Source organism: Myodes glareolus, chromosome 15, assembly GCF_982192425.1.
Source record: "Myodes glareolus chromosome 15, mMyoGla1.1, whole genome shotgun sequence".
Classification (NCBI taxonomy): Eukaryota; Metazoa; Chordata; class Mammalia; order Rodentia; family Cricetidae; genus Myodes; species Myodes glareolus.
In genome coordinates this window covers 4,329,020-4,401,108 of record NC_142040.1, presented here as the reverse complement: position 1 = coordinate 4,401,108, position 72,089 = coordinate 4,329,020, and the positions used below count along the sequence as shown (strand labels likewise).

The 72,089-nt window shown below is 42.8% G+C and overlaps 1 protein-coding gene and 1 non-coding gene across 4 annotated transcripts; one reads left to right on the top strand and one right to left on the bottom strand.

The window, feature by feature from the left end:
• The first annotated feature begins 15,208 nt into the window (after window positions 1-15,208).
• Window positions 15,209-70,222, top strand: Rhobtb3 (Rho related BTB domain containing 3). Of its 3 annotated transcripts, none has more exons than XM_085676923.2 (12): window positions 15,209-15,732; window positions 15,831-16,056; window positions 20,404-20,590; window positions 32,098-32,249; window positions 33,046-33,157; window positions 35,494-35,859; window positions 43,493-43,605; window positions 46,809-46,929; window positions 54,575-54,748; window positions 58,263-58,429; window positions 61,019-61,115; window positions 66,994-70,222. In XM_085676923.2, coding segments are annotated over exons 1-12 (1,833 nt in total). In that variant the 5' UTR covers window positions 15,209-15,730; the 3' UTR covers window positions 67,110-70,222. The 3 variants fall into 3 exon arrangements, with proteins under 3 accessions (XP_085533049.1, XP_085533050.1, XP_048280519.1); XM_085676924.2 differs by having other exon boundaries at window positions 15,210-15,732; window positions 32,095-32,249; window positions 54,575-54,643; XM_048424562.3 differs by having other exon boundaries at window positions 15,217-15,732; window positions 32,095-32,249.
• On the bottom strand, window positions 41,005-41,139 carry LOC125394125 (small nucleolar RNA SNORA71). The gene has a single exon (XR_007230109.1). It is a non-coding gene; the product is annotated as a small nucleolar RNA SNORA71 (small nucleolar RNA).
• Window positions 70,223-72,089: the final 1,867 nt, after the last annotated feature.

Sequence of the window (72,089 nt, the reverse complement as noted above, 5' to 3'; positions counted from 1 at the left end):
AGTAGCAACAACATGAGGAACTGCATCAAAGGGTCGCAGCGTCAGTAGGGCTGAGAACCACTGATCCAGATGTCCTCTAGCTGCTGGGAGGTCGCCACAGACTGTCCTAAAGCTCCAGCTAGTGAGGCCTCAAGTGCTCACCCACACAGCAGGAAGCAGAATAAATTCTGCTTTAAAAAACTTGTTTGTTTGCATTTTATCATGCTGTATTGGTCTGTGTTGTACCAGGCTGTGTATTTCTATATATCTTACTTCTCAGCATAGGCTTTTCTGTAACATGACAAACATTCTGATAGCAATTACCAGTGATTACTTTGATACAGTTCACCCACAAGAACTGTAGTTGGCTTCTTGTTAGCCAATTCAACAAAATATCAATTCTTGCTAGATTCCACCTGATGCAAAAGGGTTTCTGGCCCCTCAGAATTCAGTAGATCTCCTTATAATTGACGGCTTCCATAATAGCAAACCAAAGTACATGAAAGGGAACTCCTAGCAAACACAACATCTTTAAATGCACCCGTTGGTGATCTAATGCTTGTTTTAATTAGTTGTTTGTTTGCATGTGATAGGATCTTAATAGTAGCTTCGACTGTCCAATAATTCCCTATGTAGATGAGACCGGCCATGAACTCACAAAGATTCCCTTGCCTCTACCGCCCTCATGCTGAGATTAAAGGTGCCCATCACTTTGCTGAGGAAAGATTTATTTGTCTTTATTTGATGTGTGTGAGTGTTTGCCTATGTGTCTATGTGTGTACCAGCTGTGTGCACAGTACCCACAGAGGCCAGAAAATGACTTCAGATCCCTGTATTGTTGGAATTACAGCAATGGTGAGACACCAGCTATGTGCTATACACTGAACCTGGTTTCACCCCAAAAGCAGCCGGTACTCTCAACCCTTGAGTATCTCTCCAGTCCTATTTTTACATTAAGTCAGTAATGGTGTTCTATGACTCAAAGGCAAAAATCTTAAGGAGATTTGGATATGTTTATGCTTGCAGCATGCTGCTACTGCCGCAGCCTGGGTAGAAGTGCAGGAGTCATGTGGAGACTGTATTCGGGTATTTGGTTGGAGATGATTCCAAGGATGAGTGTCAAATTCTCTGTTTGCTAATGCGATCAGCCTAGAAAACCTTTCTGTGGCTGTCACTATTACCGCCTCACTAAAAAAGATCTGTTACCTTTCAGCACAGATTGAAACCTGGTCTGAAAGCAGGCAGAACCTCGCATAACACAAGAAGGAGAACCTGTAATAGGCCCTTCATTAGTTGGAACAGCGGCAGCCCTGTGGGACCTGGAATGTTTGTTTCCTGTTGAGGAGGGAATCTGAATCTGACCACCTTACCGGAAGAAACTAGATGTATAACTGGAGAAAGAGCAAAAAAGATGGCCTAATCCAGATGCTTTAATTCAATGAAAGAATATTAATAAAAGATAACATCAGAATTCAAGATTAATTTTTAAAATTAGCATTTATTTACTAAAAGGTTTTAACTCTTATTTTTATTTTATGTGTATGGGTGTTTTGTCTGCATGTATGTCTATGCCTCACGTGCATGCAGTGACCATACAGGTCAGAGCAGCACATTCCCTTCAGCCACCCCGCTAACAGCTGTTGGATGCCATGTCCGTACTGGGCCATGAGGGTACTGGGACTTGAACCTTGGTTGTCTGGTAGAGCAACCAGTGTGCCCTAAACCACTGAGCATCTCTCCAACTTGCAATGTTTAAATTTTTATGTGGTACTTTGAAAAGGAAAAGAAGGCCAGTATCACTAAGAACATGCCTGAGGGGATCATCAAAGACAGCAGCACACAATAAGATGATGAAGCAAACAGAAAACGCTGAGATATGCTACTGAGTTTGCTTGTTTTGCTTTGCTTTTATTTTCTTCTTTTTGGATACAGGCTCTCTTATAGACAGGTCTGGTCTTGGCTTCCATATTTAACTCAGAAGTGTTGTGTCAGGGCAGAGGGGTCAGGTGAACTGGATTGTGATGGTTTTGAGTGAGAGGAAGAGAACCATTCAAATTATGCCTGTGAGGTCTCCTAGGTGGGTAATGCCCAGAGACCCACTATCATGGAGATTAGAGCTCTCATAACAGCTAAAAGGGAAGCCAGAGCTGCAGCGAGCACCAATAACTTCCCATTAGAATTTCACAATGGTTAGTGCAGCCACAGTAACAGTCAGAGTGCAGTGAGGGTGAAAAAAACCATCTATTGGTAATGCATTTGAACTCTCAAAAAATGGCTAGCGGCAATGTCTTACACCATTTAAAAATAACACCTCGTGTTTCTGCATGAGTACAAGATAAGAACTTCACAAAATATCGTGAATAAATGAAGTGCATCTTTGGGGCCTGATAACCATACCTGTACTTACATCACTAGGAATTATATTTTATAACAGGGAAGGAATTTTCTGCTTTTCAATAGCTAAATAAAAGAGCCAGTATCTTAAAGGCCACACTAAAAAATTTCTTTGAAGTTCAACATTTTGAAAAATGCTAGGAGTACTAATTCAAAGGAACACATGCTCTGTTACTGTCTGGGAGGCTGTTCATTCGTTCCCAGCTGCCCTTACCTAAAATATTCATACAGAAACTGTATTAATTACAACACTGCTTGGCCAATGACTCTAGCGTATTCCTAGCAATCTCTTACATCTTAAATTAACCCATTTCTATCAATCTGCGTATAGCCATGAGGCTGTGACTTACTTCCACGAAAGTTCTGGTGTCTGTCTGCTTCTGCGGCTATATGGCGTCTCCTTGACTCCACCTACTCTCTCTATATCTCTTTACTTTGTTAAGCCATTGGCTAAAGCATATTCTTTATTAACCAATGGCAATAAAACATATTCACAGCATACATCACCTCCCCTTTTCTGCCTAAATAAAAAGAAAGGTTTTACCTTCAACATGACAAGATTACATATAAAAAAACAAGTATCAAGCGAGAATTACAGTTACAATATTATATATACTTTATTTTTTATCATAACTAAGAAAAACTATAATTATAATTTTCTATTCTTCAAATCCATCAAAGACCACAGAAGTATATAATATTACCTAAGTTTAAGTTAACAGGAAGTACATTATAATCAACTTTCTAAACTTTAGAATTGACAGAGACACCCCATGTTCTTCTGTGACATTGGAGCATCCATCTTCAGCCTACAGGCTCATGGTATCCAGCAGACTTTCCACGAAGCAGGAAATTTCAAAGACAGTTCTGCCTATATTGGCAGTTTGTCAGTCACTTTCTTCTGTGTCCTGCAGAATGTATGGCAGACTCTTTTTATGAATCAGGAACCCCGAAGGACTGTCTCACCTTCTTTAGGCAACTTCAGCAGTCATTTTTCTGTGGGTTCTGCATGTACAGTTCAGCTTACCATCAAGAGCCCAGGCAAGAGCAGTTTCTTGCCCAAATGGCCAACCAACTCCATAAGGAGCCTCTTTGATGTCCATCATTCTCTTAAAATAGATTGGTGCTGCCAAGAGATGTGTCTCACTGTCATGAAAAGTCCTAAATTCTTACAACATTTAAATGCCATATTCTGTTAGTCTTTGAAAAATTTATAGATTATCTAACTGAAATATATCTCTATATATCTAGAAAACCTAAATAACATGACTACAAACTTGACTATTATAGATGAATATCTACTAACCTGTATTTCTCAATTATACACTACATTTTAAAATGAGCTGCACAAACACAATACCTTAATCAAGAACAGAAGAAATATACATATAACAAAATTGACCTAAAATTTGTATCAATAGACCAAAATCCATACCAATGCAAATCTCTGTAACATATCCGCCTTTAGATGTAAACAAACATTTACAAACAATATTTGGGCATTTGGGCATAGTTCTTTCCTAACTTCTTCCTGGTTTTTGCTGGGTGAAGTAAATTTTAGAGGTGTTCATGGTAACCTATCTGTGGGGCCTTGGTCCATAAAACCACATTAGTTTGGAAGGAATCCACTGTTTCTCATTCTCTGTGGAAACAAAAGCAGAACCTCTTTTCCAGACCAACAAGTCCTTAGACCCAAATTTTGAAGTCAAGATACCTTTAAAATATATATGTTGGTTTAGTTTAGAAGCCCATACAATGAAATGTCTCTCTGTACTTAGCTCATTCACAGTCAAAAAAATTCAAGGAAAACACAATAATATGCACAATACAGACTCTGTGTATTTTCTATCTTTACGTGACTTATTTTATTTACTCTTTTTAATCTATGACTGTCTGTGCTCTGCCTCTTTAAAGACTTACTCTTTTTAAAAACCATTTGCTTCTTTTTATAACCGTTTATATTCTTTTTCTTTTTTCTCCCAAGCCTACATATATTTATCCAACATTATGTCCCATTCAGAGTTCTTTTTTTCATCTGAATCTGTCTTTATTGTGTATATGTAATTATTTTCTGACCAGAAGCACTTTAAAAAAAATGCTAAGTGAGCATGGCTAGGACCAACTCCGCAGCACCGCCTGTTGACTCCACTCAGTCCAACATGGTGGAGACATGTTCACTGCCTCTGAGAGCCACGCACACTGCCCCAGCTGCAGGGTTGGGTGGCAGCGGGTCTGTGTTGCTGTTAAGGAAGTTGTAGCACTCTGCTCACAAACCCTATTTAAATCCTCCATAGGCCGACCTCCTGAAAGAGTCACAGTCATTTGTGCTGGTGAACCAGGAAGTCGCAATTTATAAAGAAGCTGTGCAGTTTTTTACAGCACCTCCCTTGCAAACAGAGACTATCTGAAAAAATGCTGTTACCAAGAAGCTGCACTTGGTTCCTATTTTTGTGGGTCTAAAAGCTTTTTTTTTAAAGCTTTTTTACACTTTACATGGAAATTCTTGCCCCAAGCCAGAGCACCAAACTGTAATCAGAGGCTGCTCATTCGTTCTCAGCTACCCAGAATTGAAATATGTTACTATTTAATTAAAATAGAGCAGTTCTTCGAATGTTCATTTATCTTCTACATTTAACACAGTTGTGTTTCTCAACTAAAGAGAGGCACAACTTTGCTAGATCTTTTCTGAAGGGGGCAGGTGTGATGATATGCATTGACAAGAACCTGCATTCTCTTGTGTCTTCTGCAAGCAACATAGGTAAAAGTGCAAAGCTTGCCTTTTGGAAGAAACCCACAACCAGAAGCAAAATTCAGCTGTAGACATCTACCTGAGGCTCCCCTAAGATCAAGTGAGTTAAGACAGTCTTCCTTAGGCCTAAGCAGAGGGTTTCAAGGCAGACATCTGACCTTGGCGAATGCATTTACTGTTTCCAGTGAAGGACTTGCAAGCTCTTATTCACTTGGTGACTAATCTCATGATTTTGTATGTAAATTCCGAATGTTATCTCTCTTTCGATTAGTTAAAACAACATGAGTACAGTCCTTCCTAGGGCTGAAATTCCAGTCAAGAAAGTCCGCAGTTTACCTGAGGTAGCCCCTCCTTTTATTCCAATTCCTCAGCTTCTTTCAGTTTAAAGCTACCCCCAACTTTGGTAGGTAATATTCACCTGATTTCAAAATTACTTCCATCTACTCCCTAGACTAGCATGAGCCATGAGAGTTCTCCCCTTATTCTTTATATGTTTTATATAATTATATATTTTGTACTGTATGCGTGGAGCTACCTTATGTGCATTACAAATACTGACTTATAATTTTCACCACCCCTGGAGTAGGCTCTGTTACTGTTTAATTGCTGGAGGGAACATTAGGGCACAGACACATAACTGTAACTTAAGCACTGAGTGAAGGAGCTGAGACTCCAAGCCTGGGCCCTTACCCACAATGCTAAGTGATTTAGCAGACTCACAAACATGTATTAAAAGGAAAGAGGTTCTGGGAAGTTTTTTCTGCACTTTCCTTGCATGTGTGTAGTGTTTCACAATAAAAAATTTTTAAAGTTTTTTCTTTTGTTGAAACAAGATTCTTTTCTCATACAGTATGTCCTGATTACAGTTTCACCTCTGTCTGCTCCTCCCAGTTCCTCCCCATCTTTCCTTTTCCTGGATCCACTCCCTTTCTGCCTCATTAGAAAACAATAGGCTCCTAAGAGATTAAAAACTCAACATGACAAAATAAAATATAATAGCATAATGCAAGAACCATCACATGGAGCCTGGAAAAGGCGACCCAACAGACATTAAGGAGTCCCAGCAGCAGGCATGCGAATAAGAGACTTACTTATTCACACATGCAGGAGTCCTGTAAAACACAGAGGACCTGGTGCAGACCCGTGGAGGTCTGTGTGTGCTGCTTCTGTCTCTGGGAGCTCATGTGTGTCCTGCTTAGCTGATTCAGAGGCCTTGTTCTCCTGGTGTCCGCCACCCTCTGTGGCTCTTACACTCTTTCTGCCTCTTCTTCTGCGAGTTCCCTGCCTCTGTGGGGTCCCTGAGCTCTGAGGGGAGGGATTTGATGGAGACATTCCATTTAGAGTTGTGTTTTCCAAGAAACCTTTCTCTGTTTATTGTCTGGCTGTGGGCCTATATTTGTTCCCATCTACTCAGAAAGGAGTTTCTCTGATGATAACTGAAGAAGGCATTGATCTACCAGTATAGTAGAATATCATTGGAGTCATTTTATTGATACTTATTTTTAGACCAGTAGTATTTGTTTACTATAGGCCTCTGGGCTACCTAGTCTCTGGTTCTTGGTTACCCAACCAGCGTCAGGTATGAGTTCCATCTCATGGAGTAAATGAGACACTGTTTGGTTGCTCCCACAAGCTTTGTGTCACCATTGCTCTAATCTTATAGAAAAGACAGAACATGGGTCAAAAGTTTTACAACTGGGTCATTGTTTACATTTCTTCGTGGTGAAATGAACTAGAATACGGAGTGAGGACTTCATACAGGCACCAGCTCAGTCTCTCCATGTTCAGTTCTGGTGTGACCATTGTCCCTGGCAATGCTACCCCCAACCACCAATTTTTGGAGAGCAACCTATTGTGTTATCAACAACCTGGGTTGTTTGGGGGTTTCCATGGGACCCCTCTAACCAACAACTCAGTTGAATGCAACCTAGTTCTGCTACTAAAAGCCATGTTTGGTGACAAGAGATGAACATTTGGAACTCTGCATCCTACATCAGGAGACCTCATTAGGATCACTTTCATGTATTTTAAGAAGTTTCCACTGTACTAGGTTTTCTTATAATCTCTCAAGCACCCCTCAATTCCAGCTGTCTCTTCCTGTATTCCTTTCTTCAACCCTATTTCCCCCCTTCATAAGGTCTTCTCATCCCCCTTTGATCCCTCCTCCATCCACTCATTAAAAACTACTCTATTGTCTCCTGCCAGGGAGATCCAAATCCCTTAACCCCCCTCCCCCAGTCTCTTCCTCTATATCTAACCTCTCTGGGTCTATGGATTGTAGATTGAATTGTTATCATTTATTTGATGGCTAATATCCATATATAAGTGAATAAGTATCACATTTATCTTTTTGAGTCTGGGCTACCTCACTCAGAATGGTTGTTTTTTTTTAGTTCCATCCATTTACCTATAACTTTTATAATGTCATTCTTTAACAGCTGAGTAGTACTCCATTGTGCAAATGTACCACTTTCTTTATCCATTCTTCTGATGAGTGATATCTAGGCTATTTTCAGTTTCTGACTGTTATGTATAGAACTGCAAGGAGCATGGTAGCAAGTATCCTTGTGGTAGGATGGAGCATCCTTTGAGTATATGATCAAGAGTGGTATAGCTAGATCTTGAGGTAGAGTAATTACCAAGAGTTCTAAACAAATTAAATAACCACATTGATAATGTTCTCTCATGTTGCACATTTTGGCTCAAAAAGTTTTGCCAGAGTAGTTATCTACGAGTTGGGCTGGGAATAAATCTCATGTTCTTGCTTCCTCCTTTAGTTTGTATTTAGTTCTCCTTCATTTCAAAAATGAGTTATCTAAGTCAAAACTAATTTATCAGGCATGGTATCACATACCAATAATCCTAATTCCAGCACTTAGGAGGCTGAGGCAGGAGGACTGTCACATCTGGGACCAACCTGGTATACAGTGAGATCCCATCTCAAAAAACAAACAAAAAGGCAAAAATTCCCATGGATCCATCAATATTTCTACTTACAAAAACATACAATGAAACTTAGCTTTTATTATTGAAAAGTAATTTTTTGAAGGACATGGAAGAGAACTACCACCTTTATTAGAGCTTTCCTTGAAGACCACACAAAAAGTTGTATTTTATTATTGAAACACAATCTAGTAAGTACCACAGTGCCACAAAGCGTATTAAACAGCACAAAGTGGAAAATACTAGAAACAACAGCTTTCAGTTCAGCCTGCAACTTCCCACACTGTGCTAATACTTGTGATTCTCTTTAGCAAAACCTTCTGTGCAGATTTTCAAGGTCTTTGCTGACAAAGGAATGCAGGGTTGTTTTCCCCCATTTGTATTCAATGTATTATTTCAGACATTTTTATCTTGGCAAGAGGAAAACTATTTCCCCAGTGGTATGCTGCCTTCTAACGAAGCTCTGAAGAGCATTTTTTTTTTTTTTTTTTTAGCAGTTATTACCAGAGACTTTACAGGGAAGGATTGGTTTGAATGTGCGATACTTAACCATGCTGGAAACAGTCTTGGATCCTGCCTTTATGTTTGCATGTTAGTTTTTAAATGATTCGTTAAATATGTACAAGTCAGAATATCATGATAAATTTTAAAACGGTCTTAGAGTAAAGTCAGCAAAAGTGGATGAAGAACCATTGAGACGTCTCAGTGGGTAGAGAGACTTGTTGAGCCCCATAAGTGAGTTTGACCTCCCAGTACTCACATGATAGAGGGAGAGAATTGCCTTCTGCAAGCTTTCCTCTAACATCCGTGTGTGGGCTGGCCTCCTCCTCAAATCAACTAGTAAATGACTGCAATTGTCTAAGTAGATATAAATTCAGACTTAAAACAGTGTTCTCTAAGAACATTTGCTATGGTCAGTTTTTTTTTTTTCAGATCTTATTAGTTGTAATTTTTTAAATTTATGACTCTCTCACACACAAAGACACACCACACACACACCACACACACACACACACACACACACACACACTTGGCAGAACAGGCGCATAAGCTAGAGAAAACTTGTGGGAGTCATTTCTGTCCTCCCCCGTGTGTGTCCTGGCTGGAACTCAGGCTGTCAGCGTTGGTGGGAAAGACTTCCGACTTCTGAGCCATCTCACTGGTTTTGTTTTGTTTTTTAACCTTACTGTGTGTGGCTCTCAAAATGTGAGAAATGTTACCCTTAGCTGGGTATGATGGGGTGAACCCTTTTTTTTAGATTTATTTATTTATTATGTAAGCAGTGTTCTGTCTGCATGTATGCCTGCACACCAGAAGAAGAGAAGAGGGCACCAGATCTCATTGTAGCTGGTTGTAAGCCACCATGTGGTTACTCGGTACCTCTGGAAGAGCAGCCAGTGCTCTTAGCCTCTCAGCCATCTCACTACACCTTTAATGTCCACATTTGGAAGGCAGAAGCAGGTGGATCTTTGAGTTCAAGGCCAGCTTGGTTTATAGAGTGTGTTCCAGGGCAGCCAGAGCTACGCAGAGAAACCGTGTGTGTGGGGGGGGGGAGGGGGGCACAGAGGGAAATTATGCCAGTTTTGCTTGAGTTTGTTCTTGTTTTGTGTACTAGACCATTCGAAAACCCCTTAGCTAGATACTGAAACTGTGAAGTGATGCTCTATGTTGAAAGGCCAAAGCAAGCGTCCTCCTTGCCCGCCTGTCCTGCCCTTGCCTTGCAACAGCTCCCACGCCTGCACCCAGCCCACCGAAGGATCAAGCAGGTTCCAGTACCTTTCCCTGCACTCAATATTACTGAAGCTTAACTCCTCTCCTTTAGAAGTGTGTGTAAAAAACAGAGTTCTATTTGATGGAATGAGCAGAAAGCGGCCCTATTTAAGGGAGAGACAGCAGTGAGGTTGTTCTGGCGCATTTCCGTAAGATGGAGCCCCAGCCCCCTGCCTCCTCAACCCCCCTGCCCCCTGCAGAAATCTAGCTCCCCAAAACACACTGGAAAATTTTATGGCCAGCCTAGCTCTTCATAACACAGAACACTTGCTTCCCGTGGGTACCAGCTTGCTTTCAAGAAACTCCCCAAGCTTACAGTAATATTTTTAACCTGGGGCTGGTAACAGATCCATGAGCTGTCTCATATGTAGTATGTTACATCTCGTTCACAAATGAAGACACCTAAGAAAGCAGATGCAGAATGAGGACATCTCAGCCATTTTAAAAGGAGACAATGTTGTTTGGGATGGAAGCCCTTCCTGTGTGGTCCCAGTGGCCTTAAAGTTGGGGATACATGATAATGTAATGTGTTACAACTTGTTTCAGTTCATTCTGTAAACGTTGTATTTTTAAAAGGTGCTAATAAAAACTACAAAACATACACTAAATAAAAATTTTAAATAAAAAAGAAATAGCAACCAAAGATTGATCTTAATATAAGTACAGAAAGTATCTGTAAGATGTCAGGAAATGGACCATCTGTGACATTCTATTAGTCTAGACAAGTATCAGTAGCTACTGTAGCAATTGACCTCAAAATGTCCCACTAAGCTCAAGAAAGATCTGTTTCTCACTCATAGCACAGTACAATGTGCGCTGTGAGGAGGCTCTGCCGCAAGGGCCACACTGGTGCCAAGATCTTTAAACGCGTGGCTTCAAGGCTGAACTAGCCTCAGCAGATTGGCAGATGGAAGAACAAAGGAAGTGGAGAAAATATGCCTTTTCTTTTGTGTGTGTGTATTTTTAAAGTCAGTTTTCGTTGTTTTGTATTTAGGCTATTTAATTTAATATTCAGACATGCATACATGTTTAGATCAAATCTACCCCCTTCCCTCTCCTTGCAAACCTCTCTCCTTGCACCTTCATGTTCTCTCTCTCTTTTCCTCATACTTGCTGAGTTCTCTTCCTGTTGACTGCACAGGAGCGGGACCATCTGCTGGAACTCCGGCTGCCTCTCAGGGCTCTGCAGACGGGAGTGGTACTTCATGAACCCCTTCTCCCATCCACATGGAGTTTGTCACTAGCTTGGTGGTGTGCACACAGTCCCAGCTCTGCCGAGGTCACGTGTGCGATGACTGTGTGCCACCTCTAACGTCTTGTACTGTCATCTACTCCCTCTCTCTTACCAACTTTCTCACTCCACTTCTACGATGACCTCTGAATTTTGAGTGAAGGAGTGTGACATAGATGTCCCATTTAGAGCTGAGCATTCTACAGTATCTTAGTCTCTCAGTGCTGCTCTTTTGTGAATCTCTGTGTTGTTATCTACCGTCAAAATAAGCTCCTCTGATGAGGGTTGAGATATACTGATCTATGGGTATAAAGAGAAGAACTAAGGGGCAGTTTGTCACTACATCTGTTTAGCAGAATAAACAGTACTCTGCTCTCCTCTAGGGCCTCTGACCTAGCCAGCCGCCAGCTTTGGCCTTGTTACTGGTTCCAGGCATTGGCAGCATCTTGTACAGAGGGTTTCAACCTACCAGAAAGTGGCTGATTACTCTTAAAACACCCATGTCACTATTTTATCAGTGGATGTGTTTTGCCAAGTCAGCCATTACTGTAGCTCCCCGGGTCCACAGCTGTATAAGGCTGTTGGTGATTTTTCTCTCCCAGTGTGTGCATAGAACCTTCCAGTGTCCTGAAAGCTACCCCATGGGAACGAAACTTCTGAGGCAGTACTAGCTTAGCTTCTCCATATCTATGACTCACACGTGTGGTGTCTTTAGAAATAGGATCTTACCATCAAGTTTGGGAGGGTAACTTAGAGTAATGGCCATAGCCTATAAGGACTGGGGAGATCTATAGGAACCTATTGACCACAACTCAAAACTGGGTAACCCACACTTGACACTGGGCCTTTATTTGATAGTTTATGGTGTCTAGTGGAGGTACACTCCCACACCCCTTTACAGGGGCATACCTTGTTTTTCTTTTCTTTTTGTTTTTCAAGATAGGGTTTCTTTGTGTAGCCTTGGTTGTTCTAGAACTAGCTCTTTAGACCAGGCTGGCCTCAAACTCATAGAGATCCACCTGTTTCTGCCTCCTGAGTTCTGGGAATAAAGGTATAAGCCACTACTGCCCAGCAAGCAAACCTTTTCTTAATTGCTCATCAGGATTATATGCCATTGGTGAGGGTGAATCACATGGCTGAGCATATATCCAAGAAATTTAGAAAATTAAATTATTTATTTTGGAAGTGAAATGGGTTTGGTGAGCATTTAGCAGTCAAGTCCCATGGAGAGAAGGGTGTGACCGCAGCGGTTAGGAACAAAGCCTCGGCCTTGGCAGCTCTAACACAGATCACAGAGTGGGCTCCTCCCCTGTCAGCATTGTCTCACTTCCAGTCTCTAGCAAAAGCTTGACTCACAAGTAGTCTGGACTTGTGTAATTTCTTTCTGGTGACAAGTTCCTCGTCTGGTCAGCACTTTAGCCTTTCCTTCTCCCAGAAAGATTCCTGGGAGAAATTCTTTGCCAAAGGGAAGGGTACGAGTACTTCTTTAGAATGTCTTCACTCCAACCAGGACACTGTCTAGGAGAGGGCCTTCACTGGGATGCCTAGCCTGTAGTCAGAGTTTTACCGCATCTGACTTCCCGGCTGTTTTCTGCTGGCCTTGATATAGGAGCCTGAAGCAGCATTCACTCCACCCCTGCTCTCAGAATACCACCTTGCGTGTTTCCATGCCTCTCCCTGTGATCTGCATGAGCCATCCAGTTCTTCCTAAATTCCTTCCCTTTCAACCCCTCCTCCAAATCTACCCAAGCTTCCCTGTCTTTTAAGATGTTGTTTACTCCGTTGTGGACATCTCCCTAACGATCCGTAGTACAGAACTAGGCATTCATTCAAGTTCTAATCCTTCGAATGTACCACTATTAACTATTGAGCACATGAGCTTACGTCAGAATTATCAAGGACCCAACACATTTCCAAAAAGATTGAGTATATTATGTGGAGAGTAAATATATTGAGAATCTAGGAGATGTTGACAGACCTAGCTTCCCCCAGAGCATGGAGTAAGTCCTGTGTTTCTTACCATCTTAAGAAACTCTCCCGTGTCTACCTGGCCTGGTTAAAACACTCAAAATGGGAGGAGAAAAGGAACGCTTTCTCCCCTCCTTTCACTTTCCAATTCTATCTGGTATCTTTTTTGTGTGTTCTTACGCATTTTGTATTGTTGTTTAAGTAACAACAGAAAATTTACTATCTTAATCATGTTTTAGTGGTTGGTAAAAGTCACATCAGCTACGAGCACTTTGTTGTATGACTGATTTCTATGGCTTTTCCATCTTCCCAAACTGTAACTCTGTACCCATGAACCACACTCCTTCCTTTCCCTAGCTCCTGACACTCTGTCCTACTTCCTATCCCTAAGCCCCTGGCTACTTTCTATAGCGGCAATTTCTTTGTGTCCTGGAAACTTCTCCCAAATAACCACACAGAGACATAATACTAATTACAAAGTTTCAGCTGATAGCTTCGGCTTGCTTTTAGTTAGCTATTGTAACTTAAATCGACCCATGTCTATTAACCTATGTGCTGCCCCAGGCTTGTTTACCTCATGTGTGTGCTTCCCATTCTGCTTGCTCTGCATCTCATCCTGTCTTCTCTGACTGCCCTTCTTCCCAACCTTCTCTCTGTCCCGAAAATCCTGCCTAGCCATCAGCCAATCAGCTTTTATTAAACATGAGAGCAACACATCTTCACAGTGTACAGAAGAATTATTTCATAGCACCTTTAGGTAACTCATAAGTGGAATGATATAATACTCATCCTTTCATACTGGCTTATTTAGTTTAACACGATGTCCTTAAGGGTTACCCATGGTAGAAGACATGGCAAGTTTACTTTCATTTACAAAAGCCAATTCATAATTCATTAAACATCTATGGTCTAAGCTATTCTGGAAATTTGATATAGGAAGACTGCTTAATAAGCCCTAGAGTTCTAAATCAGCCTGGACAATATAATGAGAAAACAGTTTTTAAAAGTTCATCATATTTATGCATCATACTTTATCTATTTATCTACTCTAGTGTCTGTGTTTGGCTGGTGGGTCATTGGAGGGGAATGGTGAGAAATTACATTTTCTGTCCATTCAGGAGGAAATGTGCTCAGCACATTGGAGTCTTTCAGGATGGTTATTTTCAGAGACTAAAAGAAATTGTACTTGGGTACAAAGGGAACTTATTTATTTATTTGACACAGAGTTTCACTATGTAACTCTGGCTGTTCTGGAGTCCCTATGTAGACCAGGTTGGTGACCTTCTGAGCATAGAGACATATGACATAGAGTGGGAAGGCTAAAGTTAGAAACTAGCCTGGGCAACACAGGCAGAGCCATCTCAGGGAAGAAAAAGGAGTGCGCAAACAAACTACATAGAGAACATCTCCTGTCCAGTCAGCCCAGTGGTTCAGCCGTGCGATACTGGTTCCTAATAAAAAGCTGTTGACACTCCGGATGCCACTAACTTACCTCAGTCTTCCCAGGACCCCTTCAAATACCTCCTGTCTCTCAAAACAGGCCCATTGAGAAACGGGGGGGGGGGGGGGGGAAGCCCAATTTCAAAGCAGAGCAAATAACTAAAAAGACAAGCAAGAACCCTTTTAACTGTGTGTGAGGTGTTTGGGAGAGTTTTATGGAGGAGCCCCAGGATAAGCCCTGGCCTGTCCTAGCTTTAGCAGTCTCTCAGGGTGTTTTCTATTGGAGGTAGTCTTTGGCCCTTAAAAGGGGCATCCACAAGCTTTATTTCTGCGTGTCATCATGAAAGAATCTAAAGTATCTTTACATTAACATGAGCCTTATTTTTTAGTGAGCTATTATTAGATAATGTAACTGGAATGTGTGCTAAAAGAAGAATCCAAATAGATTGCTAGAATTTTCTTTTATGAAAAAAAAAATCACATCAAAAATCCTGACACTTCAAATTCCGCAGTTTTGGTTAAAGCATGCCAAATATAGCTTGCAATAGTAGATGACCTTTCCAAAGCGACATCCGCAAATTAATTGGTGCCTGAACAAAGAACTCTTTCTGCAGCTTCATGAATGTTGCCTTTATTTATTTTTTTTCTTCACAAATAGGATTTTACAAAACCGCTGTAGAGCATGTTGACCACTGACAAAACGATAACACACTTTCGGTGAGGGCCAGCGTGGACACAGGACCGCGGGATCGGCAGGGGGCTGCCCCTAGCCCGGCTCTCCTCTGGTCCCCGGCGGGGCCAGGCCGCCCCTCCCCCGCACCCGGCTCGGGTTTCAGTCTTCCGAGTTGAGCAAACTTGCTGCAGGCGGATTGGCGGCGAGCAGCTCCCTGGCTCCGGCGTCTTCCCCGCGACCACCGCTCCTTTGTGTCCCGCGGCCGCCGCCCGGGCACTGAGGTGGGGGAGGGCTCGGCGGGCCGCTCGTTCCCCTGCGCGGCGGACTCCCGGCGGGGGTGACACGTGCTGGGCCCGGTCACCGCGGGGCGGAGGCGGAGCCGGGGCGGAGGCGCGGCGACCAGGGGCGGCGACCGGGGATCCGCAGCGCTGCCCGCGTCCCCGCTGGCCGCCCGCACCGGGCCGGCTCTGCTCTGCGTCGGCAGCACCGCGGTGCAGGCGCGCGACGGCCGCGGCCGGGGATGAGCTGCCTGCGGTGAGAGTGTCGCTTCGGCCCCCGCCAGGCCGCCCTGCCAGCCGCGATCATGTACGTACGCGTCGCCGTGCTGCCACCGTCCGGTTCCCGGACGTGCCACGCGCCCTGGCTGCGCCCACCCGCTCACCGCGCCCCTCTCGGCCCCGCAGGTCCATCCACATCGTGGCGCTGGGGAACGAGGGCGACACGTTCCACCAGGATAACCGGCCGTCGGGGCTCATCCGCACCTACCTGGGGAGAAGCCCGCTGGTTTCGGGGGACGAGAGCAGCTTGTTGCTGAACGCGGCCAGCACGGTGGCGCGCCCGGTGTTCACCGAGTACCAGGCCAGTGCATTCGGGAACGTCAAGCTGGTGGTGCACGACTGTCCCGTCTGGGTAAGGGGCAGCGGCTGCGCGGTGCCCAGGCCAAAGGAGCCTGTCGTTTGGATCCTTCCTCCCCTCGTCTCCTATTTTCCTGACTGCCTAGCGAGAGGTTATGTTTTATTTTATTTTATTTTATTTTATTTTAGTTAACAGTTTTGGCAAATCTCGTCCTTTGTTTCAGTTTGGAGGTAGTGGAGCAGCCCTGTCACAAAACACGTCTGCAAGGTAGAAAGTCCCAGGGGAATGTAGAGCAGTTACTGTGCTGCACGTAGACAGCTGAGAGTTGACCCAAGGGACGGGGTCACGAAGTTCCACCCTGTGGAGGATAGGGACATGTGTGCTATAAATACCGTCCTTTACCGCCCAACATTGGCAAAAATACTCTTTTCCGGGACAGGTCAGAAATAATATGGAAAAAGGGAGAAAGGACGGAGTGTGAGAACTAATTTTAAATGGCTCATTTGTAGACTTCTAACCTGGGGGGGGGGGGTGTTAATTTTTAATGATGCAAATACCCATGCATTAGCCATTGTTTTTAGTGATTAATAAATTAGAAATACCATTAATGTTACTTAGCACTTTAAAAATTCTTCATGTTTATGATAGTTGAATGAAAGAAATCTGTTTGACGAAAGGACAAAGGAGTCAGCTCCTTGACTTGCAGATATCTTCACAACACAGTGACACTATATTTCAAATGTTTTGGCTTATTTTAAAACCTGTAATTCCTTGCTAATATTGTAGTTGTATGTGTTTCAGTTAAAGATAATACATATGAAACTTTTGGATCTTATGAGGGCATAAATTATGTGAGAGTCTTACATTAAATGGGCAGTTTTTTTTTTTTTTTTAAGAATCAGAGCTAAGGGGAAGTAGAATACTTTGGAACAGAAATATGTAGAATGTACTGAGGAAATTTTCTTGAGCATGTTTTCCTATTGTAGAAAGAAGACACTCTTTGACTGGAGATGGATATTAATGTGCTAAAATAAATTTTAAGTAGACTTTTCAATTAAAAGAATGGACTTAGCCTTCAGGTATGACAGCGATGATGGTATCAGAAGGAGCCACTAGCGAGGACTTATGGGCTGACGTTTGTGCAAGCCCGTTTACTTTGGGCCTTTTATTATGCAAGAGCTTTAGCCTGAAAGTATTACTTGTTCAGCATACTGTTGAATGAATATTTAGTGGATTGATGAAATAAATGCAGAGAAAATAAAATAAGATGACTTGGGATATTGGAATTATTTCTCCTAGTTTCAAGTTAACCCTTTACTTCCTGTGTTTGTTCACTTAGCAAAGAAGCACCCATTTTATAAAAATAAAATAGATAAGACAAAAATCTCCAGAATGGATTAAATAAGCTTTGCAGTCTTGCTGACTGTTATAGCGTGTTAAGGGGATTCTCGTTTTGTGTGCTCACAGTCTGTGATACCAAGTTTGTCACCAGGTACCATTTCCCATGCTAGGATGAGTCTTCAGATGTAGGGAGTTACATATGTAGAGTTTTTCTGAGCTGCTGCTTTTTCCTCTTGAACATAATAAGTAAATTCTGCCAGGAGCATGAACATTGGTTATACCAGTCAGCTGGCATTGACATATGTGCTGAATCAGATATCAAACAACAAAAGGAACTGATTTCAGAACCCTACTTTGCATATATATAATGTATATGTATATGTATAGTGTGTGTGTGTACATTTGCACCTTCTCTCAGACTTGTTTTCCTGTCTCCTGGTGCCATGCTGAAGGGTAAAGTCTCAAGAGTGCTGGCTGCTGTAATAAAGTGCACATTATAGCTTTAGTGTAGTTATATGTCACTTATATTAAACATGGGAGAGGTGCTCACGTCAGTCAAGGTTTATATCAATTCAGGACTTTCAGTGCACACAGCTAGTCAAATAGGATGAAGTTCTTGTTTCCTTGTAGGGTTTTTGTTTTTGTTTTTTTTTTAAAGATGAATTTGATTCTCCAGTGTAGCTCCAAGTTTGCTGTTGCATAACGTCCCAGTGGAGTCCTGGAACTGACTTACAAGGGGTGGGACAAATGGATTTCCTCTGGATTTCTGGAAACCGGTAGAGCTGTGGCAGCTTAAAAAGAAATGTGTCCGCTGCCGTGGAGCTGGAAGGCAGCCGGAAGGGTTTCCCTCCCAGGGTTGCTTTCTGTAGCTACCCCTACTCTGACTCTTTGCTGTCTCTGTGTACTTGAAGTTTTTTAAGTAAACATAATTCAAATTCATTAGATGAAGTTCATAGCTCAGTTTTGCCTACCTTTCTCTTTTGCAGTCATATTACTATTTAATTTCATATTTCTAGATTTTTATTTTTCTGTCTGTTAGAAGTATGTTCCAAAGCAGGGTTAGCTGGGCATCCTGGCTCATGCCTTTAATCCCAGCAATTGGGAAGAGGAGAGAGGGTTGTGAGTTTGGGACACCCTGGGATCCTGTCTCAAAAAAGCACAAATGAACAAATGAATAGAAAATAAACTGTGAGATGATGTATTCTTATTTTCTTGTACAGGGCTTGCAGCTGTGGATTGCATTACAAATAGAAGTGTTTATAGTTGTTTTATCCTCAATACCACAGAGTAAATTAATAATACCCAAATCCCCCTCCCTCCATGTTTTGCCTCTCCAGTAACTCTGGAATTCTGAACTATTTGGAATGTGAAAAAATGATTTCTAACTTGTTCTCTGGACTGGTTTTGAATCCCATGTGCCGGACTCTTTTATTGTTCTGTGATCCTTCAGCTTCCACGCCGTGCTGCCTGTGCTTATTGTGAACCAGAGTGTTTATAGATACAGTTGGGACCAATGGGCGTTTGTGATTTGGGCTCCCCGACCCTTCACCTTGCACCCTAACACTGTAGCATAACCTCAGTCCTTTGCCCTTGGCACTGACAGTTCAGCTTTCCTTTCTGTTTCTGTTGTTTTGAACTCCTTTCAAATGCTGTACCCATTCTGGTTTGGATAATACATCACTATTTTAAAGTTCTGCAGTGCAGCTCTCATTCTGAATGAGCTGAGAGATGGGACAAGAGCTCGTCTCTCCACGAGGGCATGTCTGTCATGGCCTAAAAGCTCTGCCACATGGATCTTGCTTGCCTGCTGATTTGAACCTTTTAATATTCTCTTGGACTCACATACCAAAGTGTAAGATTCTGTAGCCCAACAGTTTCCTAACTTGATTATGCCTTAGAAAAAGGCCACATGAAAGAAAAGATTAATCATTAACTAGAATTTAAGAAGAAAACTTCTGTGCGTGTTTGGCAGTGAAATTCAAATGGCATTCTCATTACATGCTATTTTCACAAGACTTTGCAGTCATTATCACAGAACTAAGTTCCATAATAAAGTACATGTGATTCGAGTTCTAAATATGAATATTAACTATAGTCTTATTGTAAAAATTTCTGAACAGTTTTATCCTGAATCTTTAGTATATGAGCTCAATACATAAAATGCAAACACAGTCCTTTACAATTAACAGCTTGTAATGTACAATGTGTCTTATAGTCATATTTTCTCCATGCTCAAATGGGCACTATACAAATAGAACGTTAAAGATTATATATTAATTTCTTCAAATCTGTATAAGATAAAAGGAATACAGGATTCACAGTGTGAGAACACACAGAAGCCCTGCAGTGTCTATCTGGGTCACAGAAAAGCTTCTGACCTTGACTGCACAATGTTATAGCTTTGGAATTGCAAGTGACTAAAATCAGCATAATTTCAAAGTAGAGTGCTTTTTTAGGTGTAGAGAGTGGACAGAGGTTGCTCATTTCATCAGACAAATGCTGTAGCTATGGGGCCTTACTAGTGTATAGTTGTTTAGGATAATGAAGAAAAAGTGTTTTAAATAAATTATCAGGCTTCAGACATAGTAAATTTTATGTGGTTACCCTTTTGTCTTAGTTATTTTCCTGCTATTATTTTCCTATTACCATAACCAAGGTAATTTATAAAAGAAAGCATTTATTGGGGCTCACAGGTCCAGAGGGTGAGTCTATGATCACCAGGTGGAGAATGTGGCAGAGGAAGGCAGATATGTGTCTGGGTCAGTAGCTAAGAGCTTACATCTGATTCACAAGTACAAGGCAGTGAGAAGGCTAACTGAGAATGGCCTAGGTTCTTGAAACCTCAAAGCCTGCCTCCCTCTCCCCCCAGTTATCTCTTTCAGTAGGGCCACACCTCCCAATCCTTCCTGAACAGTTCCACCAACTGGGAACCAAGCATGCCTTCTCAAGACTAACATACAGGAAACATTTAGACAATATCTTATAACTAATCTGGTAATTAGTTTGGGAATTGATTTGAAGATAAACAAACTAAAAGGTAATGTTTGCATTTTTGTTTAGGACATTTTTGACAGTGATTGGTACACCTCCCGAAACCTAATTGGAGGTGCTGACATCGTTGTGATAAAATACAATGTAAATGACAAGTTTTCATTCCACGAAGTAAAGGATAATTATATTCCAGTGATTAAAAGAGCATCAAACTCAGTTCCAGTGATCATTGCAGCTGTTGGGACCAGGCAACATGGTAAGTGCGTGATTTCTTTTTATAATGAGCATGCAGGTACCATGTTTACAAAACTAAGTTTATTAATGATTAATACAGCTTTATTTTGAAAGTCAAAATGAACAGTTGTCACCTTGTTGTTCTATACAGTAATCAGATGTCAGAGGAGAGGCTCACAAATATACTCAGTGTGCTTTGGGTGTAAATCTTCCTTTAAGTTGCTCCTCTACTGTACATCAGTAATTGTGTTCTTTTGACACTTTGAGCCATATTAATCTCTCTTAAGGTCCATTTGATGGGCAAGGATAGATTATCCGTGAAAAGATGTGGCATGTGAGCAGGGTTGTTAGGCAGACTGAGGTAGAAACACTTGACAGCGCTGCCCCAGGAAGGGATTACTTATTACCACATGCTTAGCAGGTTCCTGGGTTCCTGCTGCCCCCACCTTTGCTGTTGTGATCATCAGATATCAGGGCCAACTCGGGACTTGTTTTGATTTCGTAGTAGTTTGTAAGTTTGCTCAGTGTTATTTCCTTAGTAAGGCTGTCTTTAAGTTTTAATTCTTTTTTAAAGAACTTATTATTATTATTAAGGCATAGAAAATTGTCTTATGTTTCCATTGCTGTGATAAAACAACATGACCAAAAGCAACATGGGGACGGTTAACGCTTCTAGTTAAAAGGCCATTACTGAGGGAACTCCCTGCAGTAACTCAAGCAGGGCAGGGACCTGGAGGCGGGAACTGAAGTGGAGGCCAGGAAGGAGAGCTGCTTACTGGCTTACTCTTCATGACTTGCTCAGCTTGCTTTCTTTTAGAAGAACCAAGACCACCAGCCCAGGGGTAGCACCACCCACAAGGAACAACTGTGCCTTTCCACATCAATCTTCATCCAAGGAGATGTGATGAAGGCTTACTCACAGGCCAATCTGGTAGGGCATTTTCTCATTTGTGGTTTCCTCTTCCAAAATATCTCTAGCTGGTATCAAGTTGACAGCAAACTAGCCAGCACGTAGGGAACATGATGATTGGCTAACCTGAGAGTACAGCTTAATATGTCTTACTTACTTAATGCGTATGTCATGGAGAAGGGTTTAGAATGTTTGCAGTGCGCAGAAGGCTTCCTGAGGCAGCTACACCAGGTGATTACACCCTCCATGTAGAGAGCTCTTCTGACTTCTGACATAGTCGCACCTGTTCTTGAACTCGGCCCAGAGTTGCAGAGTCAGAGTGTGTATACATTGCCTCCTCCTTAGTCGCTGTATGTTATGCCGTTGCATGAATATGCCATCAGCTATGTCTCCACTGTCCTTTCGATACTTGGGTTTTTCCTTGGAGTGGACTGCTGAAGCAGAGGGCAGGTTTATGTTTCCTTCACACTAGTACTTACAGAGAAAACAAGCTTGACCCACCCTTGACCTCACTTTCTTAGGACTTCCCTAACTTTTTTTTCCTGTTCATGATTCTTGAAAGAGTTATCCTTAGTTCTTGGTTGCCTTGGGCTTCAGTCCTCCAGCCAGCCTCCCGGGCTTTCTCTCTCCCGAGGGAACCCTGCAGTGTCAAATTTGTTTCATTTAGTAACAGTTCTCTCTGCAATCATCCAAACATTTCCCTGCACTCCAGCCACTGTTTCCTGGCTCTCCTGCCCTCTGCCCTCTTCTCTGGTCCCCTCCCCACCTCCCTGTGTGCAGCAGCAACACAGGGAGGAGTTGGTAAGTCAGCCCTTCAGTTCTCTTCTTGCTCTCTGCATAGATCATGAACTCACGGTGTGTCCCTGGCTGTCTTTGTACACACTTACATGTACATGGAGTCTTTACTCTGCTTCTTGGGTTGTAGCCTGTTCCCTGGCCTGCACCCCCATTGATGTGATCCCCTGACTACTGTTAGATTCCTTTTTCTCTCACGCCAACCACATCCAGTAAGCTAAGTACCTTGTTTGATTTCATGCTAAGTAAATCTCAAACTCATTGCATTGTTTTCATCCCTATTTGGTATCAATTATTTGTCGTTTAATCCCTTTTTAAAAAGTTTTGGTGATTTTTTTTTTCTTTATTTATGTGTGTATGTGTGCCTGCCTGGGTTTGTCTACCGTTCCCATGCAGTTCTCTCCGAGGCCAGAAGAGGGCATTCGATCCCCTCACATTGGAGTTACTGATGGTTGTGAGCTGCCTTGTGTGGGTGTTGGGAGCTGCACCTGAGCCATCTGCAGGAACAGCAAGTGCTCTTAGCTGCCAAGCCGTTTCTCGAGGCCCTCATTTAATTTTTCATGGTGGCATTTTTGGTTTTCTGAAAGGGTAAGTTGATATTTGGAAGTGCACAGATTTATACAATTTTACATCCACACATTCAGGCACATACAAACAGAAAAAACAAATGTTTATTTATAAATGCACAAAGAATACAACAAATTTCAAATATGGCAAAGCTGCCAAATGCTACAAATGTTTAAAAGATGCTTCTACTTAATAGCTTACCACTCCTTTTTTTAAAAAATTATTTAAATAACATTTTTAAAATTTATTTTACGTACCAACCAGTTTCCCTCCCTCCTCTCCTCCCAGCCGTGTCCTCTCTTTCCCGTCTACTCCCCTCTGCTTCCACTCAGAAAGAGACAGGCCTCCTGTGGGCTAGTGCAAAGCCTGGCACATCAAGTTGAGGCAGCACCGAGCTCCTGCCCTAGGCCGGGGTGGGACCAGGTAATCCAGCATGGGGAACAGCATGGGGAACAGCTACTGCTCTCACTGCCTTACTAAGAGTCCGAGTTACACGATTGTCACACACATGCAGAGGGCTTGGTTGGTCCAGAGTCCATGAGCTACCGCGAGCTCAGGTCAGCTGTCTTTGCGGGTTCATCCATCATGAACACCCTGGCTGGTACAATTCCTTACCTCTTTCTTCCTCTGAACTCTCAGAGAGCAGCGCAATGCTTGTCTGTGGGTCTCTGCCTCTGCTTCCATCACTTACTGGAGAGAGTCTCTCTGATGGAAATTAGGGAAGCCACCAATCTGCTTACAGAGATGGCCAGTTCAGGCCCCTCCCCACCACTGCTAGGAGTTGGGCTCATCCTTGTGGGTTCTTGGGGTTTCCCTGGCATCAGGTTTCTCCCTAAACCCCAAATGCTTTCCCTATCACGACGTCTCTTCTGTTACTCTCCCCCTGTGTCCTGACTCCCCTGCTCCCTGCAGTTCCCGCCCCCCAATCTCCGCCCCCAGTTTACCTAGATCTTTTTCTACTTCCTCTCCCAAGGGAAATCCATGCATCCCTCTTTGGGCCTCCTTCTCATCTAGCCTCTCTCGGGTTGTGGATTGTAGGATGGATATCCTATACTTTATAACTATGAGTGAGTACATACTGTGTTTGTCTTTCTGGGTCTGGGTTACCTCACTCAGAATGACTTTTTTCCAGTTCCATCCATTTGTCTGCAAATTTCGTGAGGTCATTATTTTTTACAGCTAACTAGTACTCCATTGTATAAAAGTACCACATTTTCCTTATCCATTCTTCAGCTGAGGGGCATCAAGATTATTTCTAGCTTCTGGGTATTATGAATAAAGTTGCCATGAACACAGTTGTGCAAGTGTCCTTGTGATAGGATTGTAAATCCTTTGGGTATATGCCTAAAATTGGTGTAGCTAGGTCTTGAGGAGATTACTACTTCATTTATCTTTATTTTTTAAATTCTTTTGTCTTTTGGGTTGTAAAGTCTTTGATGATATCTTCATATGAATTACTTTGTAATGTTTCCTGTAGAGAGAAGAAAGTGATAATTAGTTTTTGTCTTTTCTCATTTCTTCACTCTCTACATCTTTCTGGCCCCAGAGCCCTGAACCCATGCTGTGTCATATTTCAGCCCAGCATTGTAATCTCATGTCATGTCTGCACTGTGGTCGGAGTGCTTGTGAAAGTCACACCAGGACAGTTGCCACACGCTTACCTGTCCCAGGACAGTTGCCACACGCTTACCTGTCCCAGGACGTGCCACAGAACATGAGCGACAGCTTCCTGAACCTGAGGTTAATTCACTTAGTGGTCTCATCCAGTACAAACTTATGAGTGGAGAGAGACAGTTTTGATTGTTTGTTTGGTTTTGGTTTTTCAAGACAGGGTTTCTCTGTGTAGCCCTGGCTGTCCTGGAACTCTTTCTGTAGACCAGGCTGGCCTCGAACTCAGAAATCCACCTACCTCTGCCTTTCAAGTGCTGGGATTAAAAGCATGCACCACCACTGCCACCCAGCAGAGACAGTGATCTGAATCAAATGCATGTTTTACCTCACCAATTTTACAGTAGTGTGTAACCATGTGGGAGAATACATTGTTGAGCTTTCTCCTGTGAATTTTTAAAGAAACTACAGAAGACCTTGAAGCTTAAGGTTCATGGTGGACTGACCTCTGGCCTCATGTTCCTTCTGGAATAAACTCAGAGTAGTCATACAAGTCAGAGCAGAACAGTCTGCTTTAAACTCTTTAGGAATTTTATTCTTCACTTTCATTTTTCCAAATTTCTAACCTAAGAAAATTGGCAAGAAGAAAACATTGAATTATAGAATTTATAAATCACACACACACACACACACATGCACACACACACACACACACGCACACACATCCATTTTCTCTTCTAAATCGTTTGAGACTACATGGGATTTTTGTTTTCACTCCTGATTGCTCAATATTCATTATAAGAATAGGGCTATTATTCACTTCTGGCCCATAGTATGGTGATCACTCCAGAATGTAGCATATTGTTATCTACTGCACTATTTAAAATATCTACATTTACATTTTCTTCCTTAGTCCAATAATGTGATTTACAGTTGTTGTTGTTTTTTTTCAATTCAAGACATAAATACTACACTATGTTTAGTTATCCTGGCTCTCTAGTGCTTAATCCACACTTGGTGCCCAATTTCTTTTTTTACATGGTGGAGGGAGACTTCATGACATGCACATTTTAAAAGAATTTGCCCCATTATTTTATATATTCCCTTCTCTTGCTGTACAATGCCTGCAATAGTGTGAGCTATCGTCCCTCCTGTGGTTGGTTGGTTTTTCTCTATAAGTAGCTTTTGCTTTTCTCTGCCCCTCCCAGTTCTTATGATTTATAAGGACTTGTTTTTAAAGTTCAGCATTTTATGATCTTTTACTTTGTGCAACATATCATCCATATCTAAGAAGGCGTCTTATTAGGCTGGCTCCTGCCAGTTTTCAGCACCTCTCCTCCTGGAAGACAACAAATGCTTAGACCTTGCTCTCGCAGCTCAGATTCCTTTTGGTGGGGGATGATGCTCAGACATGCGCAGTTGGGTTCTGGGGTGCGCACCAGGGAAACAGCGCTTCCTGTTAGTGCTTTCCTTCTTATCCAGAGTCTGGATTCACAGGAGTAACTTTGGGTTGTAAGCTTCTTGTCTGAAATGCAAAGGTTTTCGTGATCTGCTTCTGACTACTTCTTGAACATGTTGGACACAATTCCCATTCTCTATAACAGTCCTTTGAACTCCTTGAAGAACCTCATGCTTTTCCTTGGTCTTCAACGGTCACGTGCCTTCTGGCTTCAGCTGCCAGCAACCCACCATTTTTCTCTATATGACTCTTTATAGTTGATGTTGGTCATTCTGGATCTCTCCTGATGCTCTTAGCTTTCTTATTTTCTGTTGCAGAAACCTTGCTTCCTCTTTTTGGTAGCATCTCACACTGTAGCCCAGGCTGGCTTGAACTTGTGGTCTTCTTGCATCGGCCTCCCAAACATTTCGAGTATAGCATTCGCTTATATTGCTTTCATCTTGGTCTCTTTTCTCTGGTGTATATAAAAGATTTTCTGCTACTTTATTTGATTAAAATTTTAATTTCAATATTTTTGTATCTAAAATCTCTCAGTGGTTCATTTGCAATTTCTTCTTATTGACGTACAGATGTACATTTACTTAAAAATACTTAATTCATTATAGTTATTCTCATTGGTTGAATGTTATTGGATTTTCTTTAGGCTTTGTAAGTCTGTTTGGTGAGGTTTTGTTTCAGAATATAGCTGAAATGATAGGAAATCCTTTGTTTACTTTTGCACTTCATTTTCCAAGCTGAATTGATTTCTTCTCTTGCTCTGCGGCTATCGGTGGCTGGGGTGGAAGTGGGTGCCTGTGGGCTCCTTGGGGCTATCTGCTTCCTCCCACCCGTGCACTTCGGCCAGCTGCCAGCATTGCCTTTGGTCCTGCTGTTCCCTGCTTCTGATGTTGGAGTTGTGAACACTCTGTATGTCACTCCAGTATGTGAAGGCCGCCTGTACCCTTTGTCATATCCAGCTTCAGTCCAGTGCTGTCCTGCCTTCATTCTGCCAGGCACTCCTAAGGCCCGACCTGACGTCATCTCTCTTCATTGTAATGTTGTGGTGTGCTTGGTCCTCTCTGTCAGCTCCCCACTCCCCCTCCCTTCCTCCTGCTCTCCTTTGACAGCCTCCCTTTTATTTAGTCACTTGTGTGGTTTGGGAGGTAGAGGGGATGGCAACTTGAGCCCATTGTAAAAGTGGAGAGACAGCTCAGTGACAAAGAACACCCACTGCTCTTTCAGTGGACCTGGGTTTGATGTCCAAAACGACTGCTTGGACTCCAGAGAATCCAGCAGCTTCTACCAGGTTCCACAGGCCCCCCCCCCCCACATGTGCACGTATACACACACACACACACACACACACACACACACACACACTCGTGTACATCACGCACACACACACACACACTCATGCACATCGTGCACACACACATTCACTAAATCTGGCTGCTAACTCAAGGGCTGTATTTCTCCCTCCACTTCATCCCCCACAACACATTTCACTCAGCTGGGTAACTTTGCTAATTCTCTTGGGGATCTTGTTGGCGCTTAATCAGCAAAGCAGTCGTCTCTCAGTGTGTGTCTGTGTGTACATACATGCATGTGTTTGTTTGAGACAGGGTCTTGCTGTGTGTGTGTGTTTAAGTATACATGCATTAGTTTGTTTGAGATAGGGCTTGCTATGTAGCTTAGCTTTATCTTGAATTTTCTTACCTCATATTTCAGCTTCTAAAAGGCAGGGATTGGAACAATTATGTTTGACCCTATTACCTTTCTTCTTTCACTCCTTCCTTCCTTCCTTCCTTCCTTCCTTCCTTCCTTCCTTCCTTCCTTTTTTTGGTGACAAACTGGGCAATGTGGCTATCATTGTACTTGGCTCTGAAAACATTTTTGACTCTTTGTTTGTTTTGAGACAGTGTCTCATGTACACCATTCTGATCTTGAACTCATTATATAAACAAGAATGACATTGAATTTATAATCCTCCTGCCTTCACCTCACCAGTCCTGGGGTTACAGGTGTGTGCCACATTTTAAGGATAAGCCTGAACTCTTAAGCACCTCAACACAATCCTCAACACAAATCTTTGGGTTTTAGTACACAGAGAAAATACCTTTGAAGGAGAAATCTTCACAATAGCCCTCAGATGCATTCATAATTATAAATTTCAGGAGACGGCACCCTACTTTACAAGTTATCTCCCCTCACCACCACAAGTTATTATTAATGCTCTGAAAGCTTCATATGTTGCTCTGCTAAAATTTTTCAAAAGAATTTCTAAAACTTTCAAGCAATGACAACATTGTAAAGAGTTCCCTACCCTCGATGCCACTACTTTGAATACAAGATTATGTTTTTTTTTTACAAGAATGAATAGACACTTTATGATAATATCTTAAAATTAGTGTGTGTGTGTGTGTTGGGGATAGTGATAAAGACAGTACTAACTCTGATTCCCAGAGCTACTGTAGCCATGAGGCAGGAGGATCATTGTGAGTTCAGGGCCAGCCTGGTCTACATAGTGTGGTCCAGGACAACCAGAGCTATGAGATCCTGTCTCAAAATAAACAACAAATGAATGTTATTTTGGATCCTCTTAAGTTAACTAAAGTTGATTGGTGTGGGTAAATACAGGACTGGCTCAGAAGAGAATGCAGAGTATCCCAATTAGGAAAGAAATCCTTTGGGATTCAGACAACATGTAACTAACCAGCTGACAGCTGCCTACAGGACAGTTTCCCTGTCTGCTGAGGGAGTAGAATATGTCTGTATGATGTGGAAAACAGGTGGACTGCACGCTGCTGGCTTCAAATAAAAACTACTTTTCCTCAAAGTAGGATTGTTAGCCATTCTTCAACATCAGGTTCACTTTCCTTTCCAGACTCTGATGACTTCATTTAACTGTTATCCAGAAGTAAAGTCTCATAACTTGATCTGCCTACCCATCCCTTTAAGCCACAAAAGAGACCTTTGTAGATGTAAGAAGGCCTCTGTCTTCAGAAAAATCAAGGCACTGTTCACAAAGGTCTTGTAAAGAGTAAGAAACGTCCATTGTTCTTTCTCAAAACAGCCTAAATGCTACATAGACAGCTTGCTACAAACTGAAACAGTCTTAGAAAAAGTACACTCAGACTAGAATGTATGGCAGTTAAAGAAGCCTGGCTTAACAATGTTTCTAATTGCTGTATTTTGGAAACTGGTAATCGCTATTTAAACTTTTTTATTCGGCTTTTGGATATGCCATGTTTATGTATCAGGTGAAGCCAGTGACATTTTTTCTGAGTTTTCCTTCTCTGCTCTCCACGGCTAAGATACTTAACAGATTTGAGCTGCAGTTTCCTTCTCAGTAAAATTAAGATAAAAGTAGATGGTTTCTAAACTTTATTTATTTCCTTCCTTATTTATTTTCTTGAGTCAGGGTGTCCACGTGTAACTGTCCCGAAACTCACTATGTAGACTAGGTTGACCTCAAACTCACAGAGATCCCCGCGACTCAGCCTTCTGAGTGCTGGGACTAAAGGTTCTTTGGCTTCTGAATTTTAAAATGATATAACTAGTTGGTAAAGGTGTTTACTACCAAGACTGAGAACCTGAGTTCAATCCCTGGAACCCACATGGTGGAAGCAGAGAAGTGACTACAGAAAATGATCTTCCGGCCTCACTCATACACGGTGGCAGACAACCCATACATGCACACACATGCTCCCTCTGTGCACAGTAACCAGGAAACACTTGTGTGCTGCCCAGGAGAATGTCTCGGATGCTCTGTCCTGTCTCTTCCACTCACTGCCTCAGTTGTGGTCTTGTTGGCTGATGCCACACACAGTGTCCTTCAGGTGTCTCCACAGGGAGGAGCTGCCTTGCCCAAGGCAAGGTCCTCTCCAAGAATGCAGCCCTCATCTAATTACACAGTAGGGGTAGGACACAGAGGCTCAGCTACCTCCCTTCAAATGGGAAAAACTCTGAAAGGCTAACCTCCAGAGAGATCTAAGGTACAAGTGCATTATTGTAGAAGTCTTTCCAGTACTCAGACCTGTTTTCCTCACTCCTGAGAAGAGCTGTTCCCAGAGCCTCTGCGTGGGCTACTTTTGTCAGCTTGACAGAAGATACAGTCTTCCAAGAGGAGGGACTCAGAAAATGCCTCTGTAGAAGGGGCTGTAGGCAAACCTGTAGGGCGTTTATTTAACTAATGATTGATGGGTGAGGGCCCAGCCCTTTGTGGATGGTGCAATCCCTGGGAAGATGTTCCTGGGTTCTATAAGAAAGCAGATTGTAGGCAGAGGCTGCTTGTTCATTTCCTGGCTGCCCGAACCCAAAATAATCACACAGAAACTCTATTAATTAAAACACTGCTTGGCATTTTATTAACTAAGTCTTACATCTTAAATTAACCCATTTCTATTATTTTAGCCTATTTATATAGGCTCACGGTTTATGGTAAGGTTCTGGGGGTCTGTCTCCTTCTGTGACTACATGGTGTCTCCATGGCATCTCCCTGACTCCACCCACTTTCCTCCTCTATCTGCTTGGAATTCCCGCCTTACTCTATTCTGCCCTACCATGGGCCAAAGCACCTTCATCCATTAACCAATAAAAGCAAAACATACAGAAGAACTTCCCACACCAACTGAGGGCTGGAAAGATGACTGCTCTTCCAGAGGTTCTGAGTTCAATTCTCAGCAACTACGTGGTGGCTCGCAACCATCTATAATGAGATCTTGTGCCCTCTTCCGGCATGCAGGCACAGCATACATGTAGGCAGAACACTGTGTACATAATAAGTAAACAAATCTTTAAAAAGAAAGCAGACTGAACAAGCTATGAGGAGCAAGCCAGTAAGCAGGTCCTCTTCGTGGCCTCTGCATCAGCTCCTGCCTCCAGGTTCCTGCCCTGTTTGAGTTCCTGTCTTGATTTCTTTTCATGAACTGTTTTACAGAATTAAACACTTTCCTCTGCAAGTTGTTTATGGTCATGGTGTTTCATCACTACCCCTAACTAGGACCATCACCAAGCAATGCCACCTGCATCATTCTCCATCTTAGACTGAACTTCTCAGGGACTCCAGCTGGTAACAACATGCCTTTCTCGGACACATTGAATATTGCGTATCTGATGTTTATCCCTGAGACAAAGCAAAGCTGGTGATGACTATGGAGCTGAATATATATTTTTGGCCTTAGGAGGAGTGTGAAGATGCCAAAAGTCATACTTTTTCTGTTGTAAACACATGAATCCTAAGAAGTTTGGGTTCTTATTACATACTTTTTAAGTCTTTAAATTTTAATTTGATTTGATTTGATTGCTAAGGTAGAATGTTCTAGGGGTTGTGTAGATGGAGCAGGTAAAAGCACTGGCTACCCTTCCAGAGGACCTGGACTCATTTCCCCGCACCCACGTCGTGGCTCCTAACCATCCGTAATTCTAGCTCTAGGTGATCCAGTGTGTCTTCTGGCCTCTGCTGGTACCTGACACTTAATGGAACTCAGATTTACATGCAGGCAAAACACCCAGACGTAGAATAAAAATAAATCTTCAGATAGAACGTTTTAAAATTAAATGATAGCATTAAGAATGTGTTTTGATACTGGGTGATAATGGCACACACCTTTCATCCCAGCACTTGAGAGGCAGAGGCAGGTGGACCTCTGTGAGTTGAGGCCGGCCTGGTTTACAGAGCTAGTTCCAGGACAGCCAGGACTGTTAAACAAAGAAAAAAAAGAATACATTTGATATGAAATTTATGAGGTGGTAGAAGTGTGGCAGTCCATAACTTTAAAATTCATGTTAATTGGGGGTTCTATTAAAGTAAAAGTATAAGATTTAATCAAACTTGGTAATCTACTTAACAGAAAATTTATGCCAGAAGAAGACCCAGTCCTCTGTTGTCATGGTTTATGTGGGTGACCAGATGGTTATGTTTGATCTAATGGGCTAGTGATGTGATGTTGTGGTTGTGTAACTACAGTGGGTCAGCTGTTGCTGGCTGGTTAGTATCACTGCTCTGCTTACCTTCGTGACAGCCACTCACCAACTTCTGAAACACTTTGTTCTCCTCATGGCCAGTGCTGGTTCATCTAAGGGCTTTTTTCCTACACTTATACTATTTATTGAGAGTCTAGTCTATAGTGATTCTATCCATTAATGGTCGCACTGCCCTTTTTTCCGTTTAATTTAAAAGTCTCTGCTTTTGCATTCCTGTCCTCAGAAGAATTACCTTGTACATGCCCCCTGTGTACCTCAGACCGAGGGAGCTGTGTTAGTACCACAGAAGGGATCCAACTTGCCAAAGAACTGGGAGCCACCTACCTGGAGCTGCACAGCCTTGATGACTTCTACATCGGAAAGTATTTCGGAGGAGTGGTAAGTGGGGAGCCTGTGAGCGCCTGTGCAGGCTGCTACTGAGCTTCGTCCCAGGGCATCAGTGCGTGGTTTCATTTCATAAGAATCATTTGCTTTAGCCTGGAGAAACACAATAAGAGTTAAGTGGCATCGGCTTAATCAGTATAAAGTTATAAAATTCTCTATCCAAATGAATTAACATTTTTAATCATCTGTTAAGATTTTTAGAATCTTTCAAAATGGGTCCTAGTGTATGTCAAAATCACATGTTCTTATGCAAATCTACACAAGTGTATAGTAATCTTGTTAGTGTGTATGTGTGTGTGTGTCCATGCACATACATGCACACCTATGCCTGCATGTGGGCATGGGTACATATGTTCATACTCACTGGACTCTCACTGACCTAGCACATGCCAAGTAAGCTAGGCTGGCTGGTTAGTGTCACTCAGAGGTCCCCGTGCCGGCCAGTGAAGCGCGCTTCACCATGTGCAGCATTGTTAGGGAGTGGGGGACACACGTACCGTGTGTAGAAGCCAGTGGTCATCCAGAGGTCTTCAGGTGCCATCCACTTCTCTTTGTGAGCCAAGGTCTCAGTGGGCTGCAACTCCCCAGTGGCAAAGTTGGCTAGCCCATGAGCCCCAGACAAAACAAGTCGATCCTTCTAAATATGTATTTTTAATATTAAAAATTGTTTGTGCATGTTTGTTAGTGTTGGCACTGACATCGAAACCATTTGCAAATGTGATTTGGAATACAAATCGTCATGTCAGATACAATTGTGTTGGACTTAATTCTGCTTTGATTCATGTTTCAGTTGGAGTATTTTATGATTCAAGCCTTAAATCAGAAGACAAGTGATAAAATGAGGAAAAGGAAAATGACCAACTCCTTTCACGGTATTAGACCACCTCAACTTGAACAGCCAGGTGTGCAGACCTTAAGACATTCCTCACAGATCTTAGAGAAACCGCTTTCAACTGAGCATGCTCAGGACTGTTTGGCATTCCCAGTGAACCTGGGACAAGGCCAGGACTTTCCTAACTGACACTAGAGCAGGTGGTAGTTACACCACGCTTCTGAGAAAATGCTGACGTAAAGTTTGGTCCTAGAAATTCTTAGCATGTGGTAGAGAGGCACCAAGACCGATGAGGTGGCTACAAAAGGCCACGCCTGTCTTACCTGGATGCTGCATAAAAGTCATCTAAAAGGCAATCTTGGGACACTTCGTGGAATCTTAATATGCACTGAAAGCAAGTTGAGGTTGTAGGTTTATTGTTAATTTTCTCACCTATCTTGATTAATAAGTCAGTGTTCTCACAGTCGTCCAATGCCTGCAACTTACGCGTGTGTCTGTGACTTTGTGTCTAGCGATAAAGCAGGATGACAAAGTTAATTACTTCAGGATGAACGAAAGAATGGATGTGTGCACTGTCATTTGTGCTACAGAGCGTAAATATAAAAACAAAATTACACTCATCAAAACATTTTGCATGGTTTATGATATAATCTTTTGAGCCAATTTGTCTTCGATACTATTTCTAAAAATAATAGATACTTGATATTATAGAATCATGGCCATGGTTTTCTATCACTTTTGTTTTTCTTTGGTTTTTGAGACAGAGTTTTGCTGTGTAGCAGTCCTGGCTGTCCTGGAACTCACTTTGTAGACCATGCTGGTGCCTCTGCTACTTAGGTGCTGGGAATAAGTGTGTGCTACCACTGCCCAGCTAACTCAGTTTATTATGATAATTTATTGTATTTTATGAAGAAATGGAAAAGATGGGTTTGAAAGCCTCAAATACAAAGAAATAATGATGAGATGCACATTGCATAAATAATCAGCATGTATTCCATAAATGTGAGAAATTTAAAGAAAAAAAAAAACCCTTAAAGTAGGCACCGGAGAACTGTTGAATCAATGCAGATGTCAACCAAGGAAGCACAAGTTAGAACTGAGGAATCGCTTCCAGTTTCAGATAAGGTTCAGATAAGGTCTGTTATGTGGAAAATTCTGGGGCCTAAATACGTTCAAGCTTCGAAAAGAATTGTTGTCCCTGATCCAAAGGAGAGAACCAAATGCCCAACACTGTTTGACACTGATAGAAACCTCCCCAGTAACTTCTTTGGGGGATCTGGGTAATATAGTATCGGGTCCCCATCAGTGTATGGGCAGCAGAGACAGCCTGTGTGTTTACAAGACTGTTTTATGTGTCTTTCAGTTTAGATGACCATGGGCCATCTCTAAATAAAACAGGATACAGCCTGGCTGCCTGTGTCTCTGGAGTGGAATGCTTCTAAGGATTAGCACAGGGCTCTGGGAGCATATAGCTTTCTGATTTAGCATTTGGGGTCCTGTGAGGTAGGGTGGCCTGCGGTGCGCTGCAGGGAACCTGGTCCTCAAAGCTGCTTAGGGCCCCAGACCCGGCTCCCAGGCTTTGTTCATCTACAGGATTCCTGTTGCGGAAGGAGCTGACTCACGTGCTGGGACCATGGGGGGGCCATGCATTGGCAGTCTTTCTCTCACATCCCTCTGCTCAGGTCTGCCAGCAAGTTCAGGTTTTCTGGGGAGGACATGTCCTGAGGATATATATTCTGGGCTGATGGGAAGCTCTCTCTTCAGCAGGATCAAACTAGTCATGGGAAATCTAAGGGCATGTTCTCTGTAGGAGCCCATGGATTGTAGTCATTACCATGGCTGAGGTATGTTGCTGATTGGTGAAGTAGATTATTTTACTAGAAGGAAAAAAAAAGACTGGGATCAAAGTAAAATTGTTAGGATGGTGTCAGACAATAGAGTAGTTAGAGTTATTGCAATTTATGAAGGCATGGAGATTTGCTGGCACTGAGTGGTCCCCTTGGCCTCCACTCCCCATCAGATCCTGAAGATTTGAGAGTAGGCTCTTCAGAACTTAGTTGAATTCTTTTTTAATCAGAAGAATGCTTACTCCCAGCCCCCATACTAAAGGCCTGTACTTGGGAAAGTGTTTTGAGCCACACAAATAATGAGAAATGTTATTTTATTGCTCAAGTCATTAGGTTTTCATCTTCAGTACAAAATGAAATATCATATTTATGTGTGTTCTGTAAAATGTGCTTCGGTAATCCCTGATGGGCTAGTTCATGTGCTCTTAGGTTAAACTGTACAAAATCAGTGATTTGTAGATTTTAGTAAAACGGGCAAGTATTGGCTCTTTGCAGGATTCCATCTCTGGGCCTGTAGACATAGAAATCGGTTATTATCTTGATTTTCCCTCGGAAACAGAAAAGATGCCTGTCTTGAAAGCTGAAGCATCGCACTACCACTCCGACCTGAACAACTTGCTGTCCTGCTGCCAGTGTGTGGACGTGGTGTTTTATCACCCGGAAGTGCCGGGTGCCGTGCAGGCCCACAAGATTGTTCTCTGCGCTGTGAGCCATGTGTTCATGCTGCTGTTCAATGTGAAGAGTCCTACTGACATTCAGGATTCCAGTATCGTCCGAATGACCCAGGACCTCTTTGCCATCAACAGAGATGCTGTGTTTCCAGGTGCTAGCCAGGAATCTTGCAGCAACCCGCCGCTGCGAGTCATTGTGAAGGATGCGCTCTTCTGCTCGTGCTTGTCCTATATTCTGCGCTTCATTTATTCAGGTACCTTGGCAGACTCTTCTGGGCCCTTCTACTCTCTCAAGATCCCTAGAAGTCTGTGAGAGTCTTGGTTAATTTTATATTTATCTTATCCCCTGACATCTGAGGTGATACTTATACATGAAATGTAGCATTTACTTTATATGTGGAAATTAGTTCAAGTTTTTTGTCTTTTTGACAAATTTATTTGCCTTAATGGCAAAATCACATAGCATACAATTTGCTATTTTAGCCATTTTTAAGTGTACAATCTAATGATACTAGATGCATTTATAGAATACAATTATTTCCGTTATCTCTGCATTTCTTTACTTTGAAAATTGAACGTATGTCCCCATCAAATAGCAGCATGCCCCAGGCAGCCACTGCACTCTCCGCTGCCGCTGTGGTTTTGACTACTCTGTGTGCCTCAGATGAGTGCAGTCAGCGTAGTTGAGATCTATGGTTTATTTGATTTACCATAATATCTTCAGGGTCATGCAGGTTGTCACTTGCATCATTTGTTAATGCTTTGGAAAGAGTACAGCAGTTGTTAGAAAGTTAAAAACGGAATTCACGCATCACATAGCACTTCCCTTCTGGGTATCCACCGGAAGTGACTGAAAGCAGGCGTCGAGGAAGAGCTGGACAGCCGTGCTCATGGAAGCGTTATACACGCAAATGTGACCCACGTGTCATCAGGGGGTTAATGAACAAACTAAAAATGGTATATGTATGCAGTTGAAAATTATTCAACCCAAAGAAACAAGATGGTTAAAATTTAACTATGTTTTTTAAAACTCACTGTAGTTGAGTTTTGCTGGAAAAGTGAGAATAATGTGGTCGCGCTTGGGGAATAGTGTTTTGGGAAATTCACAAGTGCGTCCCGTAGGGCCTACTGCCCTCAGCGTGGGAGATTGACTGCGTTTCAGCGCCTTGGAGAGCAGGTTCAAGTAGATGGAGCCACCGAGTTCATGATTTCTTCTAGGTCTACAAATTTCAGTGTTTAAACTTGGATCTCACAGCTCAAAATTTGATACTAAGTCTAAAACAGTTAAGATGTTTGCATGTTAAGAAAATGGTTGTAATGCCTTGTCTAAGGAACAGTGACGGAGGTGTTTGACTTTCCAGTGAGTTCACTGTTGAAATTCTATGAATTACTCAGCAGCCTTCCCGTAATATCCATTTACTCCTGGAAGGCACATGAGCACTCTGAGTTATTTATGCCTTCTTTAATATGGTAGCTATAAAATAGGTCCAATACCCAGAGACTGAACCTGCCTGGCATTCTCCTAGGATGCTTTGTATATTGTAAAGTTAGCTCAATAGGGATGGGGGGAAATGCAGGCCAGTGGACAAAAGGCAAAGAGAAGAAAAGGTTCTCTGTGTACCCCCACCCCTTTCCCTGCCAGCTACCCAGGACAGCTTTCTGAATTCCCTCAGATCCTACTGGAAAGAGTTTCATTCGCCTGTATATTTGCTCTGGTAAACATGCAGTCCTCATGTGCTGTCTTCTGGGGACAGGGGTCCTTTCCTGGGACTTGGATCACAGAGGAGAAGATGGGACCAGCAGGACTTGGGGGAATCGTTGCTGCGGTTTCTGGAAGCTATGATACTATTCTCTGTGTGCTCAGGCTGGCCCTTTGAAGCCTCACGTGTGGTTGGGGTGGAGGGAGCTTGAATTATAGTGGGAAAAACAGGAATTCAGGGAGGAAGCTCCATCAGTCTGGCAAGCAAAATCAGGAGGCCGGCATTGTGCCCTTTCCTCACCTAGACAGGTCAGAGGTCACCTGAGTGTCCAGATTCTGATGGTGTGAGTGGGGTGGAGAGCAACGTGAGCTTTGTTTCCAGCAGATAGCTTGGGCCACGGCTGGTGGAATGGGGCTTAGATTTCAGTTGAGAGCCTGGGCTGGGAAGGCCATTGTCACATTAGTGCACAGAGTAAAGCTGAGTTACAGTGCAATCCCGAGCTGTCTGATTCCGAGCTGTCTGGAGCTCGGTTCCTGGTGTCCCTTCACACATCTGCCCCAAGAGAGACAGAGGATCTCAGCAGAGGAGTAGAAGTTTAGGGAGCAAGGAAATGGGGTGTCAGGAAAGTGAGCTGCTCGGCCAGCTCCGAGCTCCCACACTGATGCTCTGGTCTCCTGTGTCTCAGGCAGGCAGGAGACAGGGTGGTTTGACCTTGGTCTGAGCTAGAGGAGCCCGATGCAGGTGGAGACGGAAGAATAGCTGGATATGCAAGTTCTTATTAATCATTCTTTAATTATGTACACATGATAAATCTGAATTTAGCAAAAGAAAGCTTAAGTTCTGTTTTAGACGATGCTAGAGACATCATTGCACAGTTCTTTAAAATGTATTTTTGCTACAAGAAAAACAAACACAGATGCCATTGCCCAGAAAAAATATCAGAGTATCACTCTTGTTTGTTTTCTCTGTTAGGTTCTCATTTATTAATAGATTAGTGCTTTAAAAAATATTATTTTTTGGCTGTGCGGTGGTGGCACACACCTTTAATCCCAGCACTTGGGAGGCAGAGGAAGGTGGATTTCTGTGAGTTTGAGGTCAGTCTGGTCTACAAGAGCTGGTTCCAGGATAGGCACCAAAGCTTCAGAGAAACCTTTTTTCAAAAACCAATAATATACACTGTCTATCTATCTATCTATCTATCTATCTATCTATCTATCTATCTATCTATCTATCTATCTATAAATAATATATTTATTATTTTTTTAACAAAATGAAACAAAAAATCTTAAATCTATATTTATCATAGAATTTTCAATAACACCTGGAAGATTTGGGACGTTTTCAAACCTCTGCACGGAGCACAGGTTTCCAGACCCACTGCATAGTGGTTTCTTCACAGTCCACAGCATTTGTCAGGAACATTGGAGGACAGCCGTGGTTTGTCTGTGGAAATGGGGCTGCTAAGCAAGGGCAGAACTCCATGGCACAGCTTGCATAAACAGGGGCTAAAAAGCTACAATAAACCTGTCTTCTGCCCTTTAAAAAATAGTCAACCAGACCACAAAGGTTCTTTCTAAATAATACCAGATTGCCTTTTGCTTCTGGGAATTGGTCTATGTAGATGTTTTGGCTTGGTGTTTAGAAGTCACTGTTTCATAGTCCAGTTGGCATTTTATACTCACATGTGAGCTTTCAGTCTGTTTTCCTCTTAAAAAGTTTTGAATAACTTTTTAGATAGAGTCCAGGTGTATGTTAAAGACATGCTAGCGTTCAGTAAGTCATGCCTGAGGACCAGAGCTGGCGGCGGAGAGCTGTAGCGTCTGTGTTCAGGGAGTTATCCTGAAGTAGCATATGCTTGTAACATTCTTACAATACTTGATAGTTTGACTTGAAAATTCCTGAGTCACATGATCTCGGATGGTTAGAAATTGAAATATTTGTAAGAGACTAGAGAATGCAGCTTTGAGGTGAACCTGAGGTGACCCAGAATTCCGAATCACTTACCTAAGTAAAGAGCAGGTGGGCAGGTGGGCAGGTGGGCAGGCCTTCAGGTTCGCTCTACCTGGGGTTCTCTTCAATACTCGCAATTCTTCCGCACATGCTCTTTCCTGTGCAACAGAAAACAGCGTAGGATTCCTGAAGGCGCTGTGCTCTTCAACAGACTAAGTAAACTGCTGAGGGACTTGAGAAATTATCCTTGGGAAACCCCAGTGAACACTGCAAGATGAGGAGCTGCTACAGGTCCAGCCTCGTGACACCGTGCCTGTTGTTGACAATGCTGTATCCCCAAAACATTGTTCATGGGTGGATCTCATCTTAAACATCATCACCGCAGAAAAGTAGGCCTAGCCTCAGGATGGCTGCTTCATTGGCAGTTAGGGTGTCAAAGATAAGGTGATTAGTATTTCTAGCTCTGAAAGCAGCCTGCTCGTTTGCGTGCCCTTAGGAATTTGTCTTGGTTTCTGGCTCTCGCCGAGTGTTTTCAACCAGCTGAGCGGCCCTCAGGTTTGTCCATTATTCAGCTTACTCGATGCTTGCTTGCTTTCAGGTAGTCCTATGAATGGAGGTAGTGTGTAGTTGTTCTTTGGTTAACATCACTTTACTGTTATTAGCTAGATGTAAGATTTCCTCCACAATATTAAAGGTTAGTATTGATATTGTAACTGTGTTCTCCTTCAGTATAGATGAGGGTAGACAAAGAAAACTATTCCTGATGTAGGCTGTGTGCCACTATCTGGGTGTTGATAATGTCTAAGATTTTTAAAGTAAGAACGCGCTCAACAGCAACACTCGGAGTGCATTAGGAGCCTGGGGGTGCGGGGTTTTTAAAACGTGCCAGTGTCTGGAACCCTAGCTCCAGAAAGTTTAACAAACTATTTTTATTCAGGACAGTATGATGCACAGCTAGGATACACACTCAGTCTGGGCTCCATTGGTTTCTAAGGCATTTGATATTTCTGGCATTTTTGTTCCTTCTTTTATATATGAGATTTATTGCTCAGGGGTTAGGGAGGTGGCAGCAAAGTTAGCTACAGATTCAATGGAAAAACCTCTTCTCACTGTAGACATTCCAGGCCATTAGCGGGTGAGCATGGGCCTAGCTTATAGCCCTCTGAGGATCACCCATGCCTGAGCCAGTTACTAAGCAGAGTGAACAGCTCTCTCGTGATGCTCTGAGCCGGCTGCAAACCAGCTTTGCTCTGTGTAGTGTCTTGTGTGAGGTCTCCAGCAACACAAACACCTCTGTCTGAGAGTCCCCAAGGACACTGCCCAGCACTGGCAGAGGATACTCAGTGAGCCTGGTGTCTGAGAGTCCCCGAGGACACTGCCCAGCACTGGCAGAGAATACTCAGTGAGCCTGGTGTCTGAGAGTCCCCGAGGACACTGCCCAGCACTGGCAAGGGACACTCAGTGAGCCTGGTGTCTGAGAGTCCCCGAGGACACTGCCCAGCACTGGCAAGGGACACTCAGTGAGCCTGGTGTCTGAGAGTCCCCGAGGACACTGCCCAGCACTGGCAAGGGACACTCAGTGAGCCTGGTGTCTGAGAGTCCCCGAGGACACTGCCCAGCACTGGCAAGGGACACTCAGTGAACCTGGTGTCTGAGAGTCCCCGAGGACACTGCCCAGCACTGGCAGAGGATACTCAGTGAGCCTGGTGTCAGCAGCCAGGAGACTAAGCGGCTGTGAGAAGAAAACTGTGTTCAGAAGCACCAAGATTTAGCAAGGACAGGAAGGAATGAACCTTTCAAATACAGGGAAAACCTTTTGGCATCCTCTTTCTATAGTATCAATGACTAGGGATAGGCACCACATAATCACATTTTAATGCAAAGGTCCTGACATTGTTATGCAGGACTTTTATCTTATGTGTGCATCGGAGGTTTTCTGGAAAGATGATCAAAGAATTTGTAAGACTGTGGAAAGAATGTGTGTGCCCAGTTAAAAATCACTGATATAAAAAAGGGGGGCAGGTTTTAGCAACTCATTCTTCTGGAGCATGGAAAGGAAGGTGACCCAGCAGGGAAGTCAGAATAGGAGAGTTGTCACAGGTGGAAGGGCAGTGGTGAGCTGGAGTCAGACCAGCACCTGTGGGAGCAAGGCTACTGTGTTTACAATTTCCAATTCCAAGATCTGTGATTGCATGTCATCAGCTCAGATTTGGCTTTGCTGTTAGTCTCAACAGGATGAAAATGGCAAATGCCCCGAAACTGGAGTGAGAGAGAGAGAAGAGGTGAGAGCGCTCAGGAACGCTGAGGTGCCTGGACTGGAGAGACGACTTGGTGGTTCAGGGCACTTTCAGAGGACCTAGGTTCCATTCCCGGGACCCATGGGATGTCTAGCAACTGACTAACTACAGTTCCAGGGGATCTGACACCCTCATTTGATTTCTTCAAGCACTGCACACGTGTAATTCACTTACAAACATGTATTCAAATATTTATACACATAAAAACAAACCAATCTTTAAAAAAAATAAGAAACAAGTGTCAGGGGTCCTGAGCTTCTGGGTTCGAGAGCCTATGGCTCTTCTCGTTAGACTTGGCTCTCACTGGTAGAAGCTCACTGATCTCATTGGATTCAGTGTGAGTTATATGCCTTGCTCAGTTCTCAGTCTCAATCATGAGGGCATCTGCAGAATGATGGAGATAGGTAGGGATGAACCAGGGCAAGATTAGGAGCAGATGTCAAAGGGTCCTGATCACCCCTCAGACAGGTGGGATGACTTCCTTGAAGTCATCCAAGTGTTAATGGCAGAGATCAAGCTGGAACGTGAACCTCCTTACTTGCCTGTCCACGGTATATTGTTTTAATTTTATTTTTAGGAGTTTGTCCTACTGTAAGTCATGGAAGGATGAAGGTGATCCCTTATGTGATGGAGTGAATTAGAATAGCCTCCATAGACTCATATATTTGAATGCATAGTCACCAGGGAGTGGAAATGTTTGAAAAGATTAGAAGGATTAGGAGGTGTGGCCTTGTTGGAGGACGTGTGCCAGTGGGCATGGGATTTGGAGTTTCCAAAGCCACACCAGGCCCAGGCTTCTCTTTCTTTGCCTGCCTGACTGCAGGTCAGGATGTGGTTCTCAGCTCTGTCCAGCACCATGCATACTGCCATGCTGCCCACCACGATGATAATGAACTAAACCTCTGAAACTATAGGTAAACCCTAATTACACACTTTCTTTTGTAAGTGTTGCCTTGGTTTTCAGAGCAGTAGAACAGTAACTAAGACTCCTTGGAACATCGTGAGCAGAAATAATAATTTTGAAATTTTAGCTTGAATAATAGGATGATCCCAAGGATGAAAGGTCTTTGGAAGCAGGGAGATTGGGCAGGAAAGTGCTTAGGCCAAGGAGAGGAGCATTTTGAGTAAAGATCATCTTTTGCTCAGCATAAAACAGAATTGGAGGAAAGGCGGTGGGCAGAAGAGCGGCTGTGCAGGTGGCCAGGATGGAGACAGCTCAGGAGAAGGCCTGCTGCTGCTGTGGGCTCTGAGGATGAGTGTGTCAGAAAACCCCTCACTGCCTTTCTCAGGTTAGTTCTGGAGAGTTCCAGGGTAGACAGCTCATCTGAGTCTCAGAGTGCATGTGGCCTTCTGAATGTGTGTCTGCAGGGCAGCTTTCCAGACCAGTGGAGGCCTTCCCTCTCCATTAGGGGTGAAGGCATTCAGTGTGGGAAAAGCCATACTGACCGTCTTCCTGAAAGCAGATCACTTTTCACAGAAACTCATCCTGGCTAGTGCTGCCAGCTGAACACCTGCTGCAGAAATGGCGACTGCCAAGGAGGAAGCCTGTTCTCAACAGTGACTCCTAACCTTCCTAATGCTGTGGCCTTCAGTACAGTTCCTCATGTTGTGGTGACCCCCAACTATAGTATTATTTTCCTTGTTATTTCATAACTGTAATTTTACTACTGTATAAATCATTATGTAAATATCTGTGTTTTCTGATTGTCTTGGACGACCCCTGTGGAAGGGTTGTTGGACCCCAAAGGGGTCATGACCCACACAGGTTGAGAACCATTGGATTAGAGGAAGTCAAACTAACTTGTTAAACACATACTTCAATTGTAAAGAGATATGTTTGCTCCAGAGAAATTAAATACGAAAGAAGGAAGCGTTGGTAATCTAGAAGCTTTTCACATCTCCTGCTCACATTGGACTTTCTGATGTGTGGTTCCTTCCAGGTGCTTTTCAGTGGGAAGAGCTGGAAGAAGACATCAGGAGGAGGCTGAACGACTCGGGGGATGTTTGCGATGTGATCGAGAAAGTTAAATGCCTTTTAAAAACACCAGGAAAGGTAAATTACTTTGACTCTGAATTATAACAGATACATTTTGATACTATAACATTGAGTCATTAGCAAAGTTAAATAATTCATAAATAGAAATGCTTTTTCTGTGTATATGTTTCTGTTTAAATATCTAAACAGAAACATGTATTTCTTACTAAGATTTTAATTTATGTAAGGATTAAATTAGGTGTGACTCATGCCTTTGAAATGTTCGCTTTCACAACAGCCCACTGGGGCCCTGGGAATACTCAGCCCATGTTGGGAATGAGAGCTGCTGGGCTCCTGCAGCTGCAGCTGCCTCCAGGAGGGGCCCATCCTCACACCATGTGACTCTCCAGGAGCCTTGGGGAGTAGGGCTGTTCCTGTGAACTTTTAAAGCATTCTGAGCAATATATTTAACCAAATGGGCAGTTGAGGAGTCTCTTGAGTACACATATTCAAGATTACAAACTGGGTTCAAGGTTATGAAAATACTGAAGTTGTAAGACAATAAAACTGCAGTGATTTAGATTATACAGAGTCTGTAAAAGTTTTAAAGGTAGATTTGTAAAACTTTCAGACAGCTGTATTGCACAGTCTAGCCAGTTTATTCTTATTTCGGATTCTGTGATAAGCAAACTGGCTACAGTAGATAAAATAAGGTTCAGCTGAGCGCAATGCTTAGCAAAATATAAGGCAAATATTCCTTTATTTTTAACAGATGACTGAACATTAATAACATTTAAAGTTAATAGTTAAAAAATATGAGCTGTATTAGTTTTTCATTTCTTCTCATGTTTAAAAGTTGTGTACACAGTTGTATGTGCCAGAGAGCACATGTGGAGCTGAGAGGACAGTCTGTAGGCGCGGGTTCTTCCTTCTCCTGTGGGGGCCCCAGGGGTCACACAGACAGAAAGTACTTTACTCGGTGAGCCATTTCTCTGCCCCCCCCCGCCTCCGCTTTCTGTTTTTTGTTTTGTTTTGTTTTGTTCTAATTTTTTTGCTGTTGTTGTTGCTGCTGCAGTGACTCATTTTATAGTAGGCCAGCTTCAAACTCTGTGTAGCTTTCTACAAACTGGTAGCTTTCTACCTTAGCTTCCCTGGTGCTGGGATTAAGACTGTACAACCACACCTGGCTTGCACTAGCTTTTCATGAAGGTTCTTAATTTTCCTTAGTTGAGAAAGAAATTAACAGAGAAACATAGAATTAAGGGGTGTAGTAACTCAATGCAGCAGGTAATCCCAGGCTGACCAGCCTTACAGGAATCAGAAGGTTAATAGCTCTCTTTCAACCTAACTCAGCTGAACAATCCTGTAAAAAAGGATGCACATATGTATTCTCTGTATTCAGACCATCTGATGAGTTGATGAACCAGGGAAATGTCTCTCTCTCCATCTCTATCACACACACGTACTTCATACGTGGTGTATATCTCTATAAGATCCAGGATGTGCAACTTTAGAACCCTTATCTACATGAAATATTCAGAGTCTTGCGGTGTTTGAACCCATCTTTTCCTTGGGTCTGATTTGGCACTCGGCCCTTTGTGGTACTGAGAGTAATGTCAACTCGGACTAGTGATGAGAAGCCTGGCCTGTGGGGTTCCATGAGAGGAACTAATTTCCCCTGCACAGGTGGGAGGCCGCTTCCACGTTACACACTTGCTGTTTCTCAAATGTGTCCTAGGAATGTAACACTGTGTTGGCGGATGGGAGTGTGGATTTAAATTGTGAGTATCCCACAAATTGTTACTGCAGTTTTGAGCAGTCCAGCCTTTTCTTTCAGACTGCGCATAAAACAAGATATACTCCAAGGCCCTGCTAGCTCTCTAATTCCGGGCTGGGTTTTGGCGGCCACTCCCTACATGTGTCAGTCACTTGCATCCTAAACACCAGCTCCTCCAGTGGGTGTTGTGGCGCAGTGCTGAGATCTTCAACTGGTGGACCAGGTCCTTTGCTTTCTGCCCTTCTGTCTTGCTTCTGGATTTCAAGCTGGACTGGGCTTTCTTTTTTCCTTGTCAAGAGGATTGTATCATTTTCCTCCTTCACAAAATTTTGGAAACTTCCCTCCAAAGTAGACTAGCCCAAGGTAGACAATTAGGTATCACTTATTCTTATTGCTGGATTGTCTTGGTGACTTTTGAAGGATAAAGGCTCCTCATTTCCCTAGCTGGTCGGAAATACAGCCAGGGAACTGATGGAGTCACCAAGAGTAAGTAAACAACCGGGCAGTGGTGTCGCATGCCTTTAATCCCAGCACTCTGGAGACAGAAGCAGGTGGATCTCTAAGTTTGAGGCCAGCCTGATCTGAAAAGCTAGTTCTAGTTCCAAGATAGTCAGAATTACACAAAGAAACTGTCTCAAAAAAAAAAAAAGTAAAAATAATTTCAGATAGAGCCATAACTAAATCATTCCAACTGAGGGACTGTGGTCATACAATTTAAGATTGTAGCCTAATTGGGGCAACTCTACTTGAAAATGCTGTTAAGATTTGTTTCATTTCATTGTAAAGGAAGATTAGAGAAAATATAAAAGAAAAAGATGGAGGCGAGGAAAAAGGGGCCTTGGGCCTCTCGGATAGTGACCACCAAGGGCTGTCTGGAGAACCTCAGCAAATGAACCAAGTGATGAAGCTGAGGTGGGTGGAGGCACTATAAGAAGAGGCTAGGAGCTGGGCTGGCGGGTGGTCGTGTGATGTGGGCTATCTATAGGTTCCTGTTGTCTGTGCTGTACACACACACACACACACACACGCACACGCATACGCACACGCACATGCACACACACCAGCAACAACAATACTAACAAACAAAAGAAAACAAAAGATAGTTATCATTAGAAAATTGTATTCAAATCTAAATTCACCACTCTGAGATTTTTTTAAATGTTCATTCTTTAGGAGAAAACAATGACCTGCTTGGCCATAAGAGAACTTGTGTGATAAAGAAATAAAGATTTATTCCTGTTGTATTAGCGGTTCTCAGGGAGTCAGGATCCCTGGCCACCGCTTAGCCAGTTCCTGTGCTGTGTGCTCAGCGGCCTGCTGCTGACCTGCTGCTGCTCACCCACCAGCCAGCAGACACAGTGCTTGAGGGGAAGCACCCTTCACAGAGGTGGTTGGAGGTGCCATCATGAGGCAGGCAGCCGAGATTTCTTATCTGCAGTTTTCCATGTGTGCTATCAAGTCAGACTAAACAGCTTCTCCCTACATGTCTGTTTTCTCCTCATAGATCAGTTGCCTGAGGAATTGCAAGACCTACCAAGCCAGAAAGCCTCTGTGGTTCTATAATACGTCACTCAAGTTTTTCCTCAATAAACCAATGCTTGCCGATGTTGTCTTCGAAATACAAGGTGTGGCTCAGCTCATACAGAGTGCATTTTATGGTTTTGGTTTTTACTTCCCTCGCATTCTCGTTCAACTTTAAATACTTGGGACGGAGGGTTAGTGCTTCCTGCTGCAGGACATGAAGTAACGCCATCTTAGCGTTAGAAAAGTCATTTCATAAACTAAGTAAAGGAATTTCTATTTCCTTAGTTTTCCCCTCCACATGCTTCATCTACTTTTCAGGATCTGCAGGGCATGGAATGATCTTTAATGTGTTATTTTTCATTTTAATTTGTGTATTTCTTTATGATACTGTTTTCTAATTCATTTGAAGTCATCTATCATAAAAACACATTATCTCTTGCTTTGTTTATTCAGTTTTTTTTTAATTATCTGACCTACATCAGGCACCCACAGTTATTGCTGAATGTGTCTCGAAATACTGTGAGAATTCTTATCACCAGAGCACCTGAAGTACACTTCTCTCTGTGGAAAGTCATGCTGCCCATCTTTAATAAAGATGAGCTGTCCTGGAAGCCCAGTACAGATTACTTGCATGTTTAATTCTGTCCCTTTAATAGACTGAATGCATAATCTTAAAGATGAGTTGTCAGAGACTTCAATTATGCAAGGATAAGAGGGGTCGTTTGCAAATAAGTTAAGTAGAATTTTTAGATGGACTATTGTGAAGAGGGAGATGGAATTCTAATTTGGAGTTAGACATATGAGGCAGCTAGCATAGCCTTTATTTTTTAATCTTTCCCTAGAAAGAGTCTCCTTACTTTTAATTTTGGTCGTATGTCAATAAAACTAGTGAATTGGATTTTTTCCCAAAGTTCTGTTGGCAGCATCGAATGCAGTGTGAGTCTGGAACTCCGAAAGTGCGAGAGTTAGAGTGACCTTGAGACACATTTAAAACTTTTGGTTGGGAGGGGGTAGCCACAAAACTGCCATAGGCTAATTTGCAACGCTCTCCTCAGGTTAGAAGGCCTGCAGCTGACTAACCAGACCGTGGTAGTGCTCCGCTCACATTGATTGCCAACATGAAAAGTCCAAGGTGTCTCACTGTAGGGGAGGAAAGGCTTCTTAGAGGACCAGCCAGTGGGAATCACAGAATTTACTCATAGGGGAATGCTGTTGATGAAGGCATTTGTGGGAAGCGCCTGGGTGTTCCAGACACCAGAGAAACTCTAGGATCGCTAGCTAAGAAGCTTCACATTCCAAATGAAAGCACTACATCCACGGTTAAGAAAAAATTTAACCTATAAATTAAAAAGTATTCCTACCTTTACCGAATTAATAGTCTCAAGTCCGTTTTTTGAAAGCTAGAATAACAGTTTCTGTCTTCCGAAGGAGGGTAACTGAGGCTCTTGCCCACATGACTTCTAATTGGTGGCCGAGGTCTGACTTTAGCCACATCTGTGATATACAGTTGATGAATTTTATGCTGAGCAGACACTGAAAGATAAACTTCCAAAAGTCCTAGGGTCACACGACAACGTAGGGTAGGCTTTTTATTAGGGGTTAAACGTGTTGTGGGATTATCTGACGTGTGTGCGGTGGACATACAAGCATTGTTCCTGCGTCTGGGCGGAGGTATGTTCTGAAATGCCTTTCAAGACCCGTGTGTAAGTAGGTTGTACACTGTGGGTCTCTGGGGCACTGCTCGCCAACAGTCCAGGGGCCAGGGTGAGTCTGCTTCTTGCCACCTGCACAGTATTTGATGTCACACACAGTGCAGTTAGCCTGGCGTTCTTTTGTTGCATTATGTATGTATGTAGTGTGTATGTATTTATGACAGGGTCTCACTATGTAGCTCTGGCTATCCTGGAACTCTCACATTATCGATCAACCTGGCCTTGAACTTACAGAGATCTGCATGCTTCTGCCTCCCACATGCTGGAATTAAAGGCATGTACCACCCCACCTGGCCATGAAATTCATTTCTTAAGCTATGGTCAGATTCTAGTCATTTTTGGCTGTCTCTCTTTTTCCCCCTTAAGTTGCCTCGGTCTCTTTAGTTGAAGTTTCACTGACCTCTAGGCCTGCAGAAGCTGGAAGAGCATCAGACCCCATGGGACTAGAATGACAGCCGTTTGTGACATGTGGGTGCTGGGAACCAGAGCTCTGGCCTGGCTGAGCCATCTGTGTCTCCAGCTCCATTCCTGCCTTGCTCTTCCGCTGCACTGGAACAGCTCCCATGTTTGCACAGCAGACATTCTTGCTGCTTACAGTTAGCATGCGCACTGAGCTTTCTGTCAGTGTAACCTGCTGTGCAGGGCTTTGAAGGAAATACGCAACACGTGGGAAATAGAGACTCTTGCCCCATTTAATCCCTTGCTTTTCTTCTGCTGTGTCACTTCCTGACCCTCTCCACCTGCCCCTGCCCACTCACCCATGTGTGTGAGGGCTCCAGCTGTACACAACTTCAGGCCACTCCCCTTTTTGAAAGTTACATTTATTTTCTTATTAATTAATTAATTAACTACTTGGGGTGTGAGATGTGCATGCCCTGGCAGTCATGTGGAGGTCAGAAGACAACCTGTGGGAATTGGCTCTTTCCTTCTGCTACATGGGCTCCAGGGAATGAGCGCAGGTTGTTAGGGTTGACGGCAAACCCTCTCCCCACTGACCCATCTCATAATCCTCACTTTGGTTTTTGCTTGTTAGTTTGCTCTGTTTTGGTTGGCTGTGTTTCTGTACTACTCCCATCTGCTGGAGATGTCCCCTTGATGAGAAGTGAGGACTGCACTCATCTGTAGGTGTAATGACAAGTGTTTATAGGTTACTGTCAGGGATTGTGCTGCTTTAGTAGGTTACGGCTGTAGATTTTCCTCCAGTAACCATGACTGCACCAGTCCTGTGTAGTGAGCTAGATTTCCAGTACCAGGCATGGTTTCTTTCTTGTTGATCAGTTCTTAAATCCAATTAGAGAATTTTTGGGTTTTCTCAAGGTATACATCCACCTCTGCACTATTAGGATCATTGTGTCTTACTGGTCATTGCTGTGGCTCATAGACCTCATAGCTGGGCGAGACTGTTGGCTGCCTCCCTCCCCTGGAAGGTTGCATGTTGCAATAATAAGCTATGTGTTTCTGGAGGCTTTTTTACAGTCCTGGCCAACAACTCAGAAGAGAGCTTCTCATGACTGGTATGGGGTTCTGTTAGATGATCTTTGGCCCTCATGACTGGTATGGGGTCTGTTAGATGATCTTTGGTTCTTGGAAGGAGCACCCTCAGCCAGATGAGAAAAGTTCATGAAGGCTATATATGTATATTTATACACAGAATTGCATGTATTAGAGGTTCCTTTTTTTTTCAGTTAAATAACAATATGATATCTTGTGGCTTCTTCAGACATCCTTATTGTAATTTTACCCATCTCTCTCCAGCTTCTGTATTTACTTCCCTCCCCTTTCCTAAAGATCCTCCACTTTTCCTGTAACCGTCTTGACAACAATCCAGCTTTATTTTCCTGGTTTCTTTAGTAACTACAGGCTATGTATTCACATCTGAAGATTTGGAGTTGGAGCCTTCACTGAAAGACAGCATGCAGTGTTTGTCCTTCTTGATCTGGATTACCTTGCTCAGTATGATCCTTTCTAGTTCCTTCCGTTTACCTGCAAAGTTCATGGTTTCATCTTTCTTCACAGCTGAATAATATTCCATAGTATGCACCTCATTTTCATTATCCATTTGACAGTTGTGGGATCTTTAGGTTGTTTCTATTTTCTAGCAACTTGTTTTTTGAGACAAATTCTTTCGCTGGGACCTGGGACTTGCTTAGGATAGACTCACTGGGAAATTGTCCCCCAGAGTTCTTTCTGTTGCCACCTCCCCGGCCCTGGTAGGACGGCAGGCTTGTGCTACAATGTCCACTTGTTTTATTTTGGCTGTAGGGTTTGTGCTCAAGTCTTAAACTTTCACAAGAAGCACTTTATGAACAGAAACACCTCTCAGTCCTATTGACTGGTTCTTGGTTTCATTCGTTCATTTGTTTGTTTAGGGTGTTATTTTGTTTTGATGGAAGTGGCTGTGTGCAGTGTGACTATGTATCTGACTTTGTGGAATGTGTGCACTGTGAATATGTATCTGACTAATTTAAATGTTTCATACCAAAATGAGGAAGGGAAAACATTCTTATATATAAATTAATCTATATTGAAACTAAGACAGACCCTTTAAGTAATAGCTGGATAACAACTCTCCTTAAATCTTAGTTATAAAACTTTTTATATGTTATAGTGAAATCTTAGTTAAACATGTGACTTTTTCATTACATATCTTACATAAAATATTTACAGTGCAAAGCATATTTTGAAAAAGTCACATTGAGTGTTGGTGATAGCCAGATGTTACTTCGGCATTTTTAGCACAGATTTAAGAAGTAATGAGAAAGATAATGTAAGAATAAGATTTGTATCTATTGAGGTATAATAATTTTTTCATGCAATAATAGCAGCCAGTCTTTGGCTTCTTCACTCCAGTTGATGTCTAGATGGTCATGGACATCACCTCTTGACGTTTTCAGGTCAAGAATGAGGAGCATTGGAACACCTGGGTCTAGAGCCGAGGCGTTGCTGTGCTTAGCTGAGGCAGTAGTGAGAGACCGAAAAGACATTGCTGGCATCTGTGTCGAGATGGACACTTTATATGTCGTGTGTTGCTTTTGGTCTCCGGCCCTTTCCAGTTGACTAGAACTACCGGGAGAGAAAATGCAGGAGTTTGAAAAGTGACCTTGACATTTTAACAGACATTGTCAGTTCAAAATGTGAAACATTGTTGTCTTCTGGCCTGTAAACGGGACTCAGATTTCCATGTGAGGAGCCAGGGCTCCAGTTACGCTCACAGGGACTGACAGAGATGGAAATGTAGCCCCATTCCTCCCCAGGTGCAGTGTCGGCTGAAGCTGGTGGGTTCTAGGCTGATTTACTGTTGAACCCAGGCTATAGCCAACAGCCACAATTGCCCGGAGAGAACGTGGGATGTAAACCCCCGACATGGAGCATTATTTGTGTAATATGAAGTCATATATAAAGATAAAACAGTTCTAAATTAGTTTTGGAAAATAATGTAGGTGTGATGTAGAAAGTTAGGGTTCCCTTACACTTGACTCCATGTTACATGGAACACTCTTTAACAAAACCACATTCCTTTCCTACTTAACACAGTACGTGTTAAATTTCTCTTGAGATGAACTTGTCTGTTTTCTTTCCCAGAATGAAACCAAGCATCATTCCTAAATGTGACTGTTGAAGTCTGAAATGATACATAGGGGAAACATTTTAATTCAACACTCAATTCAACAAAGAGATTGTTGGTGACCTATATAAAGTGAGGAGAAGCTGGTTTGTAATTGTTCCAGCCTTGATCTTTTTCTTAGAAAAGTTTTCTGAAATTATAACATGAAATGGATATGTCTTCTATACAATTACACAATTCTTTACCTGCAATCAATTGCCATTTAGTATATAAATGTTGTATCACATTCTTTTAGTGTTTGTATAAATTTACTGCTTAAAAAACAGGTAACTAGGAGCCTGAGAGGCGGCATCATCAACAGCACCCGCTGTTCTTCAAAGTTGGGTATTGTGTTACATTTTCACAACACCAAAACAGTTCTCTAAAGGGTTGTGAGATCATTTTACCTTAGCTGAAAGTCCGTGACTTTCCATACTACATTCTACTCGTCACATGGAGCCACCATACATTTCTTCCTATGCCACATCTGCACCGCACCTGCCATTCCGTACTGGGGAGCAAAGGGAGCAGATTCCAGGGGCTGCTTGGGCAGTCCAGCCAAATGAGTTCCAGGTCAGAGAGCCTGTTTAAAAAAAAAAAAAAAGATTCTTGATGTCAACCTCTGGCTTCCACATGAGGCACGCGTACCTGCACATGCGTGCGTGCACACACACACACACACACACACACACACACACACACACACACCATGCTTGAAGGTACTGAAGCTGGTTACATTTCAACATTGTCTTGTACCATTATCAACAGAAAGCTCTGTTAAAATGTCAAGCCCTGCTTATAAAATCGGTCTCTGCCTACTGCCCACTTGATAGTTTTCATCCTAATTCATCTGCTTAACTCAAATGATAGGCCATCCAGTGTGTTTAAGCTATGCTCCTATTCTCCAAATGATGCTCTATTTATCTGAACTAGTTTAAGCCCTAAAATCTGTAGTCAGAGACTGCTTGTTCGTTCCCAGCTGCCCAAACCCAAAATAATCACAAGGAAACTGTATTAATTCAGATACTGTTTGGCCTGCTAGGCTTTTTAGTAACTAACTCTTACATCTTAAATTAACCCATTTTTATTAATCCATGTATCACCACAAGGCTGTGACCTACCGATAGGCATCTTTTTCCTTCAGCAGCTAGATCACATCTCCCTGACTCCACCTTCTTTTCTCCTCTATCTCTGCTTGGAATTCCCACCTTGCTCTGTTCTGCACTGCAGTAGGCTCAAGCAGCTTCTTTATTAACCAATGGTAACAAAACACATTCACAGTATACAGAGGGGAATCCCACATCAAAAATTGTAAGCAAATTGCAATGCCAATTTGAATTCCTTCTTAATTGGTCTCTATACATCTATCCAGCATGCCTTAAGTTTGGAAGCTGACCCTTTTGGTAGATGATCCTGTTACACTGGCTGGGAGGGTTGTGGCAAAAAAGGGAAGATGGTGGACAGATGGAGTCTGCTGGTAGGATAGGATGCTCTCCAGCTGTTTCCTTGCTCCTCATTGTGGTGTGACTAGGCAAATCACAGTGCCAACCCACAGACCCGACTGGCAGTATCAGCGGTTGGTTTGTGAGCCTGAGGAAATGCTGGCTTTGGGAAACATCTGTGAGTTTAGATGGACCTCTTTTCTTCCTTGGACAAGAAGCACTTGTGCTTGGATTTAGAGAGGTTCGAGAGCCTCACGAACCGTGACTATTCTAGAGAAGAATGTGTCCTTGTGATAAATAGTCATAAGGTCTAGATGTGCCCTCCCCCGCGAGGCTTGGGCCACTTCTTGCTCACATCTGCTATTTCCGTTTCTCTCGGGTCTGGAAGCCTGACCAAGGCAGTTCTGTGAGTTTTGTCACAAAGGGCAGTGGGCGTGTTTCCTGGGAGGAACATGGCACAGGTGGCAGTATTTCAAGCCAACCAGGATGGATAAATGCTTTGATCTAAAAGCACAAAGTGAACTGGAGAGGCTCAGAAGTTAAGAGCACTGGCTGCTCTTCCAGAGATCCTGAGTTCAATTCCCAGCAACCACATGGTGGCTCACAGCCATCTATAGTGAGATTTGGTGCCCTCTTCTGGCCGACAGGGATACATGCAGACAGAGCATTGTTTACATAATAAATAAACCTTTAAAACACACATACAAACACACATGCACACACAAAGCAAAATTCATATTTCAGTTCTTTGGTCTTTAGGAAATCTAAACTAACAAATGTTTGTCTAATCTGTAAATTATTGGGTTCAAAGACAAGTTTTGAACTCTGCGTTTCTCAGCTGCTGTGAACCTCTGAAGCAACGCCCACTGTCTACTTGGTGTGATTCTGCGCTGCAGCTTGGCTTGTCATGGGCGGTGGGACTCCAGCTGGGACACACTGGAAGCTCTGCAGCATTTCCTTGATTTTGTTTTCCTTTCTTACCTTCCAGGAACAGCTGTGCCAGCCCACAGGGCCATCTTGGTGGCACGATGTGAAGTGATGGCGGCCATGTTTAATGGTAATTACATGGAAGCCAAGAGTGTCCTGATTCCAGTGTATGGCGTTTCCAAAGAGACTTTCTTGTCATTTTTAGAATACTTATACACAGACTCTTGTTGCCCAGGTATGCAGTATGTGTGTTATGAGGTAATATCTCGTGATTCTTCCTTTTCACTTATCTTGGTAGTTTGCTGCCTATGAAGCCTGTTTGGTTTAAGGTCTGTCAGTCAGTTTCACGGCATTTGCTGAGCAGCTCTGAGGTGATGTAAGGGAGAGCGTTGCATTCCAGTTAATTCAAACGAAAGAGCAGGGGTCAGTAGCTCGTACTAACAGCACGCTATTGGTTAATCTAGACACCTGAGAAGCGAGGTGTTTGAGGTACCTAATGGCTGCTCTAACCTTAGAGTTTGGGAGCCCTGCTTCTTCAAGAAGAAAAGGGATAGACGGCAGCTTTCATGATCCTCACATCGGGCTGAAATGGTTTTCAGGACTTTTGTTAGTGTGAACTCCTGTGGTCCTCCATCTGGGGATGAGGGCTGTTAAAGACTGCTACTGACTTTCAAAACCAGATTCCCCTAAAATTGGTATCTCTAAAAACTTTCCTGAAATGTTTAGGATTATGACAGACTCTAGGATCTGTTTATAAATTCACTAGCCAACGACTATCTTTGACCAGACACATTATAATGTTAATAGTTAATGAAGTGTGGCAGCTACACGTCGGAAGTCCTTGGAGTGCTTTATCCCATTTTGCCACCAGATGGCGTCCTCCTCAAACACAGCCGGAATGAGCGCCACGCATGCTAGTGATCTGGGTTTGAGACCTTGGCCCAGAAGCTAGCCAGCAGCCAACCCTACGGACAGAAAAACAAAACACACCCTTTAGACTATACCTCCCTTTAGACTCGTTGCTTTAATTTTTAGAATTAAAAATTTTCCTACATTTATTTAAATAAATTTTGAGTCCTCTCTGAAAGGATTTAGAGTTTCCAAAAGAGAGAATTACTTCTATCATCAAATTGTCTCAGTCTCCAAGTTAGCTATGTTTTGGAGTTGTTACTACCAGCATTAATAAGGACTGGCTTGTTATTTTTGCTTGGTGAAAATGAAAGCATTCATTGTTACTGGAAATAAATATTATTTTTCTTAGTAGTGAGAACTATGGATAATTAATAAAAATTTTGACCACTATTTTTTTTAAATGCACCAGGAGAGGTGGCACCCATCTTTAATCCCAGCACTTGGGAGGCAGAGGTGGCTGAATTTCTGAGTTTGAGGCCAGGTTGGTCTACACAGCAAATTCATGATAGTTAGGACTACACAGAGAGACCCTGTTTTAAAAACCTAAATAAATAAATATGCAACTGTACTATTGCGTTAGGACAAATCAAGGTGGTATCTCCAAATTGTTTTAGTGATTGCATTATATAGTAGCACACTCATTTTTTTCAAACCCAGTTTCATTTTTCAATGTTTTAGTAAAAGATTTATTCTCAGCAAAAGTTATAAATGTACTGTTCTTCTCTCATTTCTGCTGCTGTGATGAAAATACTCTGACAAAAAGTAACTTACAGGAGAAAGCATTTATTTTAGTGAACAATTCTGATTGACGTCCATTCAGGAAAGTTAAGGCGGCAGAAGGTTGGGGCAGCTAATTATATGACATCCATGATGAGGAGCCAAGAGAAACAAATGTATTCATTCTTTCTACTCAGCTCATTTTCCTGCTGTAACACAGTCCAGGACCGAAGCCTGGGTACAGGGCTGCCCACAGTGGGCGAGTCTTCCACCTCCATGAAAACACTCCAGGCACCCCCTCCCCCACAGAGATGCTAACACACCAGCCTGATCCAGACAGCCCCTGATGGAGACTCTTCCCACATGATTCTGGATTGTGCCAACTGGCAACTAAAGCTGGGCAAGCACCCTACCACTTACCCGTATGCACAGCCCCAAACCTACCAACAATCTTAGCTGTGACTCCCAGAGAGGGACAAGGGCGAAGGTGGGGAGTTGCTGCTTCTGGAGAATAAATGGGTGGATGAATGAATGAATTCACTGTAGTGTGGGTGTACTTCATACCACCGAACTGAGTACCTCTGTGTTTAAAATGGGGGCCAGGTTACCACTAACTCTGACAACTTGAGTTTGATCCCTGGGACCCACACGGGGAAGCAGAGACCTGACTCCTGAAAGCTGTTCTCTGACCTCCACATAGGCAGGCACTGTGGCATGACACCCCTCCCTCATACATGTTAAATAAGTAAATGCCATTAAATTTTTAGTGTTTTAAAATGGGACTTAAGAGATTGCTCATCAAGTGAAGTGCTTGACGCCAAGTGTAAGAACTGTGTAAGTCTCATCTCCAGAACAAAAGTGGGGTAGGCATTGAAGCCCTGCTGTAATCCCAGCACCATGGAAGGTGGAGAGAGGGAATCCCCATAGCAATTCCCGAGAAAACTGGGTCGCAGGCTAAACTGTTAGTGATCCTGTCTCAATATAGAGTGGCCAGCAATGAAGGAAGACACCTAGCATCAACCCTGGGCCTCCACAGACACAAACAAATAGATATCAAATGCACACACACACACAGATAGTATATGCATGCAAACACACAGATAACATATGCATGCACACACACAGATAGCATATGCATGCATACACATACAAACAGATACCATATGCACGCACATATACAGATACCATAGGCATGTAGACACAGAGGTGCTTGTACACACACACACATACATTTAAAATTCTAGTTTTTTTTTTTATTTTGCAATAGTGAAACAAAATTGAAGGCCTGGGGACTAAAAAAAAAACAAAAGTTAGAAGTGAAGATGTAGCTCAAATCGTAGTGTGCTTGCCTTTCATCAGGAAGCCCTGGATTCGATCCACAGTGCAGTATGTTGGGCATAATTGTACACACCTGTGATTTCAGCATGCAAGGGTAGAGGCAAATAGATCACTGTATAAGGAGTTGAAGACTAGCCTGTGATATGTGAGAGCCTGGCATTGTGATAGGGATGGATAAAGAGGATACAATGAGATGTAGTGTAACTAATAGAAAAGTTTAGCATTTATTGCACACACTTGGGAGGCAGAGGCAGGCAGATTTCTTGGCATTCAAGGCAAGCCTGGTCTATACAATCAGTTCCAGCCTAGTCAGAGTTACACAGTAAGATCCTGTCTCAAAAAAAGAAAAATTTCTTTAGCTCTATATGTTGGTTAAGGGCAATTATTGGAATCCTTCTCTAGAGAGCTGGGGATGAGATTCTCTTTGGAGTATGAAAGCTTAATTATTTACAAAATGTAGTACAAGTTAAGACTGTGCCAATGGACTCTTCCTTGAAATTCTAGTAGAGCGGTGTGTGTGTGTATGTGTGTGAGAGAGAGAGAGAGCGAGAGAGAGAGAGAGAGAGAGAGAGAGAGAGAGAGAGAGAGAGGGGATTTTTGTTGTTGCTGCTGCTGTTGTAGCTCTTGCTAGGCTGTGTAGTCAGTAGACCAGACTGACTCCAGCCTCACAGAGCAGCGCCTGCCCAGCCTGCCAAGGGCTACAGGTGAAGCGTGCACAGCCATGCTGTTCCTGAGAGCCGTCGCAGTCTAACCATTCCCTTCTGTCACTTCTTCCCCACCAGCTGGCATTTTCCAGGCCATGTGTCTCCTCATCTGTGCTGAGATGTACCAGGTCTCCAGACTGCAGCACATCTGTGAGCTGTCCATCATCACACAGCTGCAGAGCATGCCCAGCAGGGAGCTGGCGTCCATGAACCTTGACATTGTGGATCTGCTCAAAAAGGCCAAGGTGGTTGGCCTTGTGTGGAGGGTGGGGTGGGGCGTCAGTGGAAGGAGGGCCCACTTTGTTTTCTGTGTTTTGACAGCTATGTGAAGACTGGTATTCATTTTAAAGTGTGACTAAAGGAAGCTGCAGTTTCTTTGCACCAGTTTCCATGGTGAAGTAATTCTGAAGCATTCATTGAGTTAGAAATTACGTCTATATATTTTTTTTTCAATAGTGGTCATAATCCGAGTTACTTGAGAGAGACTGTGCTTTTACATTAACATTACAGGAAATAGAATCCCCCCCCCAATAAAAATCACTTCTTAACATTACTGTAAGGAGAATATCAGGACGAGGCTGTATATACCGGATGACGTAGTTACTGTAAGGAGAATAGCAGGACGAGGCTGTATACACCGAGTGACGTAGTCACTGGAGCTACTACTTCATCTATTCATTCATCTCATGAGCTTGTTTTCACCACTCCGTCGTATGGTGCCAGCTTTGGTTGAGTTGGCTGGCATGTCTTGCTGTGTTAGGAATCTAGCAAAATGTAAAGTGTAAGATTGCTGCACTGGCTCCTGCCATTTTCCTTGCCCAGGATCTCTCTGTTAAAAAGTAGCTACTACGAATTCTAGAAAACACGTGCAATTTGCACAAATCTGTTGTGAGAAGCTGTGACTGGAGAGGTAGCTCAGCATTAGGAGCTTCTCCTCTTCATGCAGAGGTTAGACTCAGGTTTGGTTCCCAGTGCCCAAATGGCCACGTAGAGGTCTCTGTAACTCTAGTACCAGGGCACCTGAAACCTTCATTGGCCTCTGTGGGCACCAGACATACATGTGATATACAGATACACATGCAGATAAAACACCCATACACATATAATAAAATAAACATTTTTTTAGGTTTGAGCAGAAACAATAAAACTTAGGGTAGATATGATAAACTTTCAAACTTCAGGTGGAAAACTAAGGAGCATCAGCAGCTTAATGTAGGATTCCTCTTTGTATGCTGTGAATATATTCTATTACCATTGGTTAATAAAGAAGCTATTTGGGCCGGTGGCATGGCAGAATAGACCTAGGCAGGAAAAATAAACTGAATGCAGGGAGAAAGAAGGCAGATTTGGAGATGACACATAACTGCTGAAGGAGAAAGACACTGGAAACTTACTGGTAGGCCACAGCCTTGTGGTGGTATGTAGATTAATAGAAATGGGTTAATTTAAGATATAAGAGCTAGCTAGGAATATGCCCTAGCTATTGGCTAACCAGTGTTGTAGTTAATAGAGTTTTGTGTTATTCGGGTCTGGGTGGCCGGGAGACTAAAGTGCAGCCTCCACATACAGCAGCTAGTAATGGGGAAGACAAATTGGAAGACCTTGTTGATAGAGAAGCAAACACATGGGCAGTTGTGGAAGGTGCCTTAAGCCAGTAAGAAGTGACCACGTGGGATGCACTCCTGCCTACTCACAAATAGGGCTATACAGTATAAAAGATGTTAGCAGAGTCTGAAGAGGATCCACTAAAAACAAACAGAGTTGGTTAGTAGCGGGAGGCCCTGGGCTCTATCTCCAGCAGGGGCACAGTCAGAATCCCGGTATTCCAGAGGTAGAGGCAGAAGAACTGCTCATTCAACATCATCCTTTTCCACACAGTAAGGGTGGGGTTGGCCAGGGATAAATGAGACCCTATTTCCAAATAAATTAAATAACATAAAAATAAAGGAATTCAGGATGTAAACATGTCAACAAGAGGGAAACTTGTTCAAGGTATATAAAATTTTTTTAACTATTAAGTGTATGTGTGTGTGTGTGCGTGTGTGTGTTGTGCACACACATGCCTCTGATCTTCATGTCTTTAAGAGAGTGCCCTTGAAGGGGATTGTAGGAAACCCCTCCCCTCCCTCTTCCTCTCATTTCCTTCCCAACCTGAGGCAGACAGTTTTTCTCTGCCTAAGATGCTTGCCTTGTTCTGCTACTGCAGGTTCAAAGGAAAGATGCTAGGCAGCTATGGATGGAAACTTCTAGAGCTGTACCTTCCCTGTTTATAATGTGATTGTCGTAAGTGTTTAGCATAGCAACAGAAACATACCAGCTTCCTCTTGGAAGGTTTGAGAGTCCCAGTTTGGTCAGAATTGGGTATGTCCTCCCCGTTCCTATCTTCGCAGAGTTAAGCTCCCCAGTAGCTTTTCAGATCCAAATTTCCCATCACTGTGCTACCACACGGTTCGTCCTCTCCTAGAGGAGAGCGGTTGCAGTGGTCCCTCGCTTCTGCCCCTCCCCACCCTCAGCCCTGCTCTCTGCCGTGGGTCCTATATTTTCATCCATCATCCACTCTGTCACGTACCGTACCAGAGATGTGTGCTTCCCCGATTGGCTTCTTCTGGCTTAGGGGGTGGTTCGTTATCTCCGCTCTCATGGAAGCCCTGAATAACTAATCAGGTTTCACTTGCTGTCATATTCGATTAAACTTACATTCCTATTTATGACGAGAATGTGTTTATAATGCTACCAAACACTGCAGTGCTTACGGGACACACCCATGGGTGTGGCCTCCGACCTCGCCCCCAGAGAACAGATTACGACATTGTTTCCTTTTCATTTCCTTGTAGTTTCACCACTCTGACTGCCTTTCAACCTGGCTGCTTCACTTCATCGCCACCAACTACCTCATATTCAGCCAGAAGCCTGAATTTCAAGATCTTTCAGGTAGATTGCTAATTTCTGCTTTGAAATGAAAATGGTATGGCCTTCGTTTGAGGCTCGAGATATAATTAATAAAAGGTCGCTTTGACATAAAAACACAAATGAAGTGTCCTACATGTCTTTTCAGTCCTGCTGTGTGACTGAGGACACTTTCACCTACAGTCACCTGTGTTGCGTGAGCAATCTGACCTGTTACACAAGAAGTGTTCCAATGATTATTTTACAGTACTCATTCATTTTTAATTGTTTTTTTCTGGTAGGAGAGTTAGGGTGGTGAAGAGTGTCCTCACATGCCATTTGGCTGTGATAAATGAGACCTTAGTTTTAGTTACTTGAGTCAGTCAGCAGCAGAATTATATGTTTAAAATGCTTTCCTTTCATAGAAATACAAATATTGATTATTATAATATGTCATCTATAATACTTAGAGAATCTATATGTGTATATTACATAGGAACTTTGTAATAACAGTTTTTTATTGACCAAATATTAAGCATCTTGCCAACTGAAAGTAATTATACTATAATTTTAAAGTAAAGTAAATGGTAAGGATTAAGATGGGTCAACCAGGCATGGTAGTTCAAGTATATAATCCCTGCACTTGGAAAGAAGAGGCAATAGAATCCTGAGTTCAAGGCCAATCTATGCTACACAGCAAACAATCACAGAGTGAGATTCATAAAACTGTGTAATAGGAAAGAACACAAAGGTGGAGTGTTCATCAGAGTAGGCAATCAGACCAACAGAATCGGAGCAAAGCGAAAATGAGTAATGGACAAGGACTATCAGCCTTTCTAACTTTGCAAAATGTTTTATATTGTGATGTCGATATTTCTGTGTGCTCTTGGACATGAATAAGAAAGGAAATTTCATGAGTTAAACATTCACATAGTAAAGGAAGCAAACAGTGATCAGAATGCTGTGCGAGGCATGTGAAATTGATGATTTTCTTCATACCTCCATGCTTCCATGTCTGTCTATTTAGAATAAATTAAAAGAAAAGCCACATGTACCCTCATGTGTTTCTCAGTATATACTCATAAGAACATTAATAGAATTAGTATTAGTCAAAAATTTCTACTATAGTCAGGAAAAGTTATTTTGAGTGTTTTAATAAAATCCACGATGTATTTGAATAATATTTCAAAGAAAAATTGTAGAGCAGCTAAAAATGGCCTTCAGTGTTTCAAGTATAAATTTACTAGTATGGGCAATGAATGCAAACATATTTCTCAGTTTCCTAGTACTGGGACTACCCTGTTAAGTAGTCTTAACGGGGGCTTATTGTTGCTCCTGGTGTGAGAGTGGATCGTACATTCTGGCAGGAAAGCATGGAAGTGAAAATGGTTCTGGTGAGGGTGTGTGGCAGATGTGCGTATCTGAACCAAGAACACACTCAATTTGGAGTAGTTCAAAACAGCTCTCTACACCATTCTTTTATGATTCTTATTCAGACAGGCAACAGCAAGGTCTAAGATTAGGTACTTTGTATAAAAGACAGGCTACAATCTTAGCTATAGTTAATGAAGTGTGCTTCCCTTACTTTTGATAAGAGCATCCAGGAAACTGAGCTAGCTGACTGCAGGGGTGTGTAACTGACTCAAGGCCCCAGAGGCTGAGCTCTGAAACCAAAAATAGCTTATGCCAAGGTCTCCCTTCCAATAACCTGTCAAAGCTTTGCCTGAGCCCAGTAAAGACCATGGAAGTCTGGTTCTAGATAATGTATGGTCTCCTCAATGGCATCTCTAACTGCACTCCAGTGCAAGATGCTCACATGAAAACCTTTTCCTTTCTTATCATGAACCAAATACACACTGACTTCTCCCTGTGTCTCTTTCTCTTCAGCCCTCAGGCAGGGCACCTAATGATTACATTGCACACAGACCTGTTGGATCTCAGAAGATGCACAACTGCAGATCAGTGTCTATGCTTCCTTTAAAACAGACTGTGGGCAGCCGTTTGGCGCCCTCCCTCAGTTGTCTTTGCTCTTTTAAAAAATTATCAAGAGAATCCACCTCAACTTCTAAAATTCAGACAAGAAACAAAAGAGCACAAACGTGGCATAATAATTTCTTTTCTGTGCAATAAGTATCATTTTGTTTCTGTTTTATATGTGGGACATTTTTAGTTTTTTAGATAATCTTAGGGCCAATTACTTCAGATATACAAACCACAGACTGGTTTTCACTGTTATGGAGTCATTTTAACATCTCACTGGCTCCCATATTCCTCAAAACCATGAAAATTTTCCAGTAACTACTCAGTTCATTTAGACAGCAGAAATAAACGCAGAATTTCAAGTATTCTTCATAATCACCCAGAACCTTCAGAGACCATGTGGGTACCCTGCGCCTTTGCCTTTACCCTGCAGGCACTCACTGCACTTCTGCAGAGTTGTGGGGTGTTTCAATGTGGGACCTCTAGATAACACATGTAACATTGTGTGTTGTAGCGTGGTTAGTAAGAATTCAGAGACAGATATTAGGGTTCAACCTGAAGATCAGAAAAACAAAGCAGTCAAGCCACTAAAGAGCTCTTACCTCTATGAAATCTTCAGACTGAAAAGAGAGTTAGTTCCTGTCTCATCTTGGTTTACATTCCTCTCTGGTGCTGGATTTAAAGGCATGCTCCCCTACCGTTGGGCTTCTATGGGAAACTAGTGTGCCTACTGGGATTAGAGATGTGTGCCACCACTGCTGGGTCTGTGTGGCTGACCAGTATGGCTGTCTCACTCTCTGATCTTCAGGCAAGCTTTATTTATTAAAATACAGATGACACACCAGTACAGTGTGCTATGAACACAGCCTGTCAGCAGTAAGTACACCCAGGGCCTCCTGCAACCAGGTCACTCTCTTGTCCAGTTGGTGTTTGTGGGGAAAGGATGAGAGAGAGAGAGCGCTGTTGGGAAATGTTGGGAATTTATTAGTCCCCGTGGAAGCAATGTTGCAGGCTTGATCCATTGTGTTTTATTTTCCTTAAGTCCCACAGAGCTGAAATCATTTACATACAATACAAGATTTATACCAATGGTCATACAATTCCCAGCCTGCTTCAGGGAGAAGAAACTGACTATTAAACTCAGAATAAAAGAGAGTGTATGTGGGCAGTAGAAGAGTAAAATCTTCGCGAGGTGACAAGGCTAGAGTAGGAGTCACCCCTGTGGGGCAGGAGAGCAGAGTTGGGATTAGAGTGGCTGCTTTGGTGGCAATGAGGAGAAATCCAGAAACAACCAGAGCAGTTTCAGGACTGGGAAAACTCAGATACAGTTCCCTCCAAGAGAACATGCAATGCAGAGAAAGACAGGTGATTCCAAAAAGACAGAGGAAAAAACAGGACAGACCATAAGAATTTCTACAGCTAACCACTCAAAATATACCAGAAGAGGTTATCCAAAATCCTGAGAATCCCAGCAGCTTTCCTGAACCCCATTGTTACCTGTGTTCTTTCCCTCCTATATGATCTGATTAGTGAACTAGGCTGTCTCTAGAGACATTTACTAGTCAGTGAAGGTACTGAAGACTGGGGGATCAGCTGTGAAAAGAGCCTCAGACTCTTTGCATTTGTCTATATCACCCTGATTCAACAACCCCCCAAAATGTATCATTACCCAAGTTAAATAGTTTTCTGAAATTAAAAACAAAGTAAAACAGTCCAACCCCACATCAGTATAGAATTAAATACACAGGAATGAGTGGTCGTAGCAGTGGTCTTTGACTGTATATACTCAGCCAGATATGTTTAAAAATAGATTTATTTATTTTATGTGTATTTTACCTACATATAAATGCCTGACTTGAATGCAGTACCCCTGGAAGCCAGAAGAGGGCATCAGATTTCTGAGCATGCAGAGAATTATGAAATATGCTAAATCAGTAGTTATGAACGGACAACCTCTGACTCGACTCAAGTCTACCAGGGTTTATTTTTTTCAGCAACCATTTAAAATGTTGTTTTTATAGTACTTCCAATTAAAATCTTCAGGGGAAAATCTGAAAGAGTTGGATACCCTGGGTCTGCCTTCCTTCTAGGAAAGCCTGGAACTAAGAAGTGGCTGCCCACCAAAGGGGACATGTCCTTTCCAAAGGGCTGGAGTCTTTTCCCCTTTCGGTGATTGTATACCCAGCCACCCGCTTGGGTTTGGCAGCTCCTGCCATCCCCTCAACAGCTCCCCTGTGGAGCTGTCAGCTGTCAGCTTTGGAAGCTCTCCAGCTCTCTCCAGAATCCTACGCTTGTTTTCTCTCGATAGCGCTCCTTTCCTTTGCTTCTCGTCTTAAAAACAGCTCTTGGGTTGGCTCATGCTTTGCTTTACAGCAGAGGTTTGAACTCCTAACCTTCCTGCCTCTGCCTTCCAAGTGCCCGGTGAAACTTTATTTCTCCAAAGTTATTTAGAAATCGACTCATTCCACCTTAGTGTTAAACAGACTGGGATTTTTATATAACTTATTTATTTTTACTTTATGTGCATTGGTGATTTGTCTGCATGTATGTCTGTGTGAGAGTGTCAAATCTTGGAGTTACAGACATCTGCCATGTTGGTACTGGGAATTGAACCCGGGTCCTCTCAAAGAGCAAGAAGTGCTCTCTCTCTCTCAACCTCTGAGCCATCTCTCCAGTCCTACACTAGACACTTAAGAAGATATGTAGCAACATACAGGAAAATTTGACCCTTGATGTTGGTGAATTCCCTTTTCTCATGATAGGTTTAATTTAGCTAAGTATTGCGGTATGTTTTTATGAAGCAGTGTTTGGGTCCATGTTTTATGAAGTAATGTTTCGGTCCTGTTTTTTACTGGCTGCCAAAACTCATCTGTAGTCACGTTTTTTTTTTTCTGGGGTTCTAGTTTTGTTGTTTTGATTTTGAGTTTGTTTGTTTGTGTTTGAGACAGGGTCTCACTCTGTAGCCATGGCTGTCCTGGAACTCACCGTGTTAACCAAGCTGGTTTGGAGCTCACAAAAACTGCCTGCCTCTTCTCCCCAAGTTCTGGGATTAAAGGCGTATGCCACCACATGCTGTTTGGAGTTCTGTCATTACAATGCCACGTCATTCACCTTTGCTTCCTCATGAAACAATGAACTGACTCCCCTGACCAGGCAGCTTTTTTACTGTCATTTAGATCGTACAACTAGGGCCTTGTTAATCCACGTGCCCATGAAGCTGAACAGCAGGTGGAGGAATCAAACAGAAGGGAGGGATTCCCAGACCCATAAATGTTTAAAGTACTAGGTGTGCCTGAGGCAGGATGAAGCCTGGGGTTGCAACAGTGAAATTCTTAAATGCTGACTAAAGAGGGGTCTCCCTACCAGTGCAGGCAACGTTTATAGGAAGTGGGAAGCTCAGAAATTCAAGCCCAACAAGTCATAGATTTGTAGACTCTGGGTGGAGCTAAGCTTAGGGTGAGGGCCGGACTGGTCAGGTTTCTATGGAAGTGAATCCAGAGTGCATGGTGTACAGGGGGCTAGAGGAGCCCGAAGACCAGGAACTCGCAGTACAGTAGACTACGGAGCAGGGAATACCATGGGGAGTGAGTAGGTTAGCTGGTGCATGACTGGAGGGGAAGAGTCAGGGCGAGTTTATAGAGTGTGGAAGGTCAGCTTATCCACAAAGAAAAATGGATTTGTTATCTCCAGTGAAAGCAAACATTGTATTGAAGGAGAAAAGTTTGGAAGCAGCCAAATACCACCTGCGGGAGCAGTGTACGTCAGCACTAACCGCATAGTGCTGTAAATCCTGATGGCTGCTTTTATCCAGATTCTGACTGATTCTGGAAGGGTGGGGGATATAAGGGTGCTCTGTCACTTAACAATCAAATGTTTGTATTTCATCTTGACAGAATAAATAAATAAAATATATGTAATTAACTTTTTTCCCTTAAAATTTCAGTGGAAGAACGAAGTTTTGTTGAAAAGCACAGATGGCCGTCAAACATATACTTGAAGCAGTTGGCAGAGTACAGGAAGTATATCCACTCCCGGAAATGTCGCTGTTTAGTCATGTGACCTGAGCTTTTGTGTATAGATACACTTTTTTTTTTTTTTACTGTTATGAAGAATGGATACCTCTGGGTTCCAGTAAAATTCTTGTAATTGAATCAGTATGGCATTTTAAAAAAAAACACCATATAGCTTCTTGTTAGCTAGCTGTGAAGAACTGCGATGGTCTTAAAGGAGCACAGTCGTCTGCAGACTTTAATGCTTCGCCCAGAATATAAAACTCTTGGACAGTGGCTTCTCCTCTAGGTGCCCCATTGCTTTAATAGCATTAAACTTCTCCTCATTAAGAGATGTTTAATTTTAAAAAATATCATGATGAAATACAAAAATTTCATCATCTCGGACTGATTGCTCTGCTAAAATAAGGGCCACTTAAAAGCCAAGTGTAGCTGTGAATGTGGGGGAGTGCAGCGTGAAGTTTTAGGAATAGGAATTTGCCATCTGTCAATCACACACCAGCTGGTTCCAGTTCAGTAGGCATGTTTGAATCGATATAATGAAGAACAGCTGCCCAATCTGGTCCATGCAACCACATCTGCTTGCCAGTCGGCCACAAACCCAATTAGGGCTAGCAGTTACTGGAGTGTAACCTTCTGGATTCTGCAGCTCCCACACTTAGAAAGGCCTGGCATTTGTTTAGGGCTCTGCTAGTACATTGTTAAATTCTTTAAAAGGTTTGAAAGAAGAGTCCCGTGTTTTCACTTTGCATTGGCTCCCCAAAATTCCTATTGAGGGAAAATGCTGTTTTTCTCTCTCTCTCTTTCTCTTTCTTTCTCTCTCTCTCTCTCTCTCTCTCTCTCTCTCTCTCTCTCTCTCTCTCTCTCTCAGACAGGGTTTTCTCTGTGTAACAGCCCTAGCTGTCCTGGAACTTGCTTTGTAGACTAGACTGGCCTTGAACCTACAGAAATCTGCCTGCCTCTGCCTCTGGAGTGCTGGGATTAAAGGCATATGCCACCATGCCTGTCTGAACATGCCTTTTTTAAAAAATTTTGTTTTATTTAATTGTTTTTTTTTACTTATTTTACATATCAACCACATTTTCCTCTCCTTCCTAACCTCCCACTCCCTCCCTCAACTCCCATCTATCCCCCTCCCCATCCACTTCTCCTCTGTCTCCCTGGAGAAAGGGGCAGGCCTCCTGTGGGCTTGAACAAAGGAAGCATGGCACATCGAGTTGAGGCAGGACTGGGCTCCTTGCCTGCATCACAGCTAGATGAGGTCATTAAAATGCTTTTTTTCTTATTCAAACCTCACTCCAAAGAGTGAGCAGCCGAAGAGTTGTGAACAAGTTGTGGACGCTGGGAGAGCAGAGTGGAGATGCCCACCTTTGGGGACATTTGTGTCGCCTAGTGCCTCCGCAGTGACCTCTCCTGGCAGTAAGAAATACTTTTGGCTGACTTTGGGACACTAACTCACTTCTAGCTCCATCCCAGAACAATACTTTCTTGATCAATATGTAAAGCCAGGAAGTTGATAAGACTGAGTGAGTAGGCTGACCAAATAAAGTTTTAGAGATGATCACAGGACAATGTGCCTTCTAGAGATTTGGGGACAAAAGCTTAAGTATTCTTTCTTTTAAATGTATCCCTTAAGATTAGGATACCAGTGACTTGAATTGAGTTCTTTCCAGGGAATGAAAGGCCATCTGGTATGAAATAGCAAAGCCACCTAAGAAGGTTTTTTTGTTTTTTTGTTTTTTTTAAAAAAAAAAAAAAGGATGTAAATCAGGCCTGCTAAATGGAGAAACATTGTGGCCTGGGAAGGCCAATTAGTTCTCTTATATCGCGTGCTTGCAGAAATGATTCTGCAGAATGCGCACAGCTTGGGCATGGACAGTACAGATTGCTGTTCAGTGCTAACATGGCATCTGTAATTTAGCACTGGGATCTAGTGTCCTAATTTCCAGTGATTTTAGGATGCATATTTTTCCAACTTTCCAAAAGTTTGATTCAGCAGTCTCATCCTGTAGTGTTAGGGTGGCATACGGGAAACTCTTCTATGCATACCAATGCTGTTAGAGTAAAGGGGAAAAGCTCCTGCAGCTAGATCCCAGAGAACGCTCATTTTCATTGTGCTGTGTCAATGAAGATTATGGGAATGCATTTTGGGTTTTGCATTTTAAGTTACACACCCATTGGCAAATCCTGCTTGGTGGCTTAGCATTGTAAAGAAGAGTTAGTGCAACGGTACCTAGAAGGTCCTGTGCGATGGTAGTCCCAATGGTAGCCCTTTGATACTTGAACGCACATACTCACCCTCTGCTGATCACAGCAACTAAAATTCTAAAAGCTTAGGAAATTGAAAAATAGGAGTTGAGAAACAAAGCATTTTCTCGGAAATACTATGTTGACATTTAGCTAGTTCCTCTAGGGTGCTCTCCTGAGTGGGAGCTGAGTTTGGAAACGCGAGGTCTCGAGTGTTTCCCCACTACTTGTGACAGTGACTGGGGCAGAATAGACGTGAGTTCTTAAGCACATTTGAATGCAGACCCCTCAGTACTGTGGAATTCACCCAATTGAAAGTAACGAGAAGTTTCAAATACTTAAAATGATCATGATTAAATTCATGCTGGCTTTCAGGGTTGTTTTCCAATCAAAGGATTATTTCTAGATGGCTGTATGCAAATTTTCTGCTTCAGTATATTTACCACGCATTTTAGTTAGAGGATACTGAGTAGTAGAAGTAAGGCCCCTTCTTTCAGGACCAGGTTTGCATCATATTAAGTATCCCTTGTATGCTACTGGCTACTTTCTCCCTGTTCTACTACAGGGGACTGGATTCTAATAGAGAGCACTGGCTGGTGACTGACGCCCACCCCTGTGTGAGTCATACTGAGGCTTCCTCATGATACTGGCAGACTGAGGAATCAGATGGGTTTGACTTCCAAGATGGCCAAATTTTTCAACTGTAATTTTACCAATGATACTACACTGATATAACCAATTAGGTTTAATATGTCTTCAATAATTATTTTATTTAAAGCATCTTGTTTAATTCAACTTTTAATCAGATTTTGCAAAGGGTATGTATGTATTTTAATATAGCCTGACCTGAATTTATATGTTTTTAGCTTTAGTATTTAATATTTTATAACAAATAAACCATTTTTTACAAAAACAGGTTTAATGAAGTGTTCATAGTTATTTTTACTTTGGATGTTGAATGCTGAAATGATTTTGGGAATATCAAATTTCTCAAGCACAGTTATGTTTTATAGACAATTCGTATTATGTAGAAAGTTCTGGGCGTTGCTGGTATTGTACTTGTAGATATGAGAAGACGGTGCCACCTCTCATATCTGCTTAAAGGATAAAATAGCTTCCTAGCAAGGCCTCTGTCCAAAAGAGTATTTTCATAATTATTTAGCACAGAACATGCAGTTTCGAGCATGGACTGGGCCCGAGAGTTTATGGGGTGGAGAGCTGTTCTATGTAGTAGAGGAATGAGAATGTACAGCTTCCTAGGCCTGAGCAGCCCAGAGAGGGGAGAGCATGAGGCCGTGTTGTGTAGTGTGTGTTGAAGGCCCTCCGCAGAAGAACTGCCTGAGGAGCCTGCTGAGCTCACCAAGGGCCTCACAGTACCTGTGTTATGCTCCTAACAGAAACCTGATCTAGGAACACAAATTCCTACAAGGTCTCTATGGCCTATAGAAGGCCTGGTACACACCTTCCCAGCAAGGACTTTGGTAAGCCAGGCCTGCCTTCTCTGCCTGAATACTGCTCTCCCAAGCAGAAAATGTGTCCCATCCTGATACCTTGGCTTGTTCATTCAGGTTATCTATATACTTCACACTCTTTCTGTGCCTTGGACTAGGTGGTTATTCCCTAATGAAAAATCTTGTATATCTAAGATAACTCAATTTAAACAGCATTTTCCTTGCGTTCTGTGATTCTCCCGGAATCAATTTCCTTGGCCACTTGTTATACTTTTGTTGTAGAACCTACATTTCTAGGTATGTTTGCCAGTGGTCTCTGTGTGACTGGTTCTTGAGGTCCAAGCCAATGTCTTGATTTATCTCCCTAATCCTCGCTCAGACAAAGGCCAGGCATAATCATGTATTATGTCCATAGTGATTATTCTGCCAGTTTGAGCCCAACTGCCTCCGAAAAGGCCAGATTGAGCAGAATGGACAGTAATCACGCACTTGCAAATGAAGACTGGAAAGCATTCTCACACTTGGCTCTCTGCTCTGTCAGGAATAATAGCTGGTCAAGGTGAAGTTTCCCATGAATACAAGATACAGAATGGAAACATGATACATGAAGAGCCACCGAGGGGCTACAGAGCATGCATAAATGATCCTAAAATACCCCTGGCTGCTGGAATGCACTGTAAGTCAGGCAGGAAGATGGGACGAGGAGATAGAAATGTTTTATGGAATGTAACAAATGGAGAAAACATCCTACATACCACACAATGGCATACTACATACTATATACATACATCCTACATTCTACACAACTGCTGCTTCAGCTGCATGCAAGGTTTCTGTGACCTGAGGCAGCCTAGGTTCTCCTACACCTTACTTATGGTTTAATGTTCAACAACAATCAGCGCTGCAGTGTGTGTGACATCCTTTAATTTGTGTGAAGCATTTAAGAAAGCTTCATGTAATTTGTGCTCACAGTCTGTTACATGCTTACTTTAATACATTTCCAGAGGTTGAGTTTAGCCCCTCATCTGTTGACTTGCTCATTCGTATCCAGACCAAGTCCTGTTTCTTCTTGCCTTACTACCTGAGCCACACTAAAATGCTCTTTTTGCTCCTAGTATTTATAACTTCTAGCACTCTAGGGAGCCAGGACGCTGACATGGCGTGAGGACACACAACTGCACAGTCTCACTCCAGCTATTTTCCATTGTGTGTGTATTCACATTGCACAAGAGCTCATTGGTTTGCTTGGGGGCAAAGCTCAGAATAACATGAAAAGTAAAATTTGGAAAGTGGTGAAAACAAAGGAGGAGGGGCACCATGGGAAGAAGCAA

Coding starts and splice junctions, on each gene's coding strand:
- Rhobtb3 (XM_048424562.3), top strand. Junction 35,860..43,492: donor TCTGCGCTTCATTTATTCAG/GTACCTTGGCAG, acceptor GGTTCCTTCCAG/GTGCTTTTCAGTGGGAAGAG. Junction 43,606..46,808: donor TTTTAAAAACACCAGGAAAG/GTAAATTACTTT, acceptor TTCTCCTCATAG/ATCAGTTGCCTGAGGAATTG.